This window comes from Mugil cephalus, chromosome 6, assembly GCF_022458985.1.
Source record: "Mugil cephalus isolate CIBA_MC_2020 chromosome 6, CIBA_Mcephalus_1.1, whole genome shotgun sequence".
In the NCBI taxonomy this organism is placed as follows: Eukaryota; Metazoa; Chordata; class Actinopteri; order Mugiliformes; family Mugilidae; genus Mugil; species Mugil cephalus.
Genome location: NC_061775.1, coordinates 13,445,703 through 13,517,214, shown reverse-complemented (window position 1 = coordinate 13,517,214; position 71,512 = coordinate 13,445,703). Strand labels below are relative to the sequence as shown.

Below are 71,512 nucleotides of genomic sequence, written 5' to 3'. Positions count from 1 at the left end.
CTATTAATTTATTTAACAAGGTGGCATATGCTGGTGTGGTCATTATAAAATCCTCTTATAAGATGAGTTTAGTACCACTGGCATTAAGGACAAAACATTTCACCACTAACCTAAATTTAATCAGCAGTTAACAGATGGATTCAGAACAGCTGAAGGTGAGATAAAAAATCGTAGGTGCCTGTTACAATCCCCGAAAAATAATCACACACAGACGCTGCAGCAAAAGAAATGAAAGTCATATATTTAGAACAAAATCTCAAGTACAGGTTAAAAATGAAACATACTAAAACTGAGCAAATATTAGTCTTTGTCGTGTGAAAACAAAAATATATAAACTGTGTATTTTTTACTGCTTTTTAATGGCAAGTTCAGCCCTCTTAGTAACACAAAGAATTACTGTGTCATATCTGTAACGGAGGCTCCCAGAAAAGAGGTGCTCTGCAGAGCATGTAGTCATCTCTCTGTGTGTATCTGTGCGTGTGTGTGTGTGCGGTGTCTACCTGCCTCCACCACTGAACCCATTGCAATGGGAGGGAGGAATCCGTGATCTCCCATCAAGCGCTCAGGAGAGCGCAGCCACGCAAGATTGATGACACCCTCCGGAAGAAACAAAAGATCTGCCGCCTGCGAGAACTGGCTTATGAGACCTGATAGACTCGTCTCTTAATAAACATCACTGATATGTCAGCCACGGCATGTTTCACCCACAGCTGCATCGTGGAGGGCTCAGCGAGCAACTGCACCCCTACTGTCACTGCACTCTCGCAGTAAAACGCCATAGTGGCTACATCCAGATGAGACAGGGGGAAAACACTAAACCATTAATATCAGGGTGGAGCTTTTTTTGTTTTTTCCGGGGAATTTCACGGATACATAGGGCCTCTTGTGACCTTCTATATCTTTGTTAAACATTATACAAATTTTTCCTCAGTTTTTCTACCATACATACATTCAGATATTTGTAAATTTGCAGCAAACTAGCTTTGTCATTATAGTAAAAAACAATACTATTTGCTATAGCAAAAACCTATACTACATATTTTTCCAATAACACCTTGTAAATAAATGTCATATAATCTATCCTTGGTAATCACTGATCTTGGAACTGCATTGTTCTATTTAAAAAATAATTAGGCCCTGACCAATTGCTGCTGTTTTTTCCCCATAAACCTTAAATGAATGGAGTTCTGACAGTGGATATAATTTCCACAGGGAAGAGGAGGCTGAGTGACACCTATACATACATGAGCAGCTTTCCTCTGTGAACTCTGCCACATTTATACACTCTGCTGTTTACAATATTCTGTATTTTCGCCGTAAAAAATGTTGTATCTGTCACAATTCTATCTCCCAGACCTTCCCTCAGTGCTGTATAATGCCTTGTTAAAGTCAGCCGTGTGTGAAATGGCGTTTTAAAATAAATGAAACCGAGCAGGAAAGTGAGGAGAGGGAGAATATTGCGATGTCAAGCTGACAGACAGGCAGTGAAAATGTAACAAGAGCTATCATCTTAAAGGAAACCGGATTAAATAAGAACCCAGGACCGTCGGTGCATCTCCAGGCCTGATATTGACATGTCGCCAGCCAGGACCATTTTTCATTGTCTCATCAAGACAAAGCATTATAGGAGATCAATCTCACCCCCCTTGCATCAGATAGGCACATCCCGTTTAAAGTGCTGGGTGTTGGTTTTATTATTCCTGGTAATCCACTGAATGTTTTGGACAGTGCAGCGAGAGCGTCACTGTCACGCTGCGGCATGCCAAGAGGGAGGAAGCTTAATTTTAACCTGGAAGGACGTATAGCATCTGTTGTCACCCCACAGCAGGAGCTTAATCAATAAAATACTGCTGAAATCACTTTGCATTTATGTAGCCATCACGCTGGCCCCTCGACTCTGAAGAATCGAGTCAATTTAGATAAACCACCGTGAGAATCACAGGCGAAAAGAAAAGCTCATGCATATTCAGCGCCTCTTTTAAGGCACTGAACTAATCCTGGTAAACAAACCTGGATCATTTTGTGCGACGTGAAAAATTCCTTTAACCTCAAGTGTTTGTATGTATACTCTTTTTATTCTTATTTATAATCATTTCATGAGAAGAGATTAAATTTTTTTTAATTTTAATCGAACCTTAGGGGCAATGGTGAATTTACGGGTCATTCGTTTTAAAAGTCGACCATTAACCTGTGGTGTAATGTGGGATGAGAGAGGCAGTGAGGCAGGTCTCTGCTCGTCGCTAAAAGGAAATACGTACGAGGTCCTGTAATCAAAGCACTCGTTTTATTTTTGAAACAGAATTATGAATAAAAGGTTAGCATATAATCGTGTTAAATGAACTGAATCTGCAAACTAACTATAGCAAGGGGTGGAAAGTGGGGGTCAAGTCTATCATCTGGAATTTTGACTTCTCCAGATTTTACTCAGTAAATTGGGCTTCAGTTCTGCAACTATGCTCTCTGCTGGAAAGAGCCACGTGAAACGCAGTCAGTCTCGTTGTCCACACAAATAGTCCCATAGTTTTATCCAGGGACTCGGATAAAATCCCTCAAATTGTATTTTATTTATTTATTTATATACTTCTACCGAATGGAAGCTATGAATCAGAGAGTAAATACTATATATATATATATATATATATATATATATATATATATATATATATATAAAACCACTGAACAATAAGCACCTCTTAACATTTGATTTGATTCCACAGAACTGCACAGCAAATACATCTGGAGCCTTTTCACTGAATGTGAACCTTAAAAAAAAAAAGAAAAAAAAATGGCAGCCAGTAGTGTTTTAATGACAGCCTGGTCCTGGTAAATGTTCGAATATTTCTTATGTGTTTTTCTACCTATTGGTTAGTTAAGCTCTCTGTAGTCACAATAACACATTTGATTACACAAGCGCGCGCACACACACCAGTGCAACTCAGGGTTCGGCGTCTTGCTCAAAGACACTTCGGCCCGTGGTGCACTACGTTTGGAGCAGCTTTCCCTCTGGTTCATAGACAACCCACTCTACCTATTGAGCCACCAGTGGACTCATTTCCAGTGGGTGGACAGGCTTGAAATCCGACTCCTCACAATGAGCTTACAACATTTTAATGATGTTTAAACTGCACTAGAATATAGAAAATGCTTCATATGCTCTCAACTTGGACCAACTACTAAATGCTGTTTACACATTAATGCATCAGTAGTGTGGATCCAATAATGTAATATACAAAGCGTAGCACTCCCAGGGGCAATTAAAATACATATTAAGAATATTTTGCTAATAACATTCCCAGTGCAGGACAGTGTATATAATGGAGTCTTTCTGTTCTGTAAACGCTCTGAGCACTTGCACTTTCACAATGACTCCTCTCATGAATGTTGAAGGCACAGACAAAATATTAGGAACACTTTTCAGATCAATGCATTCCACTCCCACCCTCTACAACTTGAATTACAGACATAAAGCAGAATTGTCACTTTTGCAAAACAATGCAATGTGCGAATGTTTAATTATTATATATTTAGAATGTATGTTAGAGTTGTTGCATTGGATTGAATGGGTGTTATTTCTTCTCTACAACTTCTTCCTGAGTAGGTATTCCTATATATGAAAAAATACACATGCCTGATTTTAGTGGTAAATTCACTGTCCTCTGAGGTACAGACAGGGCTTCAATGCACAATAGCAACAGTAAAAATAAGAGAAATAGTAACTGATTTGTGCTGTTGTTTTTATTTTTTATGATCATCACAAAGCTATTCATAGCCATAAATTCATTTTCTAGCAATTCAATTATTAATCATCATAAGCCACAAGCCATCAAGTGAGTGATTACAATTTTTAAGGTTTTTGGAGGCATAATTATGGACGCAACTCAAACAAAAACAAACTGCCCGGCTCGTCCTCCTGAGCCCCCTCCATGCCCCTCCACCTCAGTGAGTTCAGGCCTCTGTGGTTTTACCTTCATGGCCCCGCTGGGAGTTAGGTACGAAGCCCTGGACTTGCCTGTTGATTGCACTTTGACCGATCATTTCCTTGAAGTGCTCCAGAGTGTCACATACAAAAGGCATTCTTCATTCAGCGCAGAGAGCCCAGCGTCCACCGTGATCAAAGAGACATGAGTGTATCTGGCGCTCTCCCACTCTTCCGCAGAAACATAAGTCTGCCGTGTTTAGACTCCACTGTCTTCTACTATATTAGGCTGCGTCAGAGCAAGCTAATCTTTTTTTTTCTCGTGAAGCAAATGTGAAATATAGGCCGCCACTTTTTACAAAAAAAGAAAAAAAAAACTGGGAAAAAAAATGCAGTGCTGACGTTTGAGTCTTTTCACCTTTTTAAAACGTGATTCACATTTCACATAATGGTGAAAAACAACTACAATCAGCAGAGATTTAGCTGAGTGCACTTGAGTCAACAGCAAAAAAGAGAACCTGATGTGTCCTGCCTGAGGAGAAAATCAGACCCAGAGCTGTGTTTGTGAGGATTAAGATGTTTGACGACCAGGGCCCCCTGACCGAGGCGGTTTCTGACCACAAATAAACATCAGCCTCAGCGGGTCCCTGTGCTCTGGCCTCTGCACGGTCAGCAACAGGAGCGCATCAATCACAGCTGGAGTGGGGGCTCCCCTAGGCGGGTGCACTGAAAAAAACCCTCAGCCAGCTGCTGCTCCAACCCTTCACTCATACGATCACGCGTACACGTACAAAAACACATACGCGCATACGTACACACAGGCTTATAACATAATTCACCCTGTGGCTCGGTTAAAAACACACATGCTTCAGAGGCTGAAAGCAAAAACAAAAAAGGAGATTCCGTATAACAAAAGCTAAAAGTGGGAACTTAATACTTATATATATTATAATAGTATTTTTTTATTTAATGAATCCTATTAAAATATTTAATCCAATTAATATTTTTGTCATATTTTTAATTTCATTTACCATCATTTCCTGTTTGCTAAAATGTATCCTTAACCTCCTGAGACCCGAGCTTTTATATGGCCTGCATTTTTAATTTCTCCAAGGAATTTGGGATTAGTAGGAGCTAAGACGTATAAAAACTAAGAATCATCGGTGATCAGGAAGTAGTTTTTGGGGGAAGAAATCATGTCATATGTGGACACAGGGAAAATTATTTCACTGTATATTATAATAAAGTCACCACCATGTAACACAATATCAAACTGTGCAATGACAATTATGCAAATAATGAATTTCCTCAAATGAGTATTTGCTAATTAGCGAAGTTGTAGCTTGTTACTACTGATAGAATTTGTTACGTTTGCATGTCATATTAAACTAGAAATGTTACTAAGCATAACAAAATAAGTTTGAACTTCAAAATTTGATGAGGTTATGCATTGTTCTGCTTTTGTTATCGCCCGCTATTGTGTTTTTACACCAACCACTATCTCGTTATGAGAATAAATGTTTAAATGAAGCAGAAGAAGCTGCCACAAACCTAAAAATTAACGTCCCCGTATGAGGATGCATGGTCTCAGGACGTTATATATGATGAAAGTGGTGGAAAAACAATATGAAAAAGTAGCAAAAGTGCATTGTGAAAATACTTTATTACAAGTAAATGACCTGCAAACATCAAGTAGACAGTAGTGTAGCCCTCTTTAAACCTTAGGCGGAGGAAAGACGTAGCGCGATGAGGGAATTCACCCACAGCTGGAGTGTGTTTTAAACACTTGACAGAGCACTAAAAAACTTTCTTACACAAAAAAAATGCACCAAATTATATGAGAGAGATTTGATTAGCATACACAAGTTTAGTTTGTCAAAGAACTTCACCGTCAAACCAAGTGAACGAAGGCGGAAATGCAAAATATGAAGTAACTTAAATCAAAACAGAAAAGTATTGTACTAGTGGCTGTACTTCCCACACACCGGAGGCTGCTTCAGCGTATGAGGCAATCGTGAAAACTATAACAATGGCAAGTTGTATCACCTGCATGTATTAATATGTTTTGCATTTCTGTCCTGATTTTGGTAGCAATTCTGAAAAGCTGCGCAACACTTTCTCTTCACCTACCGAGGTGAAAATACATTATGCAGTGATAATAATGTCCATGGAGCTGAATGAAATTTTGCAGCTTGTGACATTACATGGTGTGTGTGTGTGTGTGTGTGTGTGTGTGTGTGTGTGTGTGTGTGTGTATGTGTCAGCGAGTTTATTGTCCTCCAAACAGCCCAAATGTTCACACTAGGGATGTGAGACTAAATGTGTAACAAAGTCAGTTCATGTGAAGCATCAATCAGTTTATCATTGTAACCTGATGTGAATCGTGTTTGTTTACTTTGTGTGTTTCAGAGAGAGGATCTGATCTGATTTCTAGCTCCCGTTGCGACAGTTGCTGAACGTTTGAGGCAGATCTTGAACATCGAGGAACAGTTTAATGATTTTGGATTCATCCGCATGTAGTGATTGGGGATCATTAATGCTCGTGGGCTCATCAACTCACCAAATCATTTAGCTGCTTCTTTTTTTTTCCAGAGTAGAGTTTAAATAATGCTGTGCAACTTCTAATTTTCTTCCGCTGTCTTGGTTTGTTGTAACAAATCTTATCTAAAATTCCAGATAACTTGGGCTTCTCCTCCCTGCCTGGTTAATACTGCCCCCTACTGGAATGTAACGGATGTTGCCATCTTGTAGCCCTGAAGTCATTTTTCATCAGCAAACAAGGTGAAAGTGGAGCCCTAAACGAAAACTCTTTTCATCATTCTGCCCAATGTTCAAAGTCTAAAAACTGTCAGAAAGGCACCAATCACCAAAAGAGCTCAATGTGACATTTCTGGTATCTTGATTTTGTCCACTCAACACTCCTTCCTTCCATACTGCTACAAAAGCTCCAAATCATCCTGCAGCAGCTGGAACAAATCCACTTTTTGAACAGAATTACAACCAATTAACTGATTATCAGAGGAGACAATAAATTAATTAATCACATGACTAATTATTCCAGTGCTAGGCAAAAGCAAATAATGTTGTAATAGAGGTGATGCACAAATAGTGTTTAATAACTTTAAATGACTGAAGATTATCACCGCGAGAGACAAAAGAAACGTGAGAAATGACGTAACCCTTGGATTTCAAAATACAATAATTATTTTTTTCTGGCATCTCTTGAATGGAAATATTTCGTGACAGCACTACTGCAGTTGACTCACGCGTTTAAGCCAAATCTGAGAATCGCGAAAGAAAAAGAAGCATTTTTTTCTTTTAGCGTTTCCTTTACTAACATTGAAATAGTAATAACATTATGAGAAAGGTAAAAACGTTCAAATATAAAGTGACAAAATGTAAGTATCATCATTAAAAGCACGGTGACCTTTGCATGATTTTTGGGGAGAAATTTTAGCAGCTTTTTCAGCGTGTGACTTCATATTTTATTGTATTTGTAGTGGTGTGTTCTGCTTCTAGTACTGAAGGAAGCTGCACATTTAAATTCACTACACTGAGATCGATGAATAAAGCAGAAACAGATTCTGTTGTTCTCCATCCAAATTGGATGATTTGAAACAGGGTTAAAAACCTTACAGCCTCTGGAAATTTGCTTAGCTCACAGTACGAAGTACAGGAAGTCCAAAATAATAAATAGTGAATTACTTGAAATGGATTCATGATCCTGATTGTTACACATATTCTGTGATTCCTGTTTCTGATGCATTATTGGTAGAGGTTAAGCCAGTAACCTTGAGAGCACTGAGGCTCGTTGTGCTCGTGTGTTTGTTCGACGTGAAGACACATGATAAGGGAAAACAGAGACACCATCAGCATACCGCATACAACAAAAGTTGTTAACAAAAGATATCTGAGTAAAACAGAAAAAATACATCTGGACTTTTCTAGAGGAAAGACAGAAGGGCTGTGAGGGGCAGTATTAAAAAAGTATTAAAAAGATAGCTATAGTAGTAGTACTTCATAAATGTACTTATATGATACATCTGTATTTCTTCAGTATGTATTTAGACACGTAACATACTGTAGGTGTCATATCATAGACATATTATACATCAATCTTTAGATTATCTTACGTCCCTGACGTCAAAGTGCCAGTTTTGCTTTAGCTTCACGTTTTGCACCAGATTCAGTACTACCGAAAAAGAGTAGACCACCCTGAATAAATAAGGACCACGGCTTGCCAGGCATCACTAAATATTCATATTTTATGCTGTTTAAAAATCTTCACAGCACAACTTTTCTCGTTACGGCCCGCACGTTGTAGTAAATGCGCTGAGGAGAAAAAAAGCACCAGTGCCAGCAAATTAATGTCTTCAGTTTGCATAAACAGCAAAGCTCTATCATCAAAGTGCTGAATATTCATTTCCCAGGACGCAGCGTGGGCAAATTAAAACAGCTGACCTCATCTGTTGGATTGATTGATATCTGTCAAAAGAGGAAAAGCAGCCACACGGAGCAAAGATTCACCTGACAGTGTTTAAAGAACCAGTCAAACCTTTGGAAACCCACCCAACACCACACAGGGACATGAACTGATGTAATGTTTAACAATACATTTAGTAATAATATTGATATTTAGGCACTGATAACCACTTTAGTTTGTAAGATAAGTTTTCTGTGAGACGACTCAACGATGAGCAAAGTCTGAAAATCCTGACCTACATGTGTGTTAGTGCATGATTTGTGTTATAATTGAAAGCTGGTTAGGGATGCATTAATTAGTCAAGGGTTCTCTCCTCCTCTGCCATTTACAGCCATTATGAACATTGCTTGCACAAAGCTCTCCATGTAATTGGTATTGTGAACAAAGATCATAAAATCTACCTAAATCAAATAAAAAATAGTTAATTGGCCAACTTATTACATTCCAGGGTCCATTAGGAAGAATTATATTATATGCCTTTTCTCTGGGACGTAATTGAATTTCTAATTGAACATTTAGTTTTTGAAATGACCTTTTTCAATTAAAGCTATTTAATTGAAAGTATATCTTTTTCAATCACTGGATGTCATTTAATTAAACGATATCTCAGATATATAGGACACACTGGTTCTCAAATTCTTCATTTTCTTTTAGACACTTAACACGAGTATTTGTGCCTTTGGCAAGCTGACACCTGCCAAAATAATGTTCACATCATTGTGTCATTAATATTAATTGTAGTAAAATAAAGATGTTACTGAATTTTTTAGTCATCATATTACAATATATTCATACCCTAATAACTTAACCAAATTCGACCAGATACTGTGTATCATCACAACCATAGTAGTGTCAGGCAACGTTTACACTAATGTGATGAATAGTAGTTTCCCTAAAAATTCACATTTGGCTTGTTGTATCTTTAACTGTGCTAATCAAAGTCAATACAAATGATACATTTCTTACTTTAAGTCCTCCCTTGGCTGAAACTGGCATTTTTGGTGTCACCCAGGGATCTTTGTTAGGTCCTTATTGATTTTCCATTAACACAAAGGAACCAGAGCAGGATAGATAATTTGATGACAACGATGATAATGGATTGTGGAAAGGCCTTGTGTGGAGAAAAATAAATAAATAAAAGGGGGATTTAATTTATACCGAGCTTGTTTATTATGTAAGTATTGTGAAGATGTTCAAAACTGATTTGGTTTTTATAGACTTATTAACTTATACTGCACCTTATGCCCCAATATGTGTGGCTACTATTTTATTTTATATTTTACTGTGTAAAATGTCAGATAATAATAGTAAAAGAATTAACTGAACAAAATATATTTTTAATAGCTCAGGAAAATCTTCTTTTAGTTTTTGTGCAGCATGGAACCATCTCCAAAATACACTCATGATTGACACTCTCATTTTAAGACATTCCTCTCAAACCACCTCACCTCACTCTGCACTCAGTACCGTCTTCTAACGTTTGAGCTTGTTTTAATCTTGTTTTAATGTTTGATTTTGTATTTTTCTGTTGTTGCACCTCGACATCACTGCAAATGATTTTCAAGACTTAAATAAAGAATTAATAACAATAAAGTTTATTTTGGTTTCAGTCAGAAACAATGGGCAGCAATCTGTCCAGATTACCGTGCATGTGTGGGCTGACCTCTCCGCAAAGAAGAAATTTGATTTTAAGAGGGAAAAACAAGGAGGTGCGGTGACAAATCCATCCCTGCCAACAACATCTGACAAACGAAGGGCACACCTTGCCCAGTGCTGTTGTTACCCTGAAATGTTTTTGTGTTTTTGTCTCACCTTTCGGCGTTGCAATGTATTGCTCCGCTCAGTCTGCTCTCTTTTTTTGCAGCAGCTGCTGTTATTGCTTCCCCCGCTTCCCTCCTCCTCCTCCCCCCTCCTCCCAACCCCCTCAAAATCACCTTTTCCTTTCGAATCAAATTCAACATCTGGAGGAGGAGGAAGAAGTCCCCGAAAACTGCTTTTGTTCTCTGCGTCAGTACAGATTCCAGGCGGGTAGGCTTGATGTAGGGCAGCTGTAATCATTTGTCCTAAATATGGTGCATTTTATCAACTAGGGAGGACTTTTACAGCTTCTGTCTCCATTTGCGAATTTCTATCCCAAACCAGGGTACATCCAAAAATTTACTCCCTGCTTTTATGAAATACAATAAGTCACACTCAACCTACCCAGCATCTTGGTCATATCATTAAAACATTTTGTCCCCGTCTCCTGACATGCAAAAAGAATATCTGACGGCATAAAATCTTTAATGATACGAGCGTACTGTAGTCTAGTGTCATATTCAGACCTAACAGTAGGGTTCGCAATGGATGATGTCAACTTGAGGCCAAAACTCAGCTGTAAACGGTGCAGATCTGTGACAGTATTTGACCAGAAGGGACTAATAACTAGGGGAAAGAAATAAACATCAGGGCTGCACAGGCGAGTGGCTGTTGTTTGTTTCCAGTGTGTATCACCGCATGAAACACAGGATGCCTTTACATGCAATGTGACAAGACTTCCTCTATTCTTAACTTCTGCCTCCGCGGCTGCTGGGGTGGAGGGGAGCGGGGTTGTGGCGTGGGGGGGTTGGAGCGACGGGGTCGGCGGGCTCCTGGCAGTGGCCCTGACAGAGGAGCGTCTGACACAGCCTCAGCCCCTCTGCTCCACGACTGTGTGCCTGCAAGACAGCGAGCAGCCATCTGCTGGATCCCCCCTCCGCCGCCACCACCACCACCACCACCATCACCACCACACTCCAGACCCTCCAACCCCCCAAACTGAATGCTGCTATAACCACTGACAATGCAACAAGCTAATTAGGAGATTTACTGTGCTAATTACACATGCACAGAAGTGTTGCTGGAGATTTCTATTTGGGGCTCAGTGCACAATTTCCCCTCAATTAAAGACAAATGTAGCATGTAAAACTGTGTGATTGTCTTTTACACCCCTGCGTGACGCTGATTCACAATGACACCCGACAGACAGCTGGAATGGCTGAGGGCCACCTGACTTCTGAGGGTTGTAAGAAAGAGATGCGCTCCGAGCCCCTGCAACCAAAGTGAGAAACGAGTTGTGCGGCGCACTGAGGGGATGCTAGACTGGAAATAACACCCGCCATCCATAACACTGTGGTCTACTTTCTCTGTCAATTAAGAGACAGGCAACAAGGCGACTACAAAAGCAACAACAAGCTTACAGTATGGAGTGTCAGTCCAACACACCCAGCAGATTCCTTTGATATCAAAGTCAGATTCACTGCAGAGCTTTTCAAAAGTTGCATTGAGGCCCAAAGGAAAAAAAAAAAAAAAAAAGGAAAGATAACTAATTTATTCTCCAGAAACTGAAATGCCACGGTTATTTTGAGACAGCTTCCTTGGAAATATTGCACTTTATTATAGTAATTCATCCAGACACAAAATGACTGCGTTATGTTGCTAACCTATGTGAACTTGCTCAAATTAAAGGGAAACTCCAAAAATAGTATCCAAAAAGCAGGAAACGCGTTTAACTGGGAACGTATCTCAGAGCCTGTTAGAAAATAACGTACTTTCCTATTAACACTCCCAGCAGATACAGAGCTACATTAGAATTCAGTTAGAGTTGTTCCACCTTGATTCACTTTGATTAATAAAGTCCAGTATTTACCCTTAGGACTAAATGTTTTGAGATTGCTGAGAGATGGACTAAAATATTGAAACACTGATACCACTCTCGTATGTGATTAAAAATGGAACTGGAGCAAGAAGGTTAGCTTAACTTGGCAATAACAGTGGAACCAAAGGGAAAAGTAAACCTACTGGCAATACTAAATCAGACTTATTAACAAGCTGTAGCTGTATCTGAGGGTTGACGTCTCTGATAATTTCTTGGTCAGGAGCAGCAACAAGAGTTACTAATGGCTGAATGGACAAACCTTGCTAATGGCGTTTGTGCAAATTCTAAGCACTTCTGGTACTTAATGCATCCAGGAAATAGTCATATAAAATGTTAAACAGAGCTACAAATTCACTCGAGCACTGTTAGCCTCGACACTGCCAAGATATATTAAACTACAATCGGTATGTCAGAAGAGACAAAGGGTTTGCCAGATTCGTTCATGCACCACAATCACATTGTTGTCAAGGATGGACCGTGGACAATCTGTGGCAGTTTGGTTAATAAGTCCACTACTTTAAGCGCCTGTTAGCATTAAATGCTTGAATTAGTTTCGTGTTTATAATTAGAACAGAATTATTCCTTTATTGGTCCCTCATGGGGAAATTCCTTATCCATTCATTCACACGGTGCGCACACTTAGAGCAGTGGAATCCCATTTGGGGAGCACCCAGGTAGCAATTTGGGGACACAAAACATGTGACCCTTCTCTCCCAAGGTGTTTCTTTAACCACTACAATACAGCTCCCCTCTAATAAAATTACTTATTAAATTTAGTTTGGTTCATTTACTATGAAGAGAAAAAACATTATCATGGTAATGAACTAAAAACTGGTTTTACACTTATTAGCTGTAGCGGGTAGTTGACAACTGTAATTTTGAAACAGGCCCACATGGGTTGAGGGTCTTAAAATACTCCAAGTACATGCAGTCTAGAATATTTCTGCGAAAAAACTGTGGCGCATGAGTAGCTGACACAGGTTTTTGAACACTGAAAAAGATTAGTGGCTATAAGATGATGAGAAATTAAGAAGCCAGAATCCTGGATGTCGTGTATGTGCCTTTATGCAGGGACATAAAGACGCGTGTTTCCTGTTCAATGTAAATGTCATATCCTCAATCTTTGGATAGTCCCAGGACACGAGGCTAAGCTAACTCCTAACTGTATTATTGACAGTAGTATGGATGTTCTCACGCATGTCAGTCTCTCGACTGCACGTCAAACTCGGACTGTGACAAATAAATTAGTGGAAACACATCAGAAGTGTCTATTATATTATATCAGCGCAATCTCTAAAATGCAGAGGGTCTTCTCCTTTTCGTGTGTACTTTAAACATACCTCTAAGCAGCGCTAAGTGTACAGCCGTTTAAACAGCGCAGTACCAGCACGCTGCACGCTGCACGCACCTTTTCCCTTTATTAGCAGCAAAGGCCCGAGAACGGAAAACGCCTGGAAGCCCACAGGGTCTCTAAATATTAATGAACCTCTCCCTCACGCGGGAATAATGGGAGCTTCTCCTTTTCTTTTTCTCTCCTTTATTATGCTCGTTTGTTTAATTAAAAGAGTGTGTTTTAGGGAAATGAGCTGCCGTCTACCGCCTCTGGGGTGGTTCCCACCAGGAAGTGGGTTGCTGGCTGAGTCCCGAGACCGTTTCCAGCCATGCATGTATGCATCCTTATTAGCCTATTTGATCATTTAGATGTATGAATATAGACAGTGGAGAGAATAACAAGTAACTAAACAGTACTATGTAATAAAAAACAAAAGCTATCAGTCATGTAATAAACCTTTTAGCGATAAAATAATCTCCAACATGTAAACATGATGCCACAAAACAGTCACGGAGCGGCTGAGGGATGTGTGGGTATGGTCTAGCTGCATAAAAACATGCCCTAAGGCAGCTTTTAAATTCAAGCGGCACGGTCCTTCATCATTAATAAGAGTGGGGAATCAGATAAGCTCATCTCTTCCATAACAATAACAGGAGTAAACAGGCCTTCCTTTGACAACAATGATCCTCCTCTCTCCGTTATAGCTTCCAGTCTTTCCTTACTTTACCCTTTCAGGAGCCAATTCACACGGAGCCGCGACACAGATGAGCCAGAGCTATAGTTTGAGCAGATAGCAGACATAGAGCTTTTTTACATCCAGCGCATAAAAAGTGACAGGTTTTGTGGAGAATACGGCCGCACTCGAATCCCTCTTTTAATTGCTTTTCAACACCGGTTACAAAGGAGTAATTTGGACCACATACAATAGCGTTCTCAGCTGGCCTGCCCCACTTATTCCAGAAAGAAACTTTTAATTCAAAGTGCTGTGTAGATTAATTTTCTGATATGTTAAACATTGTTCCGCATACTAATTGACACCGTTTTTTATTGTGCAAAGCAAGTCTTTTCATGGAGGCGTAATTAAAAGGGCTGGCGAGGCTTTTATGGCGCACGTTAGAGCAAAAATTAGCCAATTACCATTTCCGTTCGAGAGGTGAAATGACCATCACTGCGTCTGGCGCTCTTTTATGTGTTCCACTTAATGGTTTTTAACCCTCCCCCCCTCCACCTCCTCCACCCCACCCAAATATTTAGTATTCCAGGCCAAAAGAGAAAGTGGAGAGCAAATTATGGGGCCCAATATAACTGTCCTCAACCATGAATTACTGCAAAACACAAGAAATAAAAAGTGAATATTCCCTCATATCAGAAATGTGTATGTGTTGCGAGTGCAATGTCTGTTTTTGAGTGTTTGCTGGCAAACTGTTCAGGAAATTCTAACAGATTTATTAATCTTACATAATGTATCGATGCTCAGGAAGATCTCTTCACACGGACACCAACAATCTCAACGATAAACGCACATTTTCTCCCTTTAAATTGTCTTTAAAATTAAAATAATACTTGCTTTTGTGGTAAAATGTATAGCATGCAATGAAACAGAAATGTTCACTTGCTATTGGTCTTCTTGAAGGGTAAAAAATGTCTTCTGTCTCAAATGGAGTGATTGTGCCACCCTGTGGTTTAAGTAAATGAAACGTGTATGAAAAGAATCCTCATTTAGCCAAATGCAGTGGTTTCATTTGCAGGTCAGACAACTGTTCACATAAGGGAGTCTCAACATGTCAAGTCAGTTTTGTATATTTACACAGGACGTGTCAGTGGTAAAACATCTTCTCAACAGATTCTACAAGTCCAGTTGCCTTTGTTTTTTGGACATACCATGACCTGGATGAGAACCTTCACAGACATACTAGCACAACAACTCCACTAGTTTAATAAATTAAGCTAACCCAATGCTATACTTCCTGGGGAGGCTCAGTTCATGAAAGTGAACTTCTTACCCGTTCCTCTCAGGAAGAAGGGCTGAGAAGCTTCAGGTGCAGAACCAACAGCTTCATCTGCCACTCACTAACTCGGTTCCACGTGCAGTTTCTCTTCTTTTTCGTAAAATCTGAACATTAGTTTAAGTATTGCTTATTGTCAAGAGGGGATGCGTCGCCCTCTGCTGGTGAGCCGTGAGCCGGTGTTCCTGTCTTTTTTTCCCTTTCAGCCTCAGGTGTGTTGTTTGAAGCTGTGGCCGCTGCTTGGAGTTATGTCTGGGCTGGGTTGCTTACTCACCTGTGTTCTCTCATCAAATCAAGTCTGAAGCTGTATTTCAGGACCTGCAACTCTCCCACACAGATCTCTCCAGATCTCCAGTTTATCAGTCCACAGTGTCTTTTGCGTTCTTTTGGACTAACACTTGCATAACTAATGCTTGTATAGTAAACACTTGTAGTGTACTTGTGCTTTAATTTGTACTGTTGTTTTTTTTTTTATTTTTTTTTTTTATCCTTGCTGCTCTGTAGATTGTTTAGTTTTTATTGATCCTAGCTATGTCCTTTTATTTACCTCAGATTTTGGAAAGACATTTAAAAACCTCGAAACAACGCAATATCTGACCATGTGCTGCCAGAGTCATATATGAGACCTGGAAAACCTTTCATATTTTTATGTTCACCTGGGAATATCTTGGAAAGTTACATTATAATAATAAAAATAAACCTCACAAACAAGGTTCAACAAAGAGTAATGTCAGACCTTGATAACTGACCTTTGTTGAACTTTCCATTTTTCTGCCAGTCTGGTACAATGATAGGACTTAAAATCATGAAATGACATCCACAACCCACACTGTTAGCTGTCTTTCGGTTGCCATAGATACATGTGAATGTATATGATTGGCTGGCCTCCAGCCTCATTACCGTATACAGGACGCTCATAAGTAGTGCACGTATGCATGTACTCATTTTTTTTTAAATAGATTTTGTTGAATTAATACATTACTTGAACCACTGATTGACGATGTTTGTTTTTTGTTTTTTTGATGATCAGAGGTAACAAGATGAAACGCTACAGTTTCTGGAGTCTTGACCTTTTCAGATTCATTAGTCGTCTTCTGTTATTTCTATACATACTGCACATAGTGAAGAGGATGAATGTACTGTACTGTAGGTTGAAAACATATCTTAGTTCCTCTACAGTCACTGGGCTTATTGATCACAACTCTTTTGTCCCTTCTAGCCCAGCCATGGTCAGTGACTGATGTGCTGGGCTTTGCTGGTACAAGTACAGGATCAAGCACAGCTACAGAAAAGAACACATGCTTAGAGAGAGGCCACGTTATTTTTTTTGTGTAATACATTAGTTTGTTCTTTTAGGAGAGGGTGTTACCGTGAGTCATCAGTGTTTCTGGATGTGTTTTCTACTGTCTGGTTGGTTTTGTTTTCTCTTCTGGGTATCTGCAGGTGCAACATGTGACTGAGTGCACCTGGTTTCACAAGATGCAAATAGTGGTTATGAGAGAAAGGACACAAACAGAGCCAGTGAGCCAGTTTGGGAAGTTTGGCTGCATGAAATGTGTAGTTGAACTCAGTGTTTTCTGTGCATTCATGTATTTTTTTTTCTTTCAAAAAACTTTAGAAGACCTTTTTTTTTCTTTTTCTTTTTAAGAAAAAAAAAAAAGTATTACGTTTTTTAAAAAGGCCCCGAGACATTTTTTTAAGACTGAAGAGCTCCAGTCATTTAACTGCAATACTGTATCTGAGCCGCTAGATGTCAGAGTCAGACCACGTTTTGTGTTCTTGATTAGGGAGATTCATAGTGAGATAGATTTAATTCCACTTACATTTCTCTCTATTTTCTTGTCTTTTGAAATAATGTTTTGTATCTCCGTTTTAATGTTAATGACATTAGATGTCAAAGGTCAGGCTGTTTTCCAATCATTATCTCTTGACATCTGCCCTCTTTTACCTGTATCTCAGAACCTGTATATGTGTTTATCCAATTCAGCAAAGTGCCTCGTATTCTGTCTGGCTAAACAAAAAAAATAAATAAATAAATAACAAGAGGAGGTCGTACACAGATTTGGCACATGTGTTTGTGGCTTTTATAATGTCTAGCTACAACAACAACAACAGCAACAGCACTGGCAGAGCAGATTCTCAAAGTAAATAAACCCTGTGATGCCTCCATTTCAGCACAAGTAATCAGTAATAGAGAAACCACAACAGCATAGCACTCTGAGCGTGAGTTCAAACATCATACCTGCTCTTCCTCAGTGTCCTTGAGCAAGAGATAATTAACTGTGTTTTGGATGAAGCAGACAAGTGAAAACATATCTGAAATGTCATGTGACATCTCTTCACAATCTCTGTTTGCCATGCAGATCTCAGGCTTAAAGAACACGTGTTCACCGGCGAACTGACGAACGAACTTTCCAATCAGATGTTCGCAGAGTTGATGTTGATGCAAGTGGACGGACTGGTTTTCTGCTTACTAGTACAACCCTTCAGCACTATCCTTGTGCTCTCCACTAATCCTCCTTTAACGCATTTTTAACTGCCTGGGTGCAGTGTTAGATATTTTCTTAATTCCACACGTGAAAGTGTTTTGATTTGACTGATGAGTACTTGAGTTGTACTTTCTCTATCATGGAGTTTTATTTGGAAATATCATAGACGTGTTGCGTGTGAATAATGTAATATGAATTATTTTTATGTTGACATAACGTATGCGGGGTCTCTGGGATCTGCACCAAAACATTTCAGTGGATTGGACAAGATCTTGGAATTTTGCAATACAGCCTGCTGGAGCGTAATCTTAAAGTCCAGGAGTTAAATTGATTTGATTACTTATCATTATCTGAGGCTTGGCATTTGGTATGCGTAACTGATCGAGGTTTGTATGTAGGCCTTTTGCAAGTTTAAAGTTTTAAGTTTCAGTGGCAGATTTTTTAAATAAAGATTAACTTCTCTGGCCATATTTGTGCAAATATATAAATGAGAAAAGTCTGTGCCAAACGCATATTATTTATGTAATGGAACTTCACCTAAAAGATCCATCCTCAGCCCGCTGTGTTGTGTATGTACAGTAAATAATGTGGGTGAAATACACTGCACTGTGAACGCAATGTTTTGCTGTGAAACTTCTGGACCTGGCATTCATGTGGGTGTCACTTAGACATGTACCACCTGCCCAGACCAGACCAGCTGCCCCCAACTTAGAACAATGACACCCATTGACGGCAGCCGCCGTGCCCAGCAGGATGCAGCTTGGCACAGACACACACAGACAAAAACGATTTAAGAACAAATAATAATAAATAAATACATGGGGAAAAAAAGAACAGCAGAAGGCGTTGACCTGACCCCGCAGTATATTTTTAACTGGCATCTGAATGCTGAACATTGCTCACAACGGAAGCTGAAGCGTCAGCAGAGGGCGCAGTGCTTGTTTATGGCCAACCAGTACCAACTTCTTTACATTTACACAGATTACACACCGAACATAGCGGCAAGATCTTAACGCAGGACCCCAGTATATAAGAGTGTCTCTAAGTAATATGTTAATACTATTAACATTATATTAACATCAGTATTTACTAAATACCGATCATCGGTAAAGATTTTAACCTATGGGAACAATATGTTCTGTTTATTAGCTTGAGCACCACTAGGGGCGCGCTGCGCTCTGGTCAATCTGCATCATCATCGCCCACAGTGTATTATTATTTTTATTATTATTATTATTTTATGTGTACATCACATAAAATGCGTTAAATGTTAAATCAATGTGTGAAGCTTGTCTGCGTGGGGATCTCCATTTGTTATTCGTAGTGGCACAGGGCCTCTCCATTGACTGCACGGTATCTCTCCTCACGGCATCCTGGTCACGTTTTCCCTCGACCAATCAGAGGCGGCTGGGATGCTCGGCAGAGCTATAAATCCGACGTGGACGCGGTGAGAAAAACAGGAATGAAAAACAATAGAAACCTACACTTCGACCACACATCCAGAGACTCTGTCGATCTGTTGATATTTTTCTACACTTAACATAAGGTAAGGCTGCGTGCCCGTTTTGCGGACAGCTGGGTTTCTTTGTACATCGCCATTTATTGTCATCTGCTGCAGAAACCGCTTAATAACACTTTTTCGCCTATTCTGTTTAAGGCTACTTTTTTGTGTGTGTGTTAATGCCTTTTTTCACTTACTTCCGCACCCTAAAGTGGGCGATTGAATCAACAGAGCGACAGATGACTAGACAGGTTGATCCCTGGCGGTGTTGTTGTTGTTGTATAATCTGTCTTGATGGAGATTTTCCTTCTCAGTAACATTAACTTTAAGGTGTTTTGCGTCTTCCGTATGTTTTTTTTTTTTTTTTGCCACCCTCTCTCGTTTCACGTGTGCATTCGGGCGCAGTGATCAGTGTTGAATTTCATTATGGGTCTTCTTCTCTCTGTAGGTTTTGGGGTCAAGAAAATGGCCACCTCAGCAAGTTCTAAACTGAACAAAGCTGTTAAGCAGCAGTACATGAGTCTCTCCCAGGGAGACAAGGTCCAAGCCATGTACATTTGGATAGATGGATCTGGAGAGGGACTGCGGTGCAAGACGAGAACATTGGATTTTGAACCAAAAACAATTGAAGGTAACATCTGGCTCTGATAGGATTAATATCCTGCCTTAAATCATAGTTTAAGGTATTTTTTTAGGATGTTGAAGCAGAGCTGTAATGTCAGTTTTCTGCATTTTCCAGACCTCCCCGAGTGGAACTTCGATGGCTCCAGCACCTACCAGTCAGAGGGCTCCAACAGCGACATGTTCCTGATCCCCGCCGCCATGTTCAGGGACCCGTTTAGAAAAGACCCCAACAAGCTGGTGCTCTGTGAAGTGCTCAAGTACAACCGCAAGCCAGCAGGTCAGCAAGACGGCGCAAACCTGGGCGTTACTGTGGTTCAAGCTGTTTGATGTTTCGGCTAATCTAATGTCTGAACCTCTTCCAATAGAGACGAATCTGCGCCACACCTGTAAACAGATTATGAGCACAGTGGAGAACAACCACCCGTGGTTTGGTATGGAGCAAGAGTACACCATCCTGGGCACAGATGGGCATCCCTTTGGCTGGCCGTCCAATGGCTTCCCAGGTCCTCAAGGTGAGTGTTATGTTGTTTAACTTGTCCAGTTTTCTTATTCAGATGTAACGCATCAAACATAAATATGGCCTGTTAAGTTGTAATAGCTGTTCCCTCCCCCCTGATTAGGGCCTTATTACTGTGGAGTGGGAGCAGATAATGCGTACGGAAGAGACATAGTGGAGGCGCACTACAAGGCCTGTCTGTACGCTGGGGTTCAAATCTGTGGGACCAATGCCGAAGTCATGCCAGCACAGGTACGTTTCAATTACGAAAGGGCAACACATTGCGTAATAACTGTTAATAATCCGATAAAATGTTAATAGCTCTGTCTTTATCGTGTTTCAGTGGGAGTTCCAGGTTGGACCTTGTGAAGGTATCAACATGGGGGACCATCTGTGGGTTGCTCGCTTCATCCTTCACAGAGTTTGCGAGGATTTCGGCGTGGTGGCGTCCTTTGACCCGAAACCAATTTCAGGGAACTGGAACGGCGCTGGCTGTCACACCAACTTCAGCACCAAGGAGATGCGAGAGGAAGGAGGTCTTAAGTAAGAAAGCTTAAATGATACATAAAAATGTGTTTTTTTTTGAGAGGGGCTGTTCCTAATGTTCCTAATGTCACCGCAGAATCATTGAAGAGTCCATCGAAAGGCTGGCGAAGAGGCACAGATATCACATCCGGGCATACGATCCTAAAGGCGGGCTCGACAACGCCAGACGGCTCACCGGTCACCACGAAACCTCAAACATCGACGAGTTCTCGGCTGGCGTGGCTAACCGCGGGGCCAGCATCCGCATCCCTCGCTCGGTTGGGCAAGACAAGAGGGGCTACTTCGAGGACCGCCGTCCGTCCGCCAACTGCGACCCTTACATCGTCACGGAGGCGCTGGTTCGCACATGTTTGCTAAGAGAAGAGGGAGAGGAGCCCACAGATTACAGCAAATGAACAGTCTGAGAAGTATAATAAACAGTACTGTATTTAGCCTTGCATTTACTTCAAGACTCTGCAGACTGACCTTTATTTTATGCTTTGTTTTTTTACTTGTTAATGAAATAATGAAACAATGAAATAATGATGAGGTATTTCCGTATCCTTTGTGCATTAAGTGTTGTGCAGCAACTGAAGCGAACACTGCCTTTTTGTCAGCAACGCGTTTTGTAATGGGGTCACGGTGTCACTTGTATAGACGCACAGTCTTGTGTTTAACATGTACTAATGTGAACTGTCTAAACCCAGGGGCATTTTGCGGATAACTCCTGTAACTCTCATCCAAAGGATTCCAAAGGCATTTGAATGTTTTAATATTTTTGGCTTTTGTCACGACGGTGGTTTTATCATGTAGGTGAAGATACTATGTAAGCTAATCTACTTCTGTATGTTTTGTTTTTTCTAAAAAAAGAAAAAAAAAGATGCATGTCCGATTTGTCTCTCTTTTTCATTTATAACCATCAAATTCTTTAATAAACAGCCAACATTTTTATATTGTGACTTTTGTCCGCAGTTTAATCCAGCACGCACCGCATTTTGTACCTCGAGTTATATTACAACAGAAACCAGTTTGTCCCGACCAGGCTGTCAGCTGATATAAATCCCTGAAATGTGACCGACGTTAGGGGAAAACAAGCTGTAATGTTTACCAAATGGTGGTTAATTTGCACTTAATTCAGAGTTGCATCCACGTCCTCTTACTTATTTGGACGGCAAAACCCGTCACCGGGAAAAGGGCAAACCTTTTTAAGGGTTTCAGCAGCTGCATCATTTATAGTGTAGGTGGCCGTGACATGCTTCTGAGCATACTGACTTTGCCAAACAGCCATATGGTGCTCATCTATAGGACGTGTCTGTCCCAAAAATAGCTCTTGTCTGTCCTTCTGGTATGTTGTTTTGAGACGAGCCTCGAGAACTTAGGGGCTAGTTTTTAAAGTAGGTAAAATGAGTTTGGGGAGTCTGCACCGAAATCTATACGAAAACCTTTCAGGGGTCAGGGATACGAAATAGCAATTAGTTGTACGGTGTGCTGTGTAACGTAAGAGATGACGTAAGAGCTCCTTAAACAAGTTAAAGCAACTAATACAATTTAAGAATGAGAAGGAAAAAATTGTCACAGGATCTAACAGGGAGGGCTGATTATAAACCACACATATAAAGTAATTTATAAATGACTCTATACTTCTTTAAAACCTGCAGCTACACTCTTATTCTTTACCATGTTGCCCACGCCATACATTACCTCTTATTTAATAGCCATAGCGACAAATTTGAAAGCAAATCGACTACAGTAAGTACAATATTTTCCGAGCTGCCGAGCGCAGGCTATTCCCCAAACACAGGTCCAACTTGTTCTCCTGCCAAAACAAGCAAACCTGATGCTCGGTGGTGATTCAGTCGATAACAGTCAGGACATGTCTCCTCATCCACCCTCCCACTTAATGCGTACCACATACTAATTTCAGCATATTAGATTTTTCTTCAGGACGTCCTTGAGTATTTTACCACAATCATGTCGCATAATTGCTGTAAGATTTATATGGCATGAATTAAGGTATACACTGTGTCCAATTTACTGGTGTTAACTACTGATATTGAATCTTACACAAATGTAAATGATTTTGTCTTTAATCCCGAATTTAACACGGCTGAAAACATGTTTGAGAGTTTATGTTACTCCCAGGGGCAGTGAACTATCACCAGTGAGCCACCAGGGTCAGTAGTGATAGTTGCAAATTGTCTCTTCTTGCAGTGTCTCTTTTGAATAGTTGTGTCTTTTCCGGGTGACCTTGGACCAACGCTGAATCTTGACTCACAAAAACCAGAAATAGTTTTCTCACAAGCGCTTGGTAAAGGAAAACTGCGTGTTGCACGCACACACCGTCATGCACAGCATGCACGGACACACAACAGAAAGAGGTGATGGTGGTATTTTGTGGTCTTAAGGGAACACAGTGTAAGCAGAGGAAGCCCCAATTAGTTTCATGCCATGCTCCAGTTTTTGATCGGCGTAAAATTCTGACCAAAATCCTTTAGTGTTGGTTTTTGCAAAACACACTAACATCAAAGGTTCATGGAACTTTGGCCTCAGAGGGCACAAGTAAGTAACCCAATTAGGGATATAGGACAACACACAGGCAGGTTGAGGACCACATTTCCTTATAACGTCATAGCTGATGTCCCCACCTTAGTTTAACTGTAGCACAATCGGCCTGAGATAAAGTCTGTCTTCACTGGTTAGTCTGTGTTTCCAGGATTCTTGTGGGTCTGTACGTCTTGTTCCAAGTAAAGTCATATAATATACAAGATGTCAAGTTTGCACTGAAAATGAAGGCCTTTTACGCAACAGTGAGAAAACTCCTGTACGTCCCTAACTAGGGTCCGTTTATTTCCATACTGCCTCCCTCGGTTTAGCGTGAATTCTCTTAAACAAAACAGAGTCAGCGTTCCTGCAGAGGTATCTGCTTGCAGCAATGCATTGGACAGAAGTATAAGAACACCAAATTCAACTTGGCACAGCTTTTAATGCCAAACAAATAAGTCATCGAGTTGCATGGGCCTCTTTAAATCATTTCCATCAGACAAGCTCGGGAAATGTTCCTGCACTTCCACAGAAACACATCAAACAAACAAAAATTTGCAAAATCTTTTGCCACTTTGAGACCTATACAAATGACAACTTCCATCTTTTTACCAATGTGAAAATGACGGCTGACATCAGGTAACCTGAATAGATAAAGTGAACAGAGAAAGCCGTATCGCCGTAAACCTTGTTTCCATGGCAGCCAGAGTAGAAGCAGGAGAAACTCATGCAATCTGGTATATGGCAGTGAGGCGGGGGCTGGGCTCCATACCAGATTATTACATAACAACGGGCAGATCCAGAATATGTATAGTACACAGAATAAAGAGTGTAGCTCAGAAACCTCAGGGTGCACTAGAAAAAAAAAAAAAATACAGTGCAGTATCAAGTAGCAATACACGCTGCCTTTTCTCATTCAGCCTGTTTCACCACAAATCCCAGACTATTCATTGTAAATATAGAAAGGTCTGAGAGGCAGACAGAGCCACGGTCTAATCAAATATCTTGTCTCCAAACAAGCACCATCCTTGACTGCATTAGTTCTAATCTCATCACATGAATGCAATCACTTCAAAACCCTGAGGCCCAACTATCACCACGATTACTGGTGACAACACGGTGGCTATGAATGCGCCCCCCTCCCCCTCACTCCTCCACCCCACCCCCGAAGCCTTCCTTCTCCCTTCCTTCTCCTCTGGGGAGGTGGTTTTGGGGACATGTCGTGAAAAACTGTTGCAATAAGGCTGGACTGATGGTTGGAAACTTATGCAGCTGGGAAAGCAGAGCCGCGCAGCGGGACAGTGAGGTCACCGACCTTGATGAAGGAGCGTGGATCAAAATCAGACCGCTAATTGTTCCAAATGTCGTTGCCATTTTTTCTCTTTTTTTTTTTTTCTTTTATACTGCCGCTGTTACGCAACAAGACTGTCCTGGCTGTAATGACTGAATTTGACCTTAAAACTCAGATTTTTAGTCACGACCACAGTTCTCCAGGTGGATAATGGGACACCACGAGGTTCAATTCGAGTAGGAGTCCAAAAAAAAAAATCTATAATGTTTGGACAAGGAGATTCTTTGTCTGCCTGCGCGGGTTTCCTATAAGTTTTGCCGTCTCGCTGCACGTGCGCCACAGCTGACTCGCTGCAGAGGGAACGCGAGGGAGCATAACAGTGAGCGGCAGGCCCAAGAACAGGCTCCTTGCTTACGAAACACACGGATAAATTATTTGTTGTATATTTAAATTGCAACACTTGATGAAGAAAAAAAAAAAAGTTCTGAAGCCCCTTGTTTGACATTGCTTCCTCACAGACGTCACTCTCAGCTCTTTAATATACAGACACAGATCCAGAGAGGAGGTGGTTTGTTTAGATTAGAGATTTGGGATTTTAGAGGGAAACAGCTGTCGGTTTCTCTTTACGCCATCACAGTGATGAGACTGCGAGAAGCAGTCGACCACACAGCCAACCACATCAACGCAATGGATCATTTTTACACTTTGTTGTTTTTGTGAATTAAAAAAACAAGAATTTGTCTGCACGCTGCTATATAACATTCTGCATTCACTTCTCAAAGCTGGCAACAAACCACTGGACCTCACCATCAACCACATCTGAATAACATCTTCATGAATTGTATATACGTAATGCTCAAGGCCATTGTATATATCTGCTTCTGCCCTTTATTTTTTCTCTAAATTCTTTATTCTGACAGTCTAATTTATGTTGTAAAGTTTTTCTATTTTTTACGCTTTAATTCTCATGCTGATTTAACAGCCGTGTCTTGTACCACTGAGCAAAGTGACCAGAGTCAAATTCCTTGTATGTGCACTCATACTTGGCCCATAAAGCTGATGCTGATTCTGATAAAATCCTGCTATAAGATGATCAGCTACTTTAAAAAGGCCCTATGCATCCACACTTTGAGATCTGCAACAAATTATATTGTACCACAGCATTTTGCAGACTTTGATATGCATATGCTCTTACAAATGAACGATACGATTTAATGACTTCTGATTTTCCAGTTTATTTATTTCAGCTTTTACTGCCCTTACATAAATGTATTATGCACCCATTGCTGGGCTTCAGATGTGACCAGATTTTAATTGTTTTAGTCTCAAAGTACAGTCAGCAGCAAGTTAGCTTTGCATAAACAATGGAAACACTTGGAAAAAGAAGCAACATCTGTCTTTCAGCAACTCTAATGCTCACCATATATATATGTGTATATATATATATATATATATATTAAGAAATATTCTAATTAAATAAAATTATCATATTTTTACAAAATGCCACACAATAACTTTAATACACTCCGAATGACACGTGCTGACAATACAAGGTTAAGAGTCTCATTTCACACTGTAATATTTGCCACCAAGTATATTTCTTTTTCAGTAATTCAGATGCAGTCACTTCAGTCATTACACTATTGTGACTCATTCTGGGTTTTACGGCTGGGGTGAGAAAAATTGGTAGTGAAAGTGAAAACCATGACGAGAACATTTCTTTGAACGTTTAGTCACCAACGCTGAAGTTAAAAACAAGTTGTCAGAGCTAACAAGAAGGGCCTGTGCTTTAATTGTACAAAGTCTTTTTTTTTTTTTTTTTGGTCATTCAGTCATGAACTTGGAAATTTGTTGCCCATTTGAAACAAAGATTTGGGTTTGCTTGTCAGAGGCACAAGTCAACAAAGTAAGCTGACCTGTATCCCAAAGAAAAGAAGCTGTAAACATGGGCAAAAGATTCACCTGTTTTTTTCTCACTTTTTTTTCTCGCTGGCAAGACCAGGCTAGACGCTTCTTCCCCGAATACTTCCCCCCTCTTATCCTGTTTTGCTGGCTCGCTGGTGTCAAGTTGCTAATACACCTCTGGGACCAAAAGTTCTTTAACGCATGTTTGTGTGTCTGCAACCCAAGCGCATTTTGTGTTTCGTTTCGAGTGAAATTCAAAAATGGTAACATAGTCGTGAAAGTTCTGACTCCCTTGGGTTTTGCAGTGACTTCACACACAAGAACGAGTGTTTTCACAGAAGGACAAACTACAGCAAATTCCTCCTCAACTATCTGAATTGTTTTCACAGTCTATCAGAATGTAATGACGCGAGTGCCCATCAATGATCCAATCAATACTAACTGATAAGAATTAAGCAAAAGTAACCTAAAGGCAGCTCTTTTTAATGGCTGCTCTGCATTTCTGGACTCCCCCACCCTTGTAAAATCCCATCATTACAATGCCCTCTCCGAGACTTTCAGGAACCTAAAGAGCAACAGAACAACACCACCCCCACTCCGGAGTCAAAGATAGTGGAATTTTACAAAGGTCACACAAGTATCCATGGAGTTAGCAAAAAACAGGCAGCCATGCCTGTGGGCAACATGTAACCAGGCTCACATTAAAAAAAAACAAAAAAAAAAACACCTCATTCTGCAGCTCTAGAAAAGTATACGACTACGGCTGTGTGTTTAGAGTTTCTTTTTTGGACTTAAAATGCATTAAATGCTCCAGTCTTAACTGTTGTTAATGGTCATGACCTGCTCTGCACATCAGGCTTAGGTGGACCACATGCTGTCCTGTGACAAAAGTAGCCTGAAAACAAATGTAGGATGTTCCTGTTCGCCTTCTTCAGCCGACCACATAATTTGACGCTTCCTTTCCTACTTTAGCAGGTTTTGGTGCAGTCATGTTATCGCATGGTAAAATAGCAATAAAGCAGGAAAATGCAAATAATTTAGTCTCTGCAGAAGAAAATGACGATCTCAGTTTGTCCAGAAGAACATTCGGACTGTAAAAACTAAAAGGCAGTTTTTTAAAAAAAAAAAATGTCTTCTGTGTAATATTTTGGCACAATTCAAAGTGACTGTCTTCAAGTGGGGTCACATTTATTCAAAAGTCGACTCCATATACAGTGCCCCCCCACCCCCTCTTGTGGTATTCACAGCCTCACCAGTGGAAACTTTTATAGTTTAACCAAACAGGACATGTTGCTTCGTGAGTTTGGTGTTGGCGTGGTATGGAGGTGATTAGTTGCAGCAAGAAAGAGCAAAACTAAATAGTTTGTGTCTTTCTGATACTTTGAGGCCAAGAGAAAGTTGCTTTAGATTAGCATAAAGATGAAGAGACATATACGTTTCGATATGGCCAGTTAAGAAACAAACAAATATGTATAATACCCTATCATGTATGTGAATATGCCTTTAATCAATAAAGCGAAAATAATACCTGATTGTCTGCGCGGATTAGTTATGAGTGCACTTATTTTAAGCCTTTAATTATCCTAAATCTGACGCTCTTGAACAAAAGTACCCATCAGATTCAAGTGCCACTGTCAAATAACAGGTTTATTCATGAACAGTACCCTCCAGTTTTATATTACTGCAATCACAAAGAACATTCATGTAAAATGAGAAATTGTGGGTGTACCAATAGCGACGTCATTTTTCTTTTTTAAAGAGTGCAGACAAAGAGGGTATGTTTTAACCTCCTCATAGCCTAAGCCGTGAATTTGATGGCACATTGTTGGGTGACACCCTAAAGAGGGAAGCTTAACTCTGTGGGCAAACACCACTAAGTCACGGTTTTCTTTACTGGCACGCTTTTAGATTGAGCTTCAGTATGAATGTCCTTTTATGTAATAAGACATGCCATTTTAGTTGTAAATTGCCCATACCGTTGACAAGGTCGTCAACTTTCTTCAACTTACTGAGCGACTCACTCAGCAGTCTGAAACAAAAACATTTGCTAGGGAAGTATTTAAGTGGATTAAGAGAACTAGTGATTACCCACGATTAAATCTGACTATTAAGTTGATAGTTACATTCGAATACAGTATGTTCTCATCATACTTGACAGTCAAGGTGTCAGTTCAACACATTTAAAGTTATTTTGTAGGAGGTTATGAGATGACAACAATTAATTGATTTTTTTTTTTAAATGATCGATATTACAAGAATAAAACAAAGAAGGAAGAAAAAATCTACATGAGAAAAATGCAGAAAAGTGTAGCTACTTTAAGTGGTACTGTATGGGTCCATATCCTTCAAGGTACATGTTACGCAACTGGGTGAATAGCGAAGCAAATCCAACAATTTCCACACCCGGAAAGTCTGCGGAAAATTCCCAGATCGGGTATGTTCTCAATTAAGATGCTCTACTCCACGGAGAAACCACTCGCGAATGACTCAGCACTTTTCTCTGTGCAGAACTCTGACAGCCCCTCTATGAACCATGAGAGCAAAGTATATTGAACTTACGTTCATTCATGTCCATTGATGTTACTTACAGATCCTGCTATGTTAGATTCATTATAAGTTCAGTCACGATGCACAGAAAATAACATTTTAGAACAAGGAACAGCCTTTGATCGAAAATAACATTTTTTATGTTCAGTCTGTCCAAGCACGCACATGTCTTTTATTTGTTTGAAGCAGTCACGGGGGAAAACACTTTCCTGACTGGGGGTCTGGAAGAAACACAAACACCAAGTAAACTAACAAACCCAAGTCGTTTTAATCGCAATAGGGACTTCCTGGGTGTTGCCCTTTAAGCTGCATGTTAGTACAGCTTTGGCATCCGGGTTCATGTGTAACGTCACTACAAGGCACTTTACATAAGGCGCACCGCAGCTTTGTGTTTTTCAACTGGAAGCTGTCACAACAAAGACACAAAGTCATGGCCAGTTCAACTGCTTAGCTTTCACTCTACCAGACTTAACTTTCTGTGAAAGTAAAGTCTGGTAGAGATGTTTCCAAAAGTCAACTCCTACGTTTCTTTTGGAAATGTAGGAGTTGATTTATTAATCTGGAGACAACATAATTTAGAGATTTGCATTACAGGATATATTGTACACCACATACATGTATGCAAGTCCCAAAGACCATTATAAATTTCACCCACACCCACACATTCCTTTTTATTTTTTACATGTGATATGGATATAAATTACTTATGATATATTCTTAAAAAGACGTTTAATTTCTTCCTTTTACAGCCACTGAATGACACAGGAGCCACTGCTCAATACTGTAATACTGCAAAATTTACCAGCACATTTGTATTATTGATGTCAGGGAAAGTGCAAAGAGAAGGAGCAAAGTAAAAGCGAGCTTAAAAGCATGTGACCTTCAAACACTCCCGGTAACGGTGAATTGTTGAGGATCCTATTTCAATCAGCTCTCCTGAGAAAACATGCACAGCGAAGACCAGAACTGTCCATTTAATTAACCTTTCAGTTACTTAATACATTAAGGCTGACTGCTCAAGAGCTGTCCATCTCTTTGGAGAAGAAATATTGGAGGCAAACCACACATAGTAAAAATTAACGTCAATGTGGTTTGTGACTGAGTGTAAAAGTAAAAGTAAAAGTATGAGCCTCTGCCCATGCCCATCCCCTTTACTGAGTTTAATAGTTCCCAAACACAGTCTCCATGTGCCCAAAAAAAACCCATTACTATCATAAGAAGAAAATTTGAATCAATCAATAAGACCGGCTCAATGTTCTCTAAACAAGAGCCTAACTAAATTAAAGCTATTCCTCTTTTCCTCTTTGGAGCATATGCAGGGCACAAGCAGCTACAGTTTAACATTTTGGTATTTTAAAATAAACCAGTTTCGTCTGCAAGTATTGAAAGTTACTTTCCTTTTCAAAGATTCGATTGGGAATGTTCTGTTTGCCTTCAAGAGCACATGTGTCCACAATAAGATGTACTTTATGATAAGATTTTCCCTGTCTTTGGTGTGTCTGTGTATGATTTGGCCAGTTATTTTCCAGTCTTGTAGCCCATGAGTTCATTAACGCAACTCTGAAAACAGCTAGTAAACAGCGACATCTTGAGGTCATTATCCGAAAATACAACTGGGGAAAAAAAAAACATGACGCTTAATGTGACCCTGAAATGCACCATTGATGTCAACAGTACATACTTCATCTCCTAATGACACAAAGCAGACAATTCACTCGGAAATGGCTACCGAGGTCAGCGTATTTTCGCATTTATTCACTGACGCATTCTTTTTTTTATTTTGAATATGTAATCAATACAAGGCTTTCCCAATTGCTACCAAACAAATTCCCCTCACAACACAATACATAAAAGAAAACTTGGGGAAGCAAACAGCAAAAAAACACACAAAAAAGAAATGAATGAAACATTCATGTTCTTTTAGATGTGTGTATATATATAAAATATAAATCATCACCAGTAATAATTAACAATCATTATTATACCCGCTAAACCACATATTTTTGTACCTTTTCTAAAACTGGTTGATATTCGGACTTTGCTTGACTTCCTCACTGAGTTTGCTCATTAGTTTGACACCATTAATGGATAAGCAGAAACTTCCTAAATATTTTTCCGATGTTTTCTGGTAGTGCCGTTTTTGTTTTTTTGCCTTATACATGATGACTGCTTTTTGGAAAGATACAATGTCAGTTTTGATTGTATAAAAAGTGGATTTATATTGTATTTTTTCTGCAGAATGGGAAGTGATGGTATGAATGATCCAGTAATTGTTTCGCTTTGTAAATGACTGCAATGCTTCTTGAAACTTTGGACTGTACATGTTTGATGTGTGGTTTCAAACTTCAAACTGTCATCTACTATAACCTCCAGAAATGAGTTTTTATGCACCCTTTCGATTTCAACCCCATCGATTTCTATTCGCATGATTGTGTTTATTGTGCCTTTGCCAAATAACATGAACTCAGTCTTACTTACATTTAATTCAAATTTATTCCAGTCAAACCATATATATTTTTTTTTTTTCAGTTCCACATTTATAACAATTTCCACTTGTTTAATGTTTCCTCCTGTACCAAAAGTATTTGTGTCATCTACGAAATGCCACAAGCAACGTCCAAATATCCAGAGCAGTGATTACCCAACTTTACAAACTGTTACCGTCCTTTCAAATATCTCTTTACCCAATCTAATTCCAGTCCCATAACATTATGATGGCTAACTGCAAGTTCTCTAAAAGTCATCATAAATGTCTGAATCCAGTGTCATCGAGCAATGTTTTGCTACACCTAAAATCTTTCTGAAACTGGCTGCACTACTTACTCGGCAGGTCGCTATTATACAAGTGGTGAGGCTAGTGAGTGGAAGGAAAGCTGAGACCGGCTGTGAAGAAGTCATTGCTGTTGCTGATTTGCACGCTAGGTGCTGACCCAGAGACGACTGCCGCCAAACTCCGCCCGTTAACTATTGGACATCTCCCATAGAGTTATACTAAAACCGCGGTCTGGTATGTTTCCCTGGCATCCTCTCGACCTGATGTGTTCGGAAAGAGACCACAGGGTAAGGCGCTCTCTAAAATGTTTTCGGTCTGTGTTTAAATAATTAACACAATTTCCTAGATACTTCATGCATGTCATTAATATGAAGTATAAACAATTAGGGGCCCAATACTGACCCCTGGGGGACACCACAAGCAATGTCCTAATATCCAGAGCAGTGATTACCCAACTTTACAAACTGTTACCGTCCTTCCAAATAACTCTTTACCCAGTCTAACGTCAGTCCCATTATCCCACATGTTTCCAGTTTATTGAACAGTATGTTATGGTTAATTGTATCAAATGCGTTTTTGAGATGGATGGATACTCATATTGCATGTTTTCTGTTGTCTAATTGCACCTATGATTTCCTCAAGTGATTCCATTATTGCCTGTAATGTTGATCTGTTATTCCTATACCCATACTGACTTTCATATTATTATTATTATTATTGTTATTATTAGTAGTAGTATTAGTAGTATTATTATTGTTATCATTATCAAAATTGCATCTATTCTACTGTTAAAAAGATTTTCCAATATTTTTGACAATTGCGGTAGTAGTGAGGCAGGTCTAGTTAGTAAAGTTGTGTTTGCTTCCAGTTTTGTGCAGCGGAATGACCTTTTTAATTTTCATAGCATTTTCATAGGAAAATTCACAAATGCACTTGGCGTGCAGTGGTTTTCTCTTATTTAACTGAGTGATTATTTTGTAGGTACATGTTTTGCATTTGTAAATGTTTTTATTCTTTTGTCTCTTTGTCTTATTTAATTACATTATTGTGCCAAATAGTAAGACAGTAGTTTTTCCCAGTAAATGTTTAGCACATTTAATTTTTTTAATTCATTCTGTGCCGCGTGGCGTGAACTTATAAACCCCACGAACATATGTACCACACGCACGGCCAACCCGCTACACTAAACATGGCGGAAGTTCTCAAAGACTAAATAATCACAGTTACGTATAACTACCGCCACACTTTTCGAAGCAATGGTACTTTAAAAGTCCGTTTCATAAACGCTTGTTTTGTTAGTCTGGCATTGTGACGGCTAAGTGCAAGTGCTCTTAAAGTTATCATAAATGACTAAATCCAGTATCATCGAGCAATGTTTTGCTACACCTAAATGGGACTTTAAAAATCTCTCTGAAACTGGCTGCACTACTTACTCAGCAGGTTGTTATTATACAAGTGGTGAGGCTAGTGAGTGGAAGGAAAGTTGAGACCGGCTGTGAAGAAGTCATTGCTGTTGCTGACTTGCACGCTAGGTGCTGACCCAGAGACGATCCGCCAAACTCCGCCCGTTAACTATTGGACATCTCCCACAGAGTTATACTAAAACCGGGATCTGGTATATTTCCCTGGCATCCTCTCGACCTGATGTGTTCGGAAGGAGACCACAGGGTAAGTCGCTCTGTAAAATGTTTTCAGTCTGTGTTAAAGTAATTAACACAGTGTCATCTACGAAATTGACCAATTTTAACCACCTAGATACTTCATGCATGTCATTAATATGAAGTATAAACAATTTGGGACCTAATACTGACCCCTGGGGGACACCGCAAGCAATATCCAAATATCCAGAGGAGTGATTACCCAACTTTACAAACTGTTACCGTCCTTTCAAATAACCCTTTACTCAGTCTAAAGCCAGTCCCATGACATTATGACGGCTAACTGCAAGTGCTCTAAAAATCATCACAAATGTTTGAATCCAGTATCATCGAGCAATGTTTTGCTTCACCTAAAGGCGAATTTGAAGATCTCTCTGAAACTGACTGCACTACTTACTCAGCAGGTTATTATTATACAAGTGGTGAGGCTAGTGAGTGGAAGGAAAGCCGAGACCCGCTGTGAGGAAGTCACTGCTGTTGCTGACTTGCACGCTTGGTGCTGACCCAGAGACGACTGCAGCCAAACTCCGCCCGTTAACTATTGGACATCTCCCATAGAGTTATACTAAAACCAGGGGCTGGTATGTTTCCCTGGCATCCTCTCGACCTGATGTGTTCGGAAAGAGACCACAGGGTAAGGCGCTCTCTAAAATGTTTTCGGTCTGTGTTTAAATAATTAACACAATTTCCTAGATACTTCATGCATGTCATTAATATGAAGTATAAACAATTTGGGGCCCAATACTGACCCCTGGGGGACACCACAAGCAATGTCCTAATATCCAGAGCAGTGATTACCCAACTTTACAAACTGTTTCTGTCCTTCCAAATAACTCTTTACCCAGTCTAACGTCAGTCCCATTATCCCACATTTTTTCCAGTTTATTGAACAGTATGTTATGGTTAATTGTATCAAACGCGTTTTTGAGATGGATGAATACTCATATTGCATGTTTTCTGTTGTCTAATTGCATCCTGACTTTCAGATTATTATTATTATTATTATTTTCAAAAATGCGTCCATTCTACTGTTAAAAAGCTTTTCCAATATTTTTGACAATTGCAGTAGAACTGAGACAGGTCTAGTTAGTAAAGTTGTTTGCTTCCAGTTTTGTACAGCGGAATGACCTTTTTAATTGTCATAGCATTTTCATAGGAAAATTCACAAATGCACTTGGCGTGCAGTGGTTTTCTCTAATTTAACTGAGTGATTATTTTATAGGTACATGTTTATTTGCATTGGTAAATGTCTTTATTCTTGATTAGTCTCTTTTGTCTCTTTGTATTATTTAATTACATTATTGTGCCAAATAGTGACACAGTAGTTTTTACCAGTAAACGTTTAGTTCATTTAATTTTTTAATCCATTCTGTGCCGTGTGGCGTGAACTCATAAATCCCACAAACATATGTACTGCACGCACAGCCAACCCGCTACACTAAACATGGCGGAAGTTCTCAAAGACTAAATATTCACAGTTACGTAAAACTACCACCACCCTTTTCGAAGCACTTGTACTTTAAAAGTCTGTTTCATATACGCTTGCTTTGTTAGTCTGGCATTATGACGGCTAAGTGCAAGTGCTCTAAAAGTCATCATAAATGTCTCAATCCAGTGTCATCGGGCAATGTTTTGCTACACCTAAAGGAGAATTTGAAGATCTCTCTGAAACTGACTGCACTACTTACTAAGCAGGTTATTATTATACAAGTGGTGAGGCTAGTGAGTGGAAGGCAAGCTGAGACCCGCTGTGAAGAAGTCATTGCTGTTTGCTGATTTGCACGCTGGGTGCTGACCCAGAGACGACTGCAGCCAAACTCCGCCCGTTAACGACATTGGACATCTCCCGGAGAGTTATACTAAAACCAGGGGCTGGTATGTTTCCCTGGCATCCTCTCGACCTGATGTGTTCGGAAGGAGACCGCAAGGTAAGTCAGTCTTTAAAATGTTTTCAGTCAGTGTTAAAGTAATTATTTTTAAACGGAAGCTATAACTCTAAGGGGGGCATTTGTTGATTTTTTTTAAATGCTCGTGTCATACGGCAGGTGCAAGGACATCTGTAGGATAGTCTCAAGATACTGATGCATGCAGGAGCAAACTAATCCCAAGAGGGTCTTTATGGCATCACTTACATGCACGTGTGTGTGTAAAATACTGTGACGAAATCAATTCTGTCATCCTGCAGATGTCTAACAAGAAAGTTCTTGAAAAGGGAAGTAAAAGAAAACATCAAGGAAGACACTGTGCCGATTATTTCTCCCCAGATCCACATATCCTAAGAAACACTCACAGTGTTAAGGCTGACTCTTCATTTGGCAGTATTTGTGTAAGTGTGGATCCACATTCAGAGAACACTGACACTGGAATCCTTTATCTGAACCCCCAGACACCAAACTGGTCTCTGGTTGAGAAGTTTAGTGAGCTTTCAGCAGAAGAAGAAGCAGAAATCAATGATGACCAAGACAGTGACAGGGAAGTGTTACAATGCACAAAATATACTGAGACCAATAAAATGCATGAGCACAATGAAGTGCCCCTGGATGTTGTGCAACAGAAGGAAACAAATTGCTTTAAATACCTCAAGAGACAAAGTGATGTCTCCAAACAGAAGACATCTAAGCTCAAAGAGCTCAATATTAAGGAATACTCCCCAAGTGGAGGTGGGACTAAGACCAACAAAAAGAATGTAAATAGTCCTCCTGTTAAGAAATTACTTAAAAAATGCAAAGATGATAAGATTCCTCGTCTTTTAGCAGCAATGAAAAAACGTACTGAAGTTGACACAGAGCACCGTCCCTACAAGTGCACACACTGCCCGTGGGCTTTCAAGAAGTTTTGCAACCTGCAGAGTCACTTACAGACTCACACTGGCCTCAAGCCCCATGTGTGTGATGTATGTGGCAAAGCTTACTCTCACCAAGGCACGCTGCAGCAGCACAAGCGCCTCCACACAGGCGAAAGACCATACCACTGCCCTTTCTGTGTCAAAACCTACATATGGTCCTCAGATTACCGCAAGCATATCCGGACACACACTGGTGAAAAGCCCTACACCTGTGACACTTGTGGCAAGGATTTCATTCGCTCCTCTGACCTGCGAAAGCATGAGCGGAACATGCACACCAATGACAAGCCCTTCCCATGCACGCAGTGTGGCAAGACCTTCAATAAACCCCTCTCCCTAAAGCGTCATGAGCGAAAGCATCTGGGAGAAAGGCCCTTCTCCTGCCCCGACTGTGGAAAGGCATTTGCCCTGGCCAGTCGTATGGCGGAGCACCAGAAAATTCACACAGGGGTGCGTCCGTATGTCTGCTCTGTGTGCTCCAAGTGTTTCACAAAGTCCTCCAACCTGACCGAACACGAGGCCATTCACAGCGGAGTGCGGCCTTATAAGTGTGCCGAGTGTGGTGTAGCATTTGTCATGGCTTCTCGCCTCGTTCGCCACCAGTTCATCCACAATAAAGAGAAACCCCACAGTTGCACAGGGTGCAGCAAGAACTTTAGCCATCCAGCAAAACTGAAGCTTCACCAGGAGCAGGCCTGTGCTGAGAGGATCTTTGTCTGTGTGGAATGTGACAAATCCTTCCTGTGTGCCGCAAAGCTTGCACAGCATGTGTTGAATCATGGGGAGACGAGTGTCTGAGCCAGTCCAGGACCAGGTGCTACACACATCTATCCCTGGACTAGAAGTAATTACATTTGTCTTCACATATCTAAATGCAGTTCTGTACTTTGTTCACTTCAGATACCAGACATCTTGGACCCATTCAAGGTCAGAGGGCACCAGTTGTATGTATGTTACTGTATTTATTTATAATAACTTTACGTCATGAGTTGTAAAATGCACACCCTCTTTCACCATGGTACTGGGTTCCCATGAGAATGTTGCGGGGCAAAAATTAACCCCACCTCAGCACTGACACTGAAGCCGATAGTTTTAACGACGTGAAATTAAACTTGTTAAAATAGCAGTCGGCCCTTTTAAAATTGATAATACAAATGCTGCTTGTTATGGGAAGTTTTTGATTTTTTTTTTTTTAGAGTCCCAGGCTGTATCAAAGGCCTAATCAAAGCGTATTTTGCAGATATACAACTCTGGTTTATCACAGCAGAGCACAATACAGCATGGCAGCAGCTGGAGGTAGGCATCATGCCATTTACAATGGCAATGGTGGTGACTATTAGGGCTTCGAAATGGGTGGTAGGTGGAGAAAAGCTCCCCCTAATTAGGACCTACACGGATGACTTGACGACTGTGACCTCAACTGCTCCATGTACTAGCAGACTGCTTAAACAGCAACTTGCAGTGGGCTAGGATGAAAATGAAGCCAAGTAAGTCTAGGAGTACCTCAGTTGTTAAAGGAAAGGTAGTAGATAGGAAGTTTGTCATAAATGAGGAGGTGATAAACAGGAGGTGACAGTGCTAAAGAAGCCAGTGAAGAGTCTGGGAAGGTGGTATGACGCAAGTCGGAGCGATAGAGCGCAGTTCGAGGGATTGAGACAGGAAATGATTCAAGGCATTTCGAGCACAGGCCGGTCAGGGCTCCCAGGAGCAACTATACTCTTTTACTAAGTGTTATTCTGAATGTATGACTTTGACTGGTGTGTGCTAATGATGTTCTATTTAAAGTATAAGTACAAATGTAACCACTGAAATGAAAACATACTTAAAGTAGCCTACGAAAAGTACTCATTCTGCAGAATGTATGAATGTTTTTTTTTTTGTTGCATTGATGTGTTTATGACTTTGATGCCTCAGGTGGTAAAGTTGGTGCCATTTGATGTTTTCCCATCTGGGATCAATAGAGTGTTATATATTGTGGATTTGTTTTTTGATTTTTGTGGAACACACTTTTTTCTTAATCTGCAACGAGTGAAGCTGGGTACATAGTACAGTGTTTACCTCTGAATTGTAGCAAATAGAAGCAGCAGAAAGTATCTGTACTTTCCACTGCTGCTCCTGAGAAACACAACTGTGACCATATAAATAGACCAGTGGTTCAGGGAAGCTGCCAACTCATGTGATAACGTTTGGTTCTTTTTGTGTTATGACAAACCTGAGGCGTGACTATTTTACTGTGAATGTGAATCCCATTAAAAGATTTCTACCAAATGCTTGCCTTCTGAAGAGTCATGTAAAGCAGCAGCAAATGTAAGCAGCAGCAAAAAACGGAAGCGAAGCTCATTATCTTTAATCACATTTAACTTTTTGTGTGGCTGCAGTTCGAAACGGGTTTTCATAAATCTATCCATTCCGACTGTGTTTATGCTGTGACACAATATTGGCAAGTCCAAAAGCAGTGATATGCGTGCTCTGTGTGTACAGAGCACTGGTCAAGTGTGTCCCACTCACACTTGGCTTCTGCAGACTAAACGTAAAAGGAGACAGCACCTGCTGTGTTGTCACTTGCTCTACATTAAGTGACCGCCACTGTTAGTAATCCCAGCAATCTCTGGGCGCAAAGCATTCAACATGTGACATGTGACTATTATTTCTAATGGAAACAGCCATATGAAAACTGTGGCTACAACTTTTACATACACATCAGAATACTTTAAGGTACAAATTCAATGATGAACTGGCAATTAATACATTTATTGTGCTGATACAGATATACAAAAACATACTGAAATTAATACTTACTAGGACAAGGCCATATGGCTTAAGGAAAGGTGTCAGGCTTACATCTGAACTTCTTTACAAGGTGACAGTAATAAAAAAAAGTGGTTCTAAAATTAATTCCAAGAGAATTTCAATGCGTGTCTTATATACATTTTAAGTAGCCCAGTGGGCTGGCAATAGTTCATTTGCTAGCTGTATTACTTCTCATATGAAGGCATTGCAAAAATCAGAAACAGTTAAGTCCTTTTCCTGTCTGCTGACTGGGGCAAGGTTGAAGAGTTGAAGTGTTGGCTGTTTGCCTGGCAGAGGTCTTTCCCATCATGTGGCTATCTGGGCAGCACGACAACTGACAACACACTATTTCAGATAACTTTTCAGCACATGTGCCATGTATAATTAAAACTAATATTACTATATAATAATTTGCTAGCCTTGCAAGGCAACAAATTCTGCTTATTCAGCCTGGAAGATTAAAGGCAACTCTTCTGAGGTTTGATAAATTACAACAGCAATGAACTGTATCCAATGTTTAGTGCTAATACATTGCATCTTAAAAGATAACACAATGAGATTGCCACACTAGAACTTGCCACAGTGTTACTGGCACATTTAGTCCCAAGTCTCAGATCCTTCATATATAAAGGCTGACTGGGGTCAAAAATGCTATTTCCAGATATACCTTGCACACTTTCGTGGAAGCATACCTCAGCTGTTAGTTGCTGCAATATGAGTTGTTATTGCTGTCCATACGGAGTATTTTTGTATGTAATATGCAAGATGGTGGTAGGCAAACTGTAGAAATGGCATCTCTAAAAATGCCATTTGGGCACATCGTGTCCCTCCAAGCAATGGGATGTAATCATTAGACAACCAAACACTATCAGTGGTGGGCATCCACTCACAGCTACAGCTGTGCTTTAGTGGCACCAGAGATCCTGCAAATAAAACATTTAAAAGTGAAATCCTTTAAAAAATATTCAGAATGGTACAAATGTGGTCTTAGTTTACCTGTGTTACAGGTGAATGACCTCGATTTACCCCAGCTGTTGGCCTGAGCAGAAGACATGGATATTTATGGAAAACTATTACATTTGCATAGTTGAACTACAGTAAAATGTCAACAGAGGAAGCCAAGATACCACAGTGTTTTAAATTTCAGCACCTCCTGAAGGGTCAATGACCTCGGGACATAACATAAGAGCGGACAACGGCACCATTACGACTTGCATTGTTGAGATCTATTTTGAAATAGTGATAACTGATCAACAGTGACGTTGGGGTCAAGAGCATATCATTAGCCTATAGCGTTATTGCCTAGGTTATTTTTTGACTTACGGTTACCAATGTCAATAAAAATACCAATGTGCATGCCATGGTATGCCATGGGGTGATCTTTAATCAAGATTTACAATTCGATAAACAAATAAATTCTGTGGTGAAAAGTTGTTTTTTTCCAACTACGAAATATTGCTAAACTGAAATTAGTTCTGTCCCTCTCTGACCTTAAAACAGTTACCAACGCCTTGATTACCTCCATATTGGATTATTGCAACCCGTGCTACTTAGGTATCAGCCAGACATCTCTATCCCGCTTGCAGTTGGTCCAGAATTCTGCTGCCAGATTGCTGACTAGACACAGGCACTAGAGCATATAATACCAATACTAGCATCCCTTCACTGGCTCCCTGTCAAACACAGGACAGAGTTTAAGGTTCATGTATTTGTTTTTCAAGCACTACATGGCCTAGCCCCCCGACCTACTCTCCCCCCTCTCAAACCCAAGACCTCTTAGATCTTCAAATCAGCTGCTCCTGACCATCTCCCGGTCTAGGCTATGAGGAAAGAGTGATCGTGCCTTCGCCTTAGCCATCCCAAAGCTGTGGAACAGCTTACCCTTTGCGCTCAGATGCTCCCTGCCCCCCAACCTTCAGGGCCAATCTTAAACCTTTTATGTTCTCCCAGGCCTTCAAGTGTCCTTAATTAGTCTCAGGTGTCATCTCCGACATGTTTTGTCTTGACTTTCCTGGCTGTGCCTGCCATGGTTATTTTGTTCTGCACCTTGTTTGTAATTGTGTGATCATCGAATTGTAGAGCACTTTGGTCAACCTTGGTGGTTTTTAAATGTGCTTTATAAATAAGTTGATTTAAAAACTGTGTTTTTTCTTGTTTCTGGAAACATTCAAATATGACTTAGGGAATTTTGCTGTTACGCTAATGACATGTAAATCATCACATATGTCTCACCTGCTTTCCTTGAAAAGGGATTTATCCCTGCAGAGGAAGGCTGGCTTGGAAGCGTGGACGGAGGAATAACAGCAGGTGGGGGAGGAGGACAGAAGCTAGTAGTGTGCGATAGCTCCTAAAAAAAGGCACAAATGTATATCACCAAATGGAAACTGGCATTATAACTGAAAGGTATAGTGTAAACTTTGAATCTTACCGTCTGAGGTGGGCCCCGATTCTCTGAATTCTCCTTTTGGACGTCTTTGGGTTTTGATTTGAACCAGCCACTGAACCATCCTTTCTTGGCATTCTGCATGTCACACACACAAAAAAAGTGTTGAAAAGGCTGAAGTTTGATGTGTGTAAAAACATAGTATTTGATTCTTAAGCAATTTTTGTGCATGTGCATTTGTGCATTTGAACAACATTTGGATGTGAGACATGGTGCTGTAATCTTAGTATGCATGTTAGTATATATAGATCTGGGTGTAACTGTGTGTTAACTGAGGTCTCAATGTACATCAACTGTCTTGTTTTGGATGCCCAAGGCAAATTTCCCCTGATCTCTGAAAAGAGTCAAATGTGGTTCAATAGGTGTCAGCATTGCCTGGACCCCACCAACCTGTACAGGGGCCTCATTGGTCTGCTCTGGGGCCTCTAAACCTCGAGGGATTATCTGCTGGCTTTGTCCGTTTTCGCTGATGTCCACCCCCAGCATCCTATTATCCATCTTCAAAGGCAAATACGGACATCAGCAGGCATCAAGGTAACATTTTTTTTTTCTTTTTATGTAGAAACCAGTGCTCTATAGATGTGTTCAATGAAATTTTTCCGACGTGATCGCATCAAGCCGAGCCTGCTGCTTGCTTTGTTTTATCGCCACAGAAATAAATAACACTTCTCACCGCCTCTGCTTCAGGGGATAACCCAGACTCTGTGGAAGTAATAAAATGAAAATATCAAACAGAAGCTGACCCCCCCCAAAGGCCATAGTAAATATTTGAATAGTGAAAGGCATGGATGCTATCTAACATTAGATTCTCACCCTCAGCTGTTGATGGCAAATAACTCGGAGGACAATGTAGTGAGGCACTCCTAACCTCAGCACTATCTGTGTTATGATAACTGAACGTTTGGCTCTCTACCACTGGAGCAGGATAGACCACCGTTACTGGCATTGGGAGAGAACTGGCCTGTTGCCTAGACAGAGCAGGAAAGAGAGAACAGTGACATAACAGGGCCAAGACTGGATTCCACGGGCTAATTAAGGGTTTACATCTGTGTGGTTGACAGCTGTGAATATAGCACGCTGCTACACATTTTGTACCAGTCCTGAGCTCCTCCGACTCCTCCCCACGTCATTGCTGTCACTTCCTCTGTTTTGCCTTCAGTTTGGTGCATCAGGATTTCTTGGTCCTCAGGGCGCCTGTAGTAAAGGAGTTCAGGCTCTGGACTCCGGATGCCATGGCGTAGATCATCCAAATCAGATTCTGTTTGGAAAAAAGAAGATTTCTTTTTGTACAAGAAATAAGGCACAGTGCGTAATTTAAAGTAATGAGGTGAGAAAAAATTTACCTGAGCACACTTTGCTGTCTTCGTGTGCTAAAAAACTATCCTCATGGTGTGTTTCAGTACAGTCATAACTCCCCGTCTGGGCAAAACAAAGAGTACAGGTTAACATCAGTATAGTTACATACAGTAGTTTTATAGTCCAACAAAGATTAACATGTACTATGAGCTGGCAGCTATACAGTGATGCTTTCAGCAAAATGCTAATATGAGCATTGTAATGATGATCATGCTAACATGCATAAGTTAAAGGATTGTTTTATCTTATGTCAGCATGTTAACAGGATACTGTATACTAGCTACTAGCTACTAATTTATTATGTTTCACTCTGATGTGGATGTCTAATAACTCTAAACCACAAATGTCCACATCATGGCACAAAACAAGGAAAACAGGTCAGCATTCGCTATCATGAATGGAACCACGGAAATTTCCACCCAGTACTTGATGTGATATTTCGGTCTGCTTCAAAGCAGCATATCAACCAACCAATGCACCAATCAGGACGTGACTAACACACACACACACACACACACACACACACACACACACACACACACACACACACAAACACACACAGACTGAATTTCTACTTGTACAACGCGGCGACCTCTCTGATATATTGTGGGTAGAGTGTAATGTAAGGGCTGAAGTAGCTGATCACCTGTAAACTGTGGAGCCTCGCTCGCAGGTGTTTTAGCCAGTCGGGTTCCAACACGTTTCCGCTTAGTCCTGGTTCACTGAACTGACCCTCTGTGTGTTTCAGTCTGTCTGACAACTGCAGGAAAAAAAAAGGCACACGGTATAGTATGTCCAGGGAGACGGTTCAGACGGGTGTGCAAGGCGTAACAATTATTTATACCTTAATAATCTCGTCGGTCAGCACAAAGAATGGCTCCCTCTGCCGGAGGACGGCCTTTCCTATCACCTCACAGTAATGGAAAGCCTGTGATGAAAGGCCACAGTCCAACAGCCGACTGGCATACAGGAACTTATACACCTGGCCACAGTGCAGAAACAAACAACACCATACGATTCATTTTAGCCTAACTAGATTAGAAATACACACCAACAGCCCTCGTTAAATGAAGTGAGATCTAATTTAAGAGGAACCTACCTGAAAGGATGGTATTGAAAAGCATTTGCCCTGGAGCATCTGGCTGTACTCATATAACTCGGTGCACTGGATGGCAGAGTTTGTGGCAAAGTGTTTAAAAGGTTGCCTAGAGGAGAGAAGATCTTGATTCAGTCGCAACCTAACGCTACAGCAAATATGTGTGGAGTAATACATACGGAGAGTTATGAGACATGTCCTTCAGACAGTCTTCCAAGAAATGGAAATACGACCGTCTGAACAGCAGTTTGGCTGATGAGCATCGGTAAGCGGCATGAGCAGCTCACCTTTGGCTGCTGCCTAGAAGCACCAGTCTCTCTGCCTTCTGCGTGAACACCCCAAAGGGAACGCTGGCTGTCAAGTAGCACACATGGGCGGCGTGTACGAGGCCTCTGGAGGCTGCAGGGAAGCGCAACACAAAACCTCAGCTTGCATGCGTGCACGTGACAACCTGCCAGTCAATCAGACTATCTATACCGAGTGTGTCTCCCATGGTGACAATGGCCTTCTGTTGGACGGCTGGATCTCCCGTCTCATTGGAGATCATAACAGCCAGATGGGGCCTCCAGTCTCCCCATTTTTCATTTCCGCAGCACTGAGCACAGAACGTTACACTATTAAAAATAATATCAGCTAATAAGATATGAAACATTTTATTAATTCATAAAAAGTGTTCTAGGTTGTCGCTTGTGAGACTTCTCTAATCTTGATTATTTACCGTCGCTACAGTAGGGATTCTCCCAGAGAGCAGCTGGAAGAGAGTCTGGAGGGGATCACTGGCGGTCAGTTGGCCTGTAAACCTGCCAAGAGAGCAGCTAGTGTCACTGTGCATCTCAACCAAGGCTTTACTTTACAACATGCAACAGAAAGCATCCAACTTAAAGATCACCAATGCTTCAAGGTTTTATGTGATACTACACCGCAGTGATGGATCAAATTCTGCTTCTCTGGTAAATCACACATCAAAATCATCCTGGCTATCTCCCAGGCCATTCCCCTTCTGACAACCTGACTTGTGCTCGTGTACAACATTCGGCTGATACCAAAATAGTCTGTAGATTTGGATTGGGTTTCATGATACATAGTTCACGGAAGTTTCTTGATACAGTACAAACATTTCCTTTTATTCTAAATAGATCCCTCGCTTATTACGCGCCTTTTTTGGCTTGTTGTAAATGGACGACACTTCCGTGACACGAAGGTGGGCGCGGAGTAGGAGACTTAGCTGAACTTGCTATATGTTAGTCGAGCAATTACCATGCTGCTACAAAGTCTTAATGGCCTCTGTTATGCAAGATCACAAGACCATGTTTGAACCATTAAAAATAAAACAAAATGTGGGCGTGTTATCATGAGGAAAACAGATTCTCTCTGATAAATTAAGAATACGAAACTCTTCAACACAGCAAATATCTTACACATAGATGTAAAACTAACATCTGTGTTATAATGTCTCAGATAAAATGTGATTAGGTAACTGAACCTCCACTTAATTCTAAATAAAGCATTTTATTTTAGACAGAGCGATGCAGGAAATCCAAATGAGTTTTGCATAGAGTAGATGTCTGGTGTCTAGTCACGTGCAACACAAGTCACAAGTATGCATATCTGTGAGTCTCCGTCTCCTCTGACTGAAGCCAAGTGTTATTTTTGGAATGATCTTATCATCTGTTGGTGGAGGGAAATATGAAATGAAGGTGTGATTTGTCCCAGACTCACACCTCGTTCGCACATATGGTCGGCATCTAATGTGGAAGCACATGCTGATGCTGCACAGTTTAGCGCTTAACGTTGATCATGTTTGCTTTGATGCATTGTCATGCCAACCCCCGCTAATGAATCCTGTTCTGTCTTTCAGTTCCGTTTGAGAGGATTAACCGATAAATACATTAGCACCCTCATTTAAATCTGAGGCGGTGAAAAACAAGTCACTACACTGTTTTAAATGTTTCTACTTCAAATAATTCAGATGTAATGGGAGCACAGACATATTTTAAGATTACTCCTAATCTCGAGGGGTTTATTGTTATTAACAGAAAAGTATAATTATTTTTGTCATAAAGCAAAGCGCTGGATGGGACAAATTAAATTTTTCATGCAGCACACGTGATGCAGATAGTGAAGATGAGTATCTGCACTACATTTCATAGCAACTGTCCAATTGTTTATTTCGGTCTCAACCAAATTGTGACCTGAAAGAAATATAATCCATGCTACAGCCGGCCATGGGTGTCTAAGTTTAGTCAGAGGGAGCATTTCTACACAAATTACCACTCGTGTGTAGACTGGTACGATAATTTTTCGCAGCTGTCGCGTCCCAGATGCCTCTGTTTTTCTCACCTGTTAAGAACAGTGGTGTATGACCTGTTGTCCATTTTGCTGGCCAGAAAAAGAGCGTGGCCCCACAGCCCGCTAGTCATAGCCGACTCCAAGGCCTCCTGGAAACCACAAGTAAAACGAACAGTAAACAAATAAGATACCAACACAATATGACTGGTGTGATACTCTTGTTTCTCTATGTCTTTTTTTATATTCTGCCATTTGAGTGGATATAACAATTACCAGTGGCAGAAATTAAGTAATTTAAAGTACAAATACTAAGTTCACATTTGAGTCATTTCCATTTTATGTCATTTCAGCAGGAAAATTGATACTGGCTTAAATTAAAGAACTGAGGCCTTCAAGTCAATTCACTGTTTCATACAAAGCAAAGAACTGAGAACATCTTCTGAAAGGGAATACACAGCTAAAAATAGATCTTCTTTCCTACTTTATTAAACCTTTCATGACCTGACCACTTTATCTTTTGTCCTTTTTTAGAGTAGGAGTGACCACAGGTTGAAAACCACAGAAGTGCTGCAACACTGGTGATTGGCGATTATCAGCAGAAGCCAAACAGTTGATAAGGGAGATAAACATGTGGAAACCTTCTTCCTTCCAGCCAGCAGCAGCTGAGTGTAGCTCTGCAGGGCCTTTTCAGAAGACTCGCGGCCGAAGCTGCTCCAGTTTCCCGTGAGCAGGTCGTCTCCTCTACATGGTGGTGCTTCAGCATTCGTGTCGTCATTGAAGTCGATGAGCGTAGGAGCGCCTGAGTCCCAGCTTCCGTCGGAATGTGAGCCCTGCATCAACAGCTCTGCGATATCTGATCCAACTATTTGCTGCCACATTGGAAATGTGAGAATTAAGGTGAATGAAAAACGTGACATTTACTCTGTTTTTCAGTTGATGGTAATGTGGCATCACCACGTGCTGCCTCATAACAAGGAGTGATCTGCTTACTCCATTCTGTCTGCAGACAAGTATCAGTAGGTTCCACAAGAGGGCAGCAGAGGTCTTGTCGTGCAGTTTTCCATCTCTCATGCAAACGCCTGCCCTCTGGTGGGCAAACTCCATCGCATCCACTTTGTGCAAATCTTCCCTTCAGAAATGTAAAAAACAATAAAGAACATTCAAACAGATTTGTATGAGATTCTCCAGATTAATAATCCTTTTAGACTTGACATACACAGGATGGTGGGAAAAATAGCATCAAGACTTGTTAAGATCATTTATTGGTGATTATTTTCATTTTTAGGGATGAACATGAAATGACAAAGCTGTACCTGGTTAAAGGCCCTGGGAAGGTTCTCATCTCCTGCTGTTCCTGTGTCTCACTTAAAATGACCTGCGCAGACAAAAATAAAATTGTAACCTTGCTGATACAGTTGATGCTAGTTTATCACAATATCGTATAAATTAAGTGATCGTCAATAAAATAATCTCAGTCATTCCCTGATTTTATTGTTGAAGCAGCTCATGTCTATAACTTTCACTGATCATAACATCATGACCACTGACAGGAAAAGTAAATGACATTGACCATCATGTGACAATTCATTGTTCTGCTGGGAACATTTGGGAACACACACTAACAACAGGTAGAGCTACACAATAATAACAGGTGGTTATAATGTTATGCCTGACTTAATTTTTCAAATATTTTCATAAGATAAAATAATAACTAGATGACAGTGGGAATGTTTTCTTAATCCTTTTCTTGCCAAAAGCACTGATTAACAGGCTGAAACTGCCCAGAGCTATTCTGGTAGCATGCTAACACACACCTCTAAGGGCCATGATTACTCTGTGTTTGTCTCTGACTTTATACCAAACCAAAAAAATCTTTGCTGCTCCCCTAAACTTCCCTAAATAAATCTCCATTAACAACTCACCTCCAGACTGTGTATTTCCAGCTGGCTGACGTTCTCCTGCGCCGACAAGCCTGGAGTGACCCGTATCAGCTGGCCCGCAGGCCCGAAGCTGACGACCGCATGAGGGATCGAATACTTCAGAGGAGCCGACACCTGAGGCAGAGGTTCACAATCTGAGGAGATATGAAGCATAAGAAGAAGAGGTGGATAAGCGCAGAGTGAAGTGGACATGAAGGAAAGATGCTTGAGCTGTTCACTCACCTCCATCAGTGGCGTTAACAAATTGAGGGACAGAGTCTGTGTGTTCGGCTCCATTCATGTACTGACTCAGCTCATAGCTGCTGGAGGATAGCCCTGAGTTTTTGGAACTTTCTAACGTCCCAAGGTAATAAGAGGAAATCTCTTCATTGTCTCTGGAGGGAATGTCCTCGTAGTCATTGAAGTGATGCTGGGAGGTGTCTCTCCCTTTGTCGTACCTGAATGAATGACAGTTTCATGTAAATGCATGTCAGTTACGCTACTTTCTGTTGTCGCACACAGAAAGTCCTGGGCCTCTTTTCTGTTCTACTGAAACATACGTTACCCAAGTAACACCATCAGAGCTCCCTCCACCATTGCTACTGTCTGCCTCATGATTTCTTACATATTACGTTAGCTTCCTGTTGTGTTTCTCTTTTCATTTTGAATTTGTGTATTTATATTAAATGCAGATAATCACTGTCACTCTTGGAGTCTAGCCACCCAACTATTACCTTGCACGTCTTCTCAATAAATATTCATTATTCACCCACTAGACCTCTCTTATGGAATTGTTATTATAAGTTTTTAAAATCTTTCTGTTAGTTCAAAATGCTAAATTGGGGCTGCAACTTTAAATTATTGATTATTTTGAAAAAAAATAAAATAAGAATAAAATAAAATCACTGAAGACTAAGCGACAGCAGAGAAGATGAAGACAGCAAACATTTCTTCTTCACTCTCAGTTCAAGTGACGGGAGCTGACTCACCTGTACTCTTCTGTGTAGCCGCCGCCTGCTGGATGTTCCTGCGTCGGATTTCTCTCCTGGTACTGATCTGCTCTCCAGGAGTCTTGGTGACCCCACTGAGCAGCATCTTAATCAACAGAGTAATGACGCGTTTAATTACGCAGAGCTTTGAAAATGTGTCATATCAGAGCTGTTTTGTGTCGCCGCACCTTGTTGGCGTCCATGCTGTCCTCTGTAGTAGTCATAATAGCCGTAGCTGTCTCTGTATTCCCACTGGCTGTGGGGTGGGTAGTCATATCCCAGCCTGGGGGGAAAAAAGCAGAATCCTGACTAAGTCGATACATTCATGCATTTTCATCATCTGTGAAGCCTAGCATGTTCTAACATGCACCTGGCAGGAAGAAGGGAAAACTGAATGTGTTGGACATGGGCTATTGCACCACCTGCTGACACAACATCAGTGCCGACTGAAACTTGGTCGTGTATTGCATGATCACTAAAAATATTAGTAACTGGATGCTGTCCTACAAATCTGTAAATGTGCAAACCTTGACTGGGGTCTTTGGTATTCTGGTCGCCTGTAGCCATAGGGGTATTGCTGAGCGTTGTAAGGAAACTGCTCGGGAGGGCTGGTGAAATGAGCTCTGTAGCGGGGATCAGGATGACCCCAGCGCCTGTCCCTCTCTCTGGGGTCCGGTGCTGGGTAGCTCTGCTCCCTTTCGTGCTGAGAATGCCTAGAATAGCCCTCTCTGTCTTTTGCCCTGTGAGAGTGAGGTCCAGAGTTGGCCCACTGTTGACCTCTGTGATCCATGACGCCCTCTTAACACCAGAACCTGCGCGTGGTGAACAGTAGGAAAGGGGAAACTTTCAAAGTAAAATTCCCAGCACAAAAAATATAAATGAAAAATGTGTGTGTGAAAGTTTTGTTTAGCTACTCACCGCTCAGACATACCAGATGCAGTCAAAGTACGTCTCCTACTGCCACATCATTTCACACCAGCTGATAACCAGTCAACATGATAACAAGAGGATAAAGTTCACACAATGCTGCAACCCATTTTAAAATGTGCTGTGTCTCTGGAGTCACAGGTATCAAACTCTGTACATGGTCCAAATACATGGGGGAACGAGAGAAAAAAGAAAAAAAAGTTTAATTTTTCAGTGTATGTTGACGTATATTCCCTCATCTCCGTTGAGAGTAAACATGGGGAGCACGCCCTAAAGAGTTTGACAGCTGAAGTCCCACAAGTCAAAAAAACAGGAAACCACGTCCATCCTCAGGCTAAAGATGACACACACACAAAAAAAAAACATTTGTCACTGCGAAATGACTAACCGCGTTTTCAGACTGCAGATTAATTTCAGGGAATTAGTAATGTTGAAGCTGTGAGTCTTGCCACGTTGCCTGCCGGCAGTCCAGATGCAGATGACGGTCTTGTTGGGAATCAGCTGGTCTCCGGTCGGGTGTAGAAGGGCTTCTGGGAACAAGGGCCAGTGGAAACTGCTTCTGAGTCAGTGCTGAAAACAACGGAGCTAAAAAAAAAAAAAAATCAGGGGGAAAAAAAGTATTCTCACGCACCCACCAGAGGCGCTCTACGTGGAAAAGTTTTCGAGTGTGTACTGTGACAACTTCTGTTGGTGATTCATTCAAATTATTTTATTCATCTTCATTTTCCCTCTACTTGTTGATTCTCAGCCAGGCGAAGGAGGTGACTTCCAACTACAGTAACCATGAGCATTAATCTAATAATAAAATAAAATAAAATAAAATAAAATAAAATAAAATAAAATACTGAATGCCCCTGAATAGCTAGGTTTTAAATTCTCTCGGCAGATAGTTTTAATATATTGAATGGACACCTGTTTCAGATAGTATTTAAAGTGGCGAGACTGGTCATGTAGAAAATGCTGGAAACAGTAAAAGATTACTGGTGAGCTGAAAGTAGTAGACACAAAAGAGCAAAAAGTCAAAAAGTAAGTAGTAACAAAAAAATAAAATTGATTAAATGTTGAACAATATGAGATAGAACTCTGAAAAGGTTTGCACTAAGTGGTGATAGAGCTACACATGGTGTTAAAATAGTTTATATAATTAAAAGTATCGTTTAAAAGTGAATATTGATGAATTTGCCTTAAACAATGAATAGATAATAAATTGATATTTGGTAAACTGCAAGAAACAGCTAAGACAAGTATCAAAGTGCCAAGGGTAATAGATATATAAGCAGATAATTAGAGATAAATGGTTAAAAGTAATCAATAAACACTGAAGTAGTTAAAAGAAATTTATAGATAACATGCTATAAGGAAAGTAGAGAAATGGTAAGGTGAAACTAAGAAGGTGGGGTTAAAACCGCTGTCAAGGAAAAGTTTGATAAGGGTTGAATGGTAAACTGAAAGTACTTAATAAATTGATAACTTATTTAGTTAAACGGTTGTCGTTTATAAGACATACAATGCACCCTCTGATTAAATGTTGTTAAGCTTTGGCTTTCTTCTTAGATTAAAAACGAGAATATAGTGACTCATGGAATATTCCCCAGAGTTTATCAATAATTTGTGCTCATAACTGTTGGCCAACACAATGACAGCTGCGACGGCCATTTCAGTTACATTCCTTGCAGAACAAATGTTTTCTCAGAAGTTCAAATACAAATTCAGATCAGAGCCCTGGTTTCATAAAAAAAAAAATCTTTTACTTATAAAAATTATTTCTGCTGTAACGAACTGAAGGAAGTTTTAATTAAAATAGATCATACATTTAGTGATCTTTTAAAATGAAATGCAAGGCAGTAAGTGTCTCCATGTTTCAGGCTTAACTAGATATAAACTATTTTTCATAGTCCATATGATCTCCCCTGTACATATGTCACTACTTAACATAACAGACAACAAACATGCATATATACACATGCAGTACAAGTCAAAAGTGTTTTTTCTCAGTTTTATTGTTTTTTCTGCATCGCAGGTTAGCACTGAATACATCCAATATTTTAGATTCAGACACACAGTAGTCACCTTTTGCTTTGATGATAGCATTGCACACTCTTGGCGTTCTCCCAATCAACTTCAAAATAAATAAAAAATGAATAAATAAAACATATTCTGGTGAGTTAAACACTTTTTTTGTTTACCACACAATTCCACACACATGCCATCCAAAGTTTGCATTAATTAATAATGTAGAAAACAGAATAATAAAGAAAAACCCCACTAATGAGAAGGTTTTAACCGGCCTTTGTAAAGCTCTGGAGCCCGTTTACTTTCTAAATAAAGTTAAATAAGCAGCCTAAAATAAAAATAAAAAATACTCAAGAACTTTTTAATTTTATGCTGAGTCATATAATCGTGACTATGACTGAAGCATTCGTAACTAATTTGACAATAAATATGACTAATAATGTGATTAATAATTAGGGAGTGGTTTGACGCTACTGTCCCAGAAACTATGCCTGTTGTTCCAACTATGACCAGCGAGTGTCGCTATATTCACAAAAACAAAAACAAGAAAAAGAGTCCAAACTCCAAAATTATGTTTTCACGTGGCCAGTCGTGCACCAATGCGGTGGCTGCATGCAAATCAGCTGCGAGCACGCAGGCGTTTACTACTGGAAACACAGGACTCACCGGTGGCATACAGCGACAAGCTCTTCAGCAAAAAACAAGCCTCAAGATTCCGCTCTGGATATTATAGGACACCTATCCGCTTGGATGTGCAATATGACTTTTGAAGAAAATAGTGGAGACAACTCAACAGAAAGGTTAGTACCTCCGATATTACTGTTATTACTAAAAACAAACAAAAAACAAACAAACAAACAAACAAAACTCCAAACATTGTATTTGACTCGATGGGATATTCTCGGAAACTGTCAGATGCGTGGAAGTGGGACGGCTACCTTTCATTTCTCCTCTGCCTGTTTGCTAAACTTAATCCTTCTTGATATGATATTATTTAGTAAAGATTATACTTTTGATAACCAGAAGCGCTCTTATAGCTGAGTCTTGGTTTACTATTGCAATTGTTATAGACATGCAACGTTACACTGCTCGCTGCTCTTAAATGAATGAATGACAGCTGAAATATGAAATAACCCTGCAGTGTTTTCACGAGCTAGTTTTAATTCATTGTATTCATTTTTTCTTTTGTTCCCTCAGGATGGAATCGGTGGCTAAAGCCTTAGAGGAGGTCCTGAGCTCTGCATTGCCTCAGGGTTGCATCACTGTCGGAGTCTACGAGGCGGCAAAGTCACTCAATGCGTGAGTTAATAATCGAGATCTCTACTGTAACTTTTTAGCTAGAGGGAAAGAGGTTGAGGGTGTTGCGTTTTTCTTCTTCCCCTTTCCTGACTCTTGCTTTCCTTTGTTGCCTACAGGGACCCAGACAATGTGGTGCTGTGTCTACTGGCCACCGACGACGAGGAAGACGTGGCTCTGCAGATTCACTTCACCTTGATTCAGGCATTCTGCTGTGAGAATGACATCAACATCCTGCGGGTGAGCAACATGAGGCGCCTGGCAGAAATACTTGGTGGCGTGAAACCTGGAGGGGAGCCAATGGACCTGCACTGTGTTCTTGTTACTGTAAGTGTCGTTACTCATGTCTGTCCTTTGTAAACTTCGTTTTATTGCTCATTTCCCATTAACAGTCAGAAGTATCCAGACTTTATTGCTTCCCAGTGCCATTGTCAGAAAGGGACTGTTGCTAGCACAGGTTCTGCAGTCTGAATCATCTGTTTTGCACGTTTCATAAATCAGTAGATTTGAACTTTTTTTCCTTCTTCTTCCTCTGCAGAACCCTCAGTCGTCCCTGTGGAAGGACCCTGCACTGAGCAAAGTGAACAGATTCTGCAGAGACAGTCGTTGTTTGGATCAGTGGGTGCCTGTTATCAACCTTCCCGACCGATGAAACTGCGTGGAATATTAATGTATTGTGTACATTGGAGGAAAAAGTTACTGCACAAGGCCTGTGTTAATGTCTGTGTTGGACTCGTTTGGAAAGCACCCCAGAGAGAGAGAGTGAGAGAGAGACAGAGGGACAGAGAGAAAGAGCACAAGGAAGAGAGACACTCACCAAGACAAGAAATTTACCAGGCCGGGGTGAACTTGTGGACGGAGGAAGAATGACTCAGCACTCTGGGTTCCAGGATTTCCAACGTATGACTGCGCCTTTCTCTGCCGAGAAAGATTCCTTCAGAGGAAACTGAATCATGTGAGCACACGTGGTAGTGCGCACAAGTGTCGGGACTGGGGAAGAGCAGACAAGAGAATGCCTCAGTTGACAAGACTCCAAGAAATGGGCCACGATGCTGTGGACCTCTCAGCTTGAAGAATTCCTCATCGAAATTTGACCAAATCTGCGCATTTCTTTAACAGCACATCTATTTAATAGTATTTAAGACATGTCACTTTGATAACTCAAAAGGGAAAGTTTTCATTTTGTTAATATTATTTTAAGGGCATTGCAATGTCTAGACTTGTCCACTAACTGATATTTTTATGTGTTATTAATTTAATGATTTATATTTATTGTGGATAGTTCACAGGACTCTGCCTTGTTAAGTTGAATGGAAATAAACAACTCAGCTGTTCTCGGGATGTTTTGACTCAGTGTTTTCCAGTTACTACAGGTTTAACGTACTTGTAAGAAGTCGCACGGCATCTTTTGTAACCGCGCGAATGAGGCGCAGCATGTTGTCACACCGGGTTTTAATTTGTTTATGGTGGATTGAAGTATTTACACGACACATTTCCAACCTTTTCTGCGGCCTGGATCAGTTGAATTGCAGCACAGCCAAAACATCACTATTCACAAAACAGCTGCAGGCACAAAATCTTTGAAAATGAGCTTCACTCCTGCATGGGAACTCTTGTGAAAAAAAAAAAAAAAAAAAAAAAAAAGAAGAAGAAGAAAAAAAGTCAACCTTTTGCACACGTTGGAGATCTTGTTACAGCAATGGGTGGAGAATTCCCATTGTAGTAGAGCCTGAGAGGGATGGGGTTCATCGTGAGAGCTCATTCTTCACAGCGCTCTCCGTTTACGCAATCAGAGCTAAATTTACTGCTGAGAGGATTAAAAATAGCAGAGGGGGGAAAAAAAGTTGAAGACCCCTTTCAGGCAGCAAAAAGAGAAAACCAGAACTTATTGGTGCTTGCAGAGTGGGGAGGGACAAAGCTCTCCACACATAGAGTCACGAGACAATGGATGCATGAGTCAGGGCTATTTAGGTCTCTTTTGCTAGAGCCGTACAGTACTTCAGCTTCGTGGCTAAAAATAGCTCCATGAATAGAGGCGTTCCCCCTGACCGCTGACATGCGGACAATGGTGGCACTTGCAATTAACAGGCAGCGTACGCACAGTGGCTGACCTGCTGCAGGGATGTCGGTTTGCAGCCGGGGATATCTGGAAGACAAGAAACCTCTCTGGTGGTGCCATCAAGTGGAGGGTGGCAGATGGGGTGGGAAAACTGGGTCAAAATGCAGGGCTGACTGGAAGACAGAGAGGAATGTGGGGCGTGACAGTGGCTGGAGGGTTTGTGGTCATGTTTAATTGACTGAAGTCAAAAGGAGCGATTTGCAACTGTGATCAAACTGTGGCCAAAGCATGCAGATATGTCAAAGTCCATTTTTTTAAGGCAAGCTGCAGGGAAGAAGCATTTTTTTAGTATGAAAAACACATTGTGCAAAGGCTATGATACGTCTTTCACGGAAAGTGGAACAATAATACCAGGAATACCAGTGAGGGATGAGCGTAAAATAACACCTGAAAATCAACTATGCTTATGACAAGAGGGAGGCTTTACCGTCACATGGGAGTGGCAACTGAAAGTAGGTGAGATATTGGAGATACCTGATTATTAGGTTATCCCAGGGTTTCTTCGCTGCACTGACAGGCAACACAATCGCGGCAAATAAAAGCTGCTACAAAGCCAGCGCTATCCATCATCTGACTCAAGTGAGGATTACATCAATGTGGGCCAACAAATATGGCCTGACCTGATTGGGGATGTAACATCACACCGGAGGAGACTGAGCAAGGAGAGAAAGGGTTGCCCGGGACAAGGGATCATTGCATAACAACATCGCTCGGGGGCATGTAAACACCTTCACTGAGAAATTAGAGCAAACATGCATGTTTGCTCTCTTGACCCGATACACTGAACATTGTGATCTGCGATCTCAACAAGATAATATCATCCAAGACTCAGACAGTTACACCAGTATATTTTAAAGATAAAGATGTGTGAATGTGGGTGACTACACGGTGTTGGTTTGAATATTTAACTATCCTGTAAGAAAAGATTTCAAGTTGCACACACAAACTGCTGGAAATGTAGAACTGTCTCAATAAACACAGCACAATAAGTGTTTTTAAAGCACCATTGACCAGTTACTTGGTCACTAGTGGAAGTCAAACAAGATGTTAACATTAGCATACAGTGTTATCATCTTATAACACTGGTATAGCTAACAAGCTAGCAAAGAATTGCTAACTCATAGGCTATGATTTTGAGTTTCTGTATACCCAACCAACTGAAAGTCCTGTTACCTGTATCATTAAATACTTTTTTTTTTTTTAGTTTTTAAGCGGCTAAATGCTCCGCTGTGTTTCCCTAGCCAGTAGCTAATGTTGCCAAGTTGCTGTTTGGTGCTCTCAGCGACAGGATAGCACAGAACATCCAGCCTCCTCCGTCTTCCTACACACCATCTAATTAGATGCCTTCTGTCTTTTCATCATTGCAGCAATTTCAGTAAAAGTAGCATTTATTAGTTTCAATTCCAACACAATCCTCTGGAGTCCAGTTGCCATTGTTTGAAGTGCACAAAGAAACTCAACACAGCAACACTAGCAACTAGTGTTTAGTCAGCGTAAATAGAGAAGGTCTCTGGTATAGAGACCTTCTATACCACACTGTTAAAGCTGCAGATCAGTGCAATGAGTCAAAAGATACTAAAATAGTCTGTAAAAATGGGGAAACTGCAAAATCAGACAATTTCCACCGCAGAACAAAAGACCACTGGTTTCCACTGTACAAACTCTGTCACTTAACTAATTGTTTAACTAGTGTAACTTTTTTCATTTTACTTACATAAAATCTGCATAATGACAACATGTTTGTTAAGTAAAATATTATAGCACGGTGCATAAGGAATCTCATTTTTCGCCAAGTTATTGTTCTCTTAAAAAAAGAGCAATACGAATGACTTGATTTCAACGTTTATTTACCACAAACGGTAAAGGCAGAAGATGACAGTAATAACCATGTGTGAGGAACCACAGACACCGTAACTGTTTGCTGTGACACAAACCTAGAATCACTAATAAAAAAAATAAAAAATAAAACAAATGCATTATTATCCCAAACAACACGTTCAATTTTAATTCAAAAAGTTGAATCATGTCACAAAATTTAAAGGTGAGGTTTGACTGAATCCTGTAAAGTACAGTTAACAAGCAAGCACATTCTACGTGGACGTACGTACTACGCTACAACGTTTGTGGACTAATAGCAATGAATTACTGAACACAAGTCAATTTGAAATATCATGTCATACGCAGAGCTAAAGTCTATAGTAAGACATATACAGTCTCAACTCACCTAAAGGGCCGGCATCATTCACAGTATTAGACAACAGCACTTATGTGACCAGAAGGTAGTCAAGAGGTTGAAGAAGGATCACTTCATTTATAAGGCCCTGGCTGGTAAAATTGCAAAACTAGTGTCTCATGTCTTTGCATGAGGAAAATACACAAAATGACATGAAGATACAGCCACGTCAACGTGAAAAAATCAAAGGTTTAGAGCCTCTGTAAACACGGAATGTTTCAAACCCATAACAGTCATCTAGTGTTTGGAGGTTTCACAGCGCCTGAACAGATCCGTAAGAAGCCTCAACCCTGCAGACGAAGAGAGAAACTAGATCTGATCGGATGGCACGGATTTAGTGTTGAATATTTGTTTGTGTTTTCCAGCAATAAAAGTCGTGTGTCTGTGTAGGTCATTTTAGCAAGAGGATTATTTCGTCTGCAAATTACAGTGTTGGTCTGGACATGAAAGTCAGGAGAAACAGTCTGGTGTATGGTAATTTATAGATAGTCGTGATATTTAATACCTTTGGATTGAATGTGATTAAAGTTCCAATATCTAAAAAATTTATCCGATCAATAGGTTGTTTGCCTTTGGAATGCTAAATGTGTCAGGACAATGCAAAAGAAGCATTTAAAAGATTATATATTATGAAGTAAAGCAGGAGCTGTGCATTGGTGGCGATGGCCTTCCACCCATTCCATCTGTCCTCCTTTGATGGACGGCACAGTTTACCCGTCCAACGGCAGGATATCATTATCTTGGGAGCTCATTATCAGCAGAACGCAAACTACAACAACTGTTTCCTCAAGCAGGCCTGATGAAAGTAAGAGGTGAAAGCTGAAAGCCTAAATCTGATTGGTCTAGTCATTAAGGGGGCTTGTTTATGCATGCTGCGATAATTATAGAGTCATCAGCTCTCCCATTCATGGCACAGTTCCTTTCAGGCTGAGGTCTGTGGCCTCGCAGATCTTGCCAGATTACAACGTACGGAAACAAAAGTCACCTCTTTTAATCATCTTTGTTTAAGCTAAAGCTTTGATCTGAGGCCACAGCGTCAGACTTCTTGCCTGGTCTTTGGTGTCACTGCGATCTGACTGAAAGGCAGAAGGGACTGCACTCCCTATAAGACAGCTGCAGGCATGAGAAAACTTTAAGGGGTACACTGACCTTAAGGCAGGTTGTGGGTATTACTATCAGCACTTTTACACAAAAAAGAATCAAAATCAAAAGTTGCAAGAATTCCGGCGTTCCTCTACAAAACCGTGCAGGGCTTCTTGTCCTTGAAAGGGTTTTCTGAAGCGGGGATGCCCATGAGCAGCGGGTCGTTCTTGGCATGCTCTCCACAGTAGCGCATCAGGTCCGACGAAGCCTTGGAGACCTGCAATAAATTCGGTCAACACAAGGCATCAATGTAGAACACACAGAAAAAAATTGTGGGAATAACTCTAAATGTAGACGCACTTTTATCCTCTCGATGCTGGCCTCCATTCTCAGCTGCTGCACCGTCCGCCTGGCCTGAGCTATGCTACTGGAGCTCTGCATCTTTGACGACATGGCAGTTTTTGGGACAGCTGTGCTTTAACCTGTGTCAGAAAGAAGCACACTTAATACATGTAAGCTTAATTACTGGAGAGATGCAGATGGCAATGGAAACCAGAAAAACCACAGTATAATGAATCAGCTCGAATGCAGACTGGCAACAAGATGTCCCCGGTAAATGAAAGAATCAACACAAAGGTCGGGCTGCTGCTATAAATACAGCTGAGGTCATTACTGCCTTTATGCAAAGTCAGCCAAATCAGCATCTGAGCTGATGAACATGAATGGATTTGATGTTATGTTATGGGTGATTTTAAATGATGAGTAACCTCACAGGGAAACCAACAACATTTTCTTTATTTATCTTGAGAGCTGTTTGCAATGTATCCATTGTACATGTGCTAGTATTTACAATACAATACAATATGTAAGATCAAGGTGTTACTAGAAAACAAAATCCACTATGAGGGATGAAAGTAATTTGGAAGCTATAACAACTGGCGTAAACATAAACATGTCTGACGTAAATATACCCAGTGTTAGCGGCAGCACTGTTAGCTTGTCTTCTGCTAATATTGCAGCGTGCTTCTGGATTTCACCTGGGGACTGAATATGCTCTCAGCCTGTTGCGGAGAACATGACAGAGTCAGTGTGTAATATGTGGCCTTGTGATTGGCTCATCAGCAATGCTAGATTGACAGGTCTAGTATGGCGCAAACCGTGTGAAACAGTGCGCTGTTGAGACAGCTCCTGTATCGCTGAATGAGTGAAGTGCTGACTGAAAGATAATGTCTTCTGCCTTCGTTTATCCCTTTACTAAAATATGTTGGATTCAGGTATTCGTGTGTTTAAAGAAATTTTAATTTGTAGGGGAAAATTAAAAAAAAAAAAAAAAAATATATATATATATATATATATATATTTAAAAAAAATGTCTAATCAACCAAGTATTTCGCAACACCCATGCAGTACCTCTGCAGACACCTTAGGGGTCGCGGACCCCTTGTTGAAGACCTATGGATAATAGGATTTATCACAAGGCAGCCATAGAACCCAATACCAAACATATCTATTATATTTATCTGTAATATTTGAATTGTTACGAGATGTCGGGAAATTCCACGGGACAAACAGTAAATGGGAGGGACTCACCACCAAGTAACAACCTGTGCGTGAACAACCTTGCATAATATGACACTGTACAGTATATAAAAATGAAGTTACTAAGACAGTGAAGGAGAAATATCTCAAGAGCCGCGCAACTTCTCAGAAGTAGAAGCAGCTGACCTAATCTGGAACTGATTCAATGTGCGTAAAAGCTGTGACCCAACCTAACGGACTTCTGTTTCACAATTCCCACTTCCAGGATACAATGGTTTGCTTTTACCGCTTCATTACGTCACTCTGTGAACCACTTGAAGGAGAGGCTGCACAACTCGTCTTTTCAACATTTCCCTCTGTGCTCAAAAGGAGAAGCAGCTTTTGAGAAAAATCGTGGCTCCTCTCTGTTTTTTTCCCCCCACAAACATAATTGCGTGCAACAGTGAAAGAACATCTTGGATTCAAGTTTATAGAAGAAGTCAGGAGAGGACATGCACAACCTGTTGAGCAACTCCCTTGTGTCCACAACTATCGTTCGGCTTTGATAATTTGCAGCTCTTGCTCCTGGAACAGATAAAGACAACAGAGTGGAGAGTGGCTCTGTGGGCCTGACAGAAATAATGTTTGGCATGTGTTGCGGTAAATATTTGCTCTGTGCTCTGGTCCAGAATATTATAGGGGAGGGGAACATGATGGACGGGAAGGGAGATGAAACAGGGGATACTGTAGAAATTAATACTGCAGAAAGAAGACAGGAGCATGCAGCCCTCTGATCCCCCCACCCACCCACTCCCTTCCGCTTCCTCCACAGGAAGCAGTATGGCCACTTACTCTCCAAAGTCTAAAATGATTAAATATGGGGTGGAGGCTTTAAAAATAGCCACTACACACAGAGAGCGGTAAGCAGGGAAAAAGAAGCAGCTGCTATTACAAGAATGGAAAAACCTTGCCTAAGCAGACTCGATTGCTTTCCTAGAGACTGCATTCAGAGGTGAATTTGCTGACACATGCAATATTGCGCTTATTTATTGTTAGGCTAATAGACGCAGTCTGCTGTCGTAGGTTTTGCTTTCTTGACCTGGAACTTAGCACTTCATGTCGTGCCTGTTTTGTCAACACAGCTGTACTTTTAAGGATCACAGATGCACGGGCCAGGCATGAGTAGACGCTGAAGAAGGGAAGCCTGCGTCACAGCGGGGCTGGCAACGTGCACCCAAACGTCTGCACGCTGCGTGACGTTGGCCGCTGCTAGAGAGCCTTGAAAGCAGAACTGGCAAGACTCGCCAACTCGAAGCAGAAGCTCGGAACTCAGATTTAATTAATCAACAACTTACACCTTTCATATTTTATCAACAGAACATCAAACTGCACAAATACCTTCCCTTTCCTGGTATGACTGGCATGTTCGAGAAGTGCTTCCGTTAAAGTTCACCTTTCCTGTATTTTCAGTGGCTGGAAGAACACTCTGTCACTATGATAAAGTGCCCTGCTATTTTAAAAATGATGCTCTAAATGATTTGTTCCATACCTCAATAGTTTTAGCATTCATAACCATTTCCAGTTTCATCTGAGAAGTACGGTTAAAACGCACTAGAGGGTGAATGAGGACACTGCACCGAGACGACTCCAGTCTGATCAAAGAGAAGCAGCGCTGCATTCTTCAGATACATGATATAATAAATGACCTATTCTGCAGCAGTACAACTTTGCAGAAAGATTTGATTTCTGCCAGAGCCACCTCAGTTCAACCCTACCGAGCCTTTACTCCATGGAGGCACATGAGGACATGAGGAGAAAGACAAACATTCCTAACTTCCCAAGAAGCTCTTTGGAAGACTGTCAAATTGTAACAGTCCACATTCATGCAGCCTGAGTGCGTGCTGTTAATAAAACCAAAGGGGGCAGACGCGGACACTGATGATACACCGATCAGCCACAATATTAAAACCACTGACGGGAGAAGTAAATATCACTGACTATCTTGACATTTTTGGACCTGGCATTCATGTGGATGTCACATGTACCACCCACCTAGACCAGACCGCCCCCCCCCCCCCCCCCCCCCCCCCCCCCCCCCAATGGTTATGACACCCTTCGATGGCGGCAGCCGTCCCAAGCAGGATGCAGCCTGACACACACACACAAAAATAGTTTTGGAACAGCTCAATTCCCAGAGGCCCCTCCCTTGAACGCACAGGACACCCTCACAGGGCCCACGTCCATTCTCGGATGAGTCACAACGGTTTGGGACGTGGAATATGGTCTGCAATCTAACAGAGTTGGACAGATTCACACTTCCAGCTGGTCTGGCTCATCGCAAAGGCTCTGCTGTGCAGCTCCTCTCATTTAAAAACTAATTAGAAAAAAATGCCGAAAGAATCCAGAACCAGCCCGACTCTTTTATCCACAAAACAAAGTACAAAACTGCCCGATCCTGATCTGGCAGCACTGGTGCATGTCTAACAAACAGACATTACAGTCACATTGGCAAGGAGTCCTTTAATATTTAATTGTTGCAACCACTACTATAGTACATGCAACCAATTCGTTCTGCAAATACCAATTTAACTTTATACGAAACCTGAAGCAGCCAAGGGAAAACATAAAAATCCATTTAAAGCTATTACCTAAATGCATTTTTTATTTTTGAAACCAGACCGCAGTCAAACAAATGCAGCAGAGGGAGGAGAGTCTTCATCGCTCTAAAACAAACACAAACAAGCAGGGAGCATTTATCACTGCAGGGTGTGTGATTTTTAGTGTGTGCAATGAGCCTTTAAGATCCTACTCGCCCAAAGAATGTCTGCGATTCCCTCAGCTGTGGTGTGTCTGTCTGCATCTTAGCGTGCGTGCTTGTGTGTGGCGCATGTAAACATGTGGCACACTGAAGGCATTGACGAAAATATGCTTGAAGCCTCGCAGCAGAGACGTTTCTCTCATGTGGCCGCGGGGCTTCGCACAGGTGGGCTCTCGCAGCGCCAGCGCAGAGGTCCTGCAGAGTTTACGACAGCAGCTTTTGCCCTGTGGTGTGTAACCCACCGTCTAGATCTGCTGCATGAGCAAGTGCCCCGATAACACTAGATTCAAATCAGCTGCATCCCAACAAGAAGTTATTTTCAATCGTTTTAAAGATTGAAACATCCATCCCCGTGGACTGTGTATGGAGACGGGCAAACTCTCCATAACTATCATCCATACGATTCGCCAAGAGCAGTTTTAATGTTCTGTGTTGGCTCCGACAGTTGAAAACTCCCACCCACGCGACACTTAATGTGGCTACAATTTAAACAGTATTATATAAATGCGCTCTAATGCACTTTTCCCGGAGACAGTGTTTTTTAGTTTTTGTTTTACCGCTGGAAAGTCGGTCACTTTTTTTCCGGCATAAACCACTGTAGAGAAAGAAGGTGCAGCGATGTGACAGAACTGTAAAAGCTCCAGTCTAAACGAATGATATGACTGACAGAGCATGGCTAAACCGTCTTCTTGATGATCCAGTTTGACGGAAGCTACAGTGTACACCGTGGTGACCTTCAGTTATTATTTTGCCACTACGCTTTTCTGCCTTTCTGCACTTTTGCCACATTTAATTTCGCCTTTATGCCTAAAGTGAAAATATGACTTAATTCTCATCCGGATGTTTATACCAATACACAGAATGAATAACCTAAATAACAGCTCTTGTGATGGTTCAAGTTAGACGGTTAGTGGAAGCAAACAGTTGGGAGTTGTTAGTTGTAGGGGGAGTTAACGAGATAAACTAAAATCACACCTGCCAGCTTTCAAGCCATACACAAGAAGTCTACTACCAAAATGTTCAGGGTGGAACTTGCACAAAAATGCAGACATGCAGTCAATCGGCTCCTGATGCCAATGGTTTGTATCTCATACTGTACTGAACATCCTGCACCAAATGACACATGGATACCAGGAACATTCTGAACCAAAGCTTGAACCACGAAAGCTAACTTCCAAATGCACTGTTCTTATAACTTCATAGTATATTAATTAAATCTCAGCATTTAAAACATCCGATTCCAACAACTATGCATTTATTGCATTAAAACACAACACAAAGAGACCATATAAGACTTGTCTCGTAGCCCAGAGAGGTGTTGTTCAGCATCTGACAAAAGACAAGCCGGGCTTCTTGTTGCAGCCTTAATGATTAGTTATCAGCTGCCCAGCTTCCACAAATGTAGGGCCGTGGGACCCGGCGCAGCTCTGTTATCTGTCCATTACTCTGCTAAACTGCCTGGCAACAACAACAACACCGGCAGTCTCCACAGTCGGGCTCTTAGGTCAGGATGTGTGGCTGCCCCTGCAATAAGCTCCGAGGCTTAGGCACATTTGAGAGGCACGGTGACAATGCAGACAGGCTATCAGTATTGTGACACACACAATGCACAATATTTGCGCATTGTGTCGAACAGAGGCAACCGGGGACGGGAGTTCAGAGCTTTTACAAGTTTAACTGCGCCCTCATGAGTGCTAATCTCAGACAGCCTGATGCTATCTGTGAGCCAGACTGTTCAGTCAGGCGTGCAGAGTAAAGAGACAGAGGCTTCCAAAAGAGAAACAAACACACAGTGTCTACTCTGAGTTTTGGTGGAGACGCACTGTGTGACTAATGCTATAACATTCCAATCTGCACAGGAACACCATCGATTACAAGCTCCGATGGTGACAAATATATTTTGAAGCTTTGAAGACCTGTGTGAAGTCAGCCGCCGTGAAAAGAAACACTGAAGGCGTTGGTGTTTGAGTTGCAGACTAACAGGATAGGAGGGTTCCAAGCCACTGAGTCACAGGCTTTGAGTTTCTCTCTGGGCCCCACGATTTCAACGTGCACCTTTCCCCTGAGCTCTGTAGCAGCATGCAACACCTTTGCTGAAGGTGAGGTCAGCTGTGGGACAACAGACGCTCACTCCAGTTTCTGTCCTTTTTTCCCCACCTGGGGCCCATGTGCAGAAAAACAGGTTCCGCGTGCGGGAGCGCGTGTACGGTCGCAGCCTGCAGTCAGCCGCAGCCCGTTTATGAAGTTCAAAGCTTTGAGTAGGCTAGTGTGCTTCTGATTCCCTGAGAAATAAGTTCATCTACCGCCCTTCATGCACACCCCGCGGAGAGGTATAATGAATAACATTAATGGATTAGGGCTCTCTTTGAAGTTTTGGCGACTTTTCTTTCATATCGGCAGAAGACAAGCAACTAGAAAGCCCCAAACCAGGTGCTGCTCTCTTCTACTACACATCACCATGTACAGTATGTGCTCAGTTACCTTTCCGCTTAGCTTTGATTGTTTTCCAAAAACTACAAAACAAAACAAAAAAAAAAAACGCTTTGTATTTAGGAGATACTGCCTTTATCCGAAACATGGAACATACAAAGGAAGCAACAGGCTCAAAGAAGCGAACCCAGCATGTCTGGAGCTACGCAGGGACAGACAGATGCAATGCAGTGCACCACCAGATGCTTTTGTTAATACAGAAATGCTGAGACACAGATGGATATGGGTGTGCGTTGCATGCAGAAATCACTTTGAATTAAAATAGGACTGTAATTACGAGGACTCCATAAGATGGACTATAAATTATTTGGTGATCACATGATTTCAGCCTTTGGTTGCACCATTTGTTGTCATTGGTTACTAAGTAACAAATGTTAGCATGTTAACACATGGATGGTGAACATGATACATCTTATGGGTGCCACCATGTACCTCAGATGACTGTGTAGCCTCACAAAAGCACTAGCACGGTTGAAGGCCCGGCGGCACAACAAATGGAAAACAAATCATCCTCCTTGCTGCTGTTAACCAGTTCTGTTTTCCTGGAAGTCTTTTTTATAATGGTAGTCTAGAGGAAAATGGGCTTTTGGGTTGCAGTCTACTTATTTCAACATCTGTGTGCAAAGCAAGGCAGACTATGAACGCGGACAGCCGTTACGCACATAATTACGTTCCTACTACATGGGTATGCATTGCCTCCTGCACAGATAGATATGATGCCAAGTATCAAGCAAAAATGTCCGGAGCTGAAAAAATTAGTACAAAAACAGCAGTTCCTTAAATAGCCACTAGAGGCTGACTAAAGGTGAATCAATCCCCATAGATGTTAAAATACCAAACTTCATAGCGGTTCATAACAGGTTCTGTTTTCATGGACGTCTTTTTTATAACCGGTAGTCTAGAGGAAAATGCGTTTTTGGGTTGCAGGGGAGTTCTTAGTTGCATTTCTGCAAGTGACCACAAGGAAAAAAATTGAATACAAGGCTGGAAGGAGGCATTGCATCCTTATACTTGTTCTCCTCATGCTTCTGCATTTTGTACGGCACATAACTCAAGCACGTTGGTTTCCCTCTCAAGCCTAGTTGACAAAGAGCATCTGAAACTTCTCCAGCTAACGTGGTGTTGGGATTGCAAACACGAACGGAAAAACAAAACTTTTTTTCTTTTTAAATAATTATGATTGTGTGCTTTTTTGGCAAACGAAGACAGTGGCTACTGTAGTAATGTCACTGCGCCAAGAACGATGCACAACCTAGTGCTATGTCTCCACTTCTTGACTGCAATGGTGGACGCGCAACATTGTCAGGCTGGATAATAGCTCCAGCTTTGGCAAACATAGTATAAATAATGAGCGTGCAACTTCTGCAACAACCTATGTGAAACCACGCTGGCAATCTTTTATGAATATCTGAGATCTGCAATCCCAGAACGTACAAAAACATGACTGCATCAACTTTGGACATGATTAGGCTTTGGAAATGCACATGCATGCATATATAGTGTGTTTAGTTAGGCATGCCATGAAATATCTCGGCAATCATGAGATTACAGGTTATAAAAGATTGCACTGTTATAAAATCCCAAATGCCATAATATAAGACAGATAACGACTTTGGTTAATTTCAATGGCATGTAGAAGGTCTGATATCATCAAGGCTGCAGAACTTTGTCTGAGAAGTGGGGTCTCATGGGTTAATTCTGTCTCTTTCCAGACTTGATTATCTCCACTTAGATATCTGAAATGCCTTATAACTCTGCTGTCAACGCTACAAAACCTCTAAAGACAAGGAGCTGTCTCGTCCCAGGGGAATGGTGCACACGGCTCCAAGAAAGAACCCTCAGGGCACGGATGAGTGTAACAGTTAATGAACCCTTAGTAATCCCTGTCTGCTCCTTGATTTGACGCCGTGTGAACCGTCACGCTGCCTGTCTTCGCCTTATCTCGCTGCACACTAACTCTGAGACAATAGAGTCACAAAAAGTGGCTCCAGGAGCAAAGGCTAGAGATCCGCTTTTGTTGTCTTCTGGTAAAAACGCCGCAAACGTGATGAATACTAAATGAGTGCGTCTGTGTGGCAGCGTGTGCATCTGTGACTGTGAATGTTCTGCATGCAAGGTGGGCCAGGCTGCTATTTCCTGGTGAGTGGGAGACATGAAAGGAGGGGAGATTTTTATGGTGCTGATATCACTGCAAAAAATGCGGTAGGCTGTCTCCACCCTATCATGGGAGAAAAACTCCCACTACTAACAACAACTCCAAAAAAAAAAAAAAAAAAAAGCACTCTCAGCATTAGGCTGCCTACATTGAAATCCCCCAAGGAGGGAAAAGTGAGCAGGATGGAAAAAAAAAAAAAAAAAGCCCACTCTCTCCCACCAATACTTCCTGGAGCCGGGGGCAGTCCTGGAAATGCACGGGTCTCCCCGACAACTGAGCTTTGTCTAGACAGAAACCAATGCTCCGCTCACTGGATAGGAATTCAGTAAGCCCACAGCCCTTCATTCTCACACCACCTTTAGCTTGCTGCTCTCACATGGCACTCAGCAACCAAGTCACAGTTCACATTGTTAACAATAATCCAGCATTTACACTCCTGCCATTCAGAAATGAAGCAGAGATGTGCATGTGGCTTAACAGGGTGTTTTCTGCATACAAAAATCAGCCCTTTTTACTTGAACGTGCTGAAGAAAATTCCCTTCATTCCAACCGGGCAGCACGCCCTGAGCCGCTCATCACGTTCTACTTCACATCAAGATTCAAAACCAGTAATATGGGCTGCAGCGCCACGTGAAGGGCATGGAGAACCGAAGGCTGTGTCAGTCCAAGAGGATAACATGCTTGGCTTTCTTTTCCAACACGGTCCGTTGCTTAAGGATAAACATCAGCAGCTCGTCCTCCCCCGTCTTACATTAGGCAAAGCTGACGTTTTCACGACATTCCTCCAAGGTTATTAACAGTCTCACCTTTTCCCCAATGAACCCACACTCATGTGTTGAACTAGCTGAAACCTACCACACACACACACACTTATCACTTTGCATGTACAGTGCTAAGGTTTCTTTGGGTTCTTTTAATTGATTCTCTCTCAAGTGAAGGTTCATTCATCATGTCACTCAGGCTATCAGGGCTAAACCTTCCTACGACTTGTTTTGCTATTGAAATAATTTGGCCTGCCCATCTGTTACAACACCACTGTCTACTAGAACATGCAGTCACAAACACCACTTCGTCACCACAAAAATAATCAGTGCTAATTATTGCACTGCGTTTACATAACACTTCCTATAAATATAATGTACCATCAAAGCTATAAATGTGATTTCACAATCTTTACACTACAGTCTTAGTTTAGCAGGAAATAGTGAATCATACGTCGACTTATTTCAACATCTGTGTGCAAACAAATGCAGACTATGCACGCGGACAGCCGCTGTAATTACATTCCCACTACATGGGTATGCACTGACCTCCTGCACAGATAGATATGATGCCCCTCAAATTAAATAAAGCCAAACATCAAGCAAAAATTTCCGGAGCTGATAAAGGTCGTACAAAAACATCAGTTCCTCAAATGGCCACTAGAGGCTGACTAGAGCCTAGGCAATCCCCATAGACTGTTATGTTAAAATACCAAACAGGGGGAAAAAAATAATAAAAAATTTGTCAGTTAAAAAAAACAAACAAAAAATGTTTTGCCGGCTGCAGGCGTGTGACACCCATCGGCCTGTTGCTTCCTGTTGTGTTAGGGCAGAAATAATCACGACTTCCGGAGAAGTTCTCGGAAGTTAGCCATGCGTCCTTGAAATTTTATTTAATGATGAATAAAAAAATGTCACACAGCCTCTTCTCAGATAGCATATCTGTGTGCTAGCAGTGCATGCAATTTGCACAATCACAAATTCCGGGCTGAAAGAGGACATCTGCAGAGGTGTGCACAACCTCCAGGAACCACCGGACTACGTGAAAGGGGGAAAGCATGATTTGGCTTTTAAAAAGTGGACAAAGTTTAGATATGCACAACCTAAAAAGATGTAAAAAAAAATGTAAAAAATGCAAAGATTATGTAAAAAGGACACATTTTTGTCACTTTTATCACTTCAGAAAAATAGCTTTACGTATGCATATGCAACTGACTTGCATACCTTAGCCTAGTAAATTAATTGTCACACCTGTATGAAAGCACAACACAGAGGTGGAGATCCAACTCGCTCTGACCCCCATGAAACAGGGTTTCATACTAAAAGACCACAAAGTGAGACTTAACTGGAACCACGTCTGATTTCACGTCAATTAAATTATAACAAATGCTATTCCTGTATTCTACCAAATAGCAGTCACATGATGAACCACAAAGTTCCTATTGTACACACTAGTGTGCACAGGCGGTGTCTTTGTAGCAGACCTTCTGCAAACTGCTGGATGCTTCACGTGACGTTTGGTATGAGCTCAGTAGCGTGAGAAAACGGTGCTGGTGGACCCACAGTTGATTCACTCACTTTAACAAAATGCTGCTGCATACCAACGTTAAACTATTCCGACACCAAATACACTTCTGGCAACTTTTTTTTTTATGTTGACCCATTGAAAACTGGTGGCTTACTTACTTTCAAGTGTATGCATTTAGAGATGCATGCATGCCAACCCTTTTTAAATAACATAACGAAACCAAAAGCATCTCCACGGATACTCCTCAGACACTTTTTTTTTTATCAGACACTATTTCACTACTGCGTGACAGAAGTGAAATATGCAAACACATCACTGACTGCATGGAGTCTGAATAGCTGGGAAATGAGAGCAGTCTTGTGAGTTTTTGTAGTTAAAGGAGTTGATTTAATCAGCACATGCCCAGTACTGAGAGAAGGTGGTGGTAGGTGATAGGGAGACTTCTACCCTGCTGCCACCTGACTGCTTATCATGACGAACAAAAGACAGAGAGAGACAGAGAGAGACAGAAGAAAGGGGGGGGGGGCATGGGAAAAAAAACACAGCCTTCTGACCTCAGCAACAGAAATGACTACCCCACCTCCCTCTTCTCCTTCCTGTGAACTTTGCAGCACCCCCAGAGCTGAGTGAGCACTAAACTAGACGTAATGAGCAGCCGTGGGGGAGGCAAAGGAGAAGGCTCGAGGGCCGCTGGGCGGACACTGTGCCCAAAGCGTCCTTATAGGGAAGCTCCACAAGCGCTTGCAGTCTTTCTCTCATGACATTTCCCTGTCAGGAAGTCACCTGATCGCAAGCCTGCAGTCCTGACGCATTACTAATCTGCCCTTTGGCCCTACACGTTATTACAGAGAGAGTTTTGCATGCGCAGCGAGCTGAGCGATTCGGAGCAATGAAACAGGTATTATTAACCGAGAAGGAATTCCAGACATCTACCTCACCCAATTCTGCACAAGGGTCACTGCAGACAAAGTGCACGCTTTCTGAGAACACAGGAAATTTTCATGCGCTGTTCTCCTGAATGCGATCGTTAGTTTCACCATGACATTCGGCGAAATGCGTGCATTTGAAACATGCAGGTAC

General features: G+C 41.2%; 4 protein-coding genes across 8 annotated transcripts; 3 read left to right on the top strand and 1 right to left on the bottom strand.

The window, feature by feature from the left end:
- Window positions 1-19,288: 19,288 nt before the first annotated feature.
- On the top strand, window positions 19,289-22,008 carry glulb (glutamate-ammonia ligase (glutamine synthase) b). The gene is made up of 7 exons (XM_047586689.1): window positions 19,289-19,449; window positions 19,853-20,035; window positions 20,144-20,305; window positions 20,394-20,540; window positions 20,649-20,776; window positions 20,868-21,067; window positions 21,147-22,008. Exons 2-7 carry the CDS (start codon window positions 19,870-19,872, stop codon window positions 21,463-21,465), a joined length of 1,122 nt encoding a protein of 373 aa, XP_047442645.1. The 5' UTR covers window positions 19,289-19,449; window positions 19,853-19,869; the 3' UTR covers window positions 21,466-22,008.
- Window positions 22,009-31,062: 9,054 nt separating this feature from the next.
- On the top strand, window positions 31,063-49,277 carry znf648 (zinc finger protein 648). 5 transcript variants are annotated; one of them, XR_007112938.1, is made up of 6 exons: window positions 31,063-33,774; window positions 34,169-34,398; window positions 35,460-35,692; window positions 42,205-42,376; window positions 47,236-47,480; window positions 48,527-49,277. XR_007112938.1 is itself a non-coding variant. In XM_047586686.1 (4 exons), exons 3-4 carry the CDS (start codon window positions 35,642-35,644, stop codon window positions 37,405-37,407), a joined length of 1,509 nt encoding a protein of 502 aa, XP_047442642.1. In that variant the 5' UTR covers window positions 33,375-33,774; window positions 34,169-34,398; window positions 35,460-35,641; the 3' UTR covers window positions 37,408-38,888. The 5 variants fall into 5 exon arrangements, 3 of the variants coding, with proteins under 3 accessions (XP_047442642.1, XP_047442644.1, XP_047442643.1); XR_007112939.1 differs by lacking the exon at window positions 48,527-49,277 and having other exon boundaries at window positions 47,115-47,262; XM_047586686.1 differs by lacking the exons at window positions 42,205-42,376; window positions 47,236-47,480; window positions 48,527-49,277 and adding an exon at window positions 35,950-38,888 and having other exon boundaries at window positions 33,375-33,774.
- On the bottom strand, window positions 39,345-50,941 carry sec16b (SEC16 homolog B, endoplasmic reticulum export factor). The gene is made up of 25 exons (XM_047586685.1): window positions 50,410-50,941; window positions 50,019-50,303; window positions 49,680-49,774; window positions 49,492-49,597; window positions 48,746-48,960; window positions 48,506-48,657; window positions 47,897-47,958; window positions 47,574-47,712; window positions 47,222-47,452; window positions 46,635-46,732; window positions 45,013-45,094; window positions 44,772-44,889; window positions 44,582-44,693; window positions 44,298-44,403; window positions 44,043-44,180; window positions 43,845-43,958; window positions 43,186-43,261; window positions 42,938-43,100; window positions 42,656-42,810; window positions 42,516-42,544; window positions 42,233-42,340; window positions 41,828-41,920; window positions 41,632-41,746; window positions 40,396-40,438; window positions 39,345-40,322 (listed from the first exon to the last, which is right to left on the bottom strand). Exons 2-24 carry the CDS (start codon window positions 50,279-50,281, stop codon window positions 40,422-40,424), a joined length of 2,787 nt encoding a protein of 928 aa, XP_047442641.1. The 5' UTR covers window positions 50,282-50,303; window positions 50,410-50,941; the 3' UTR covers window positions 39,345-40,322; window positions 40,396-40,421.
- Window positions 50,942-53,067: 2,126 nt separating this feature from the next.
- Window positions 53,068-55,061, top strand: gadd45ab (growth arrest and DNA-damage-inducible, alpha, b). Its single transcript, XM_047588333.1, has 4 exons — window positions 53,068-53,231; window positions 53,629-53,730; window positions 53,847-54,054; window positions 54,266-55,061. The coding sequence occupies exons 1-4, from the start codon at window positions 53,182-53,184 to the stop codon at window positions 54,377-54,379; spliced, it is 474 nt and encodes a 157-aa protein (XP_047444289.1). The 5' UTR covers window positions 53,068-53,181; the 3' UTR covers window positions 54,380-55,061.
- The last annotated feature ends 16,451 nt before the right edge of the window (window positions 55,062-71,512 follow it).

Bases quoted from the DNA above. Each gene is read 5' to 3' on its own strand.
- glulb (XM_047586689.1), top strand. From the start codon at position 19,870: ATGGCCACCTCAGCAAGTTCTAAACTGAACAAAGCTGTTAAGCAGCAG. The intron at 20,036-20,143 runs GTAACATCTGGC...TGCATTTTCCAG, and splicing joins TGAACCAAAAACAATTGAAG to ACCTCCCCGAGTGGAACTTC. The intron at 20,306-20,393 runs GTCAGCAAGACG...CTCTTCCAATAG, and splicing joins GTACAACCGCAAGCCAGCAG to AGACGAATCTGCGCCACACC.
- znf648 (XM_047586686.1), top strand. From the start codon at position 35,642: ATGTTTCCCTGGCATCCTCTCGACCTGATGTGTTCGGAAGGAGACCGC. The intron at 35,693-35,949 runs GTAAGTCAGTCT...GTCATCCTGCAG, and splicing joins GTTCGGAAGGAGACCGCAAG to ATGTCTAACAAGAAAGTTCT.
- sec16b (XM_047586685.1), bottom strand. From the start codon at position 50,281: ATGGATCACAGAGGTCAACAGTGGGCCAACTCTGGACCTCACTCTCAC. The intron at 48,658-48,745 runs GTGAGTGAACAG...ATATCTCCTCAG, and splicing joins TGTTAACGCCACTGATGGAG to ATTGTGAACCTCTGCCTCAG. The intron at 44,404-44,581 runs GTGAGCTGCTCA...TCTCTCCTCTAG, and splicing joins CTTCTAGGCAGCAGCCAAAG to GCAACCTTTTAAACACTTTG.
- gadd45ab (XM_047588333.1), top strand. From the start codon at position 53,182: ATGTGCAATATGACTTTTGAAGAAAATAGTGGAGACAACTCAACAGAA. The intron at 53,232-53,628 runs GTTAGTACCTCC...TTGTTCCCTCAG, and splicing joins GGAGACAACTCAACAGAAAG to GATGGAATCGGTGGCTAAAG. The intron at 54,055-54,265 runs GTAAGTGTCGTT...CTTCCTCTGCAG, and splicing joins TGCACTGTGTTCTTGTTACT to AACCCTCAGTCGTCCCTGTG.